General features: G+C 36.9%; 4 protein-coding genes across 4 annotated transcripts in view; all 4 read left to right on the top strand.

Annotated features, from left to right (window-relative positions):
• Nucleotides 1-6,892: 6,892 nt before the first annotated feature.
• On the top strand, nucleotides 6,893-7,546 carry LOC144969221 (A disintegrin and metalloproteinase with thrombospondin motifs 18-like). The gene has a single exon (XM_078908334.1). It carries the CDS (start codon nucleotides 6,893-6,895, stop codon nucleotides 7,544-7,546), a length of 654 nt encoding a protein of 217 aa, XP_078764460.1.
• A 53-nt stretch (nucleotides 7,547-7,599) lies between these two features.
• LOC144969220 (A disintegrin and metalloproteinase with thrombospondin motifs 8-like) lies at nucleotides 7,600-8,703 on the top strand. The gene has a single exon (XM_078908333.1). It carries the CDS (start codon nucleotides 7,600-7,602, stop codon nucleotides 8,701-8,703), a length of 1,104 nt encoding a protein of 367 aa, XP_078764459.1.
• Nucleotides 8,704-14,168: 5,465 nt separating this feature from the next.
• Nucleotides 14,169-21,419, top strand: LOC144969535 (A disintegrin and metalloproteinase with thrombospondin motifs 18-like). Its single transcript, XM_078908670.1, has 2 exons — nucleotides 14,169-14,247; nucleotides 18,585-21,419. The coding sequence occupies exon 2, from the start codon at nucleotides 19,106-19,108 to the stop codon at nucleotides 21,158-21,160; it is 2,055 nt and encodes a 684-aa protein (XP_078764796.1). The 5' UTR covers nucleotides 14,169-14,247; nucleotides 18,585-19,105; the 3' UTR covers nucleotides 21,161-21,419.
• Nucleotides 21,420-46,234: 24,815 nt separating this feature from the next.
• LOC144967643 (uncharacterized) overlaps nucleotides 46,235-61,651 on the top strand; it is a 49,050-nt gene continuing 33,633 nt past the window's right edge. Inside the window, exons 1-2 of the mRNA XM_078905161.1 lie at nucleotides 46,235-46,485; nucleotides 48,233-48,306. Coding sequence (XP_078761287.1) covers nucleotides 46,262-46,485; nucleotides 48,233-48,306 — 298 coding nt within the window. The 5' untranslated portion in view covers nucleotides 46,235-46,261. The remainder of the gene's footprint in view (nucleotides 46,486-48,232; nucleotides 48,307-61,651) is intronic.

Here is a 61,651-nt window from a genome sequence, read left to right as displayed (position 1 = left end):
CTATGAAGGACTACCAGCTCCCTCGACCAAACGGCTATGAAGGACTACCAGCTCAATGGACCAAACGGCTATGAAGGACTACCAGCTCCCTGGACCAAACGGCTATGAAGGACTACCAGCTCAATGGACTAAACGGCTATGAAGGACTACCAGCTCAATGGACTAAACGGCTATGAAGGACTACCAGCTCATTGGGCCAAAAAGCACTAAAGGACTACTGGGTTATTTTGTTCCCAGTTGCACTGCCCATCACTACGAAAAATATCGACTGCACCTGGGATCAATCTTGGTCTTTGCGTGTTAATCGAGTACTTTACCAACTGAGCTCTCGCACCCTCCAACTATGATTTAAAAAAACAACAAAAAACAAACAACCATGCGAGATCCTACTCTAATAAGTTCTTCTCATTCATGAAGAGATTTAATTTCTTTAATTACCTCCCTTAGGATTTTCATGTACGAATTGCCAAAATTGTAGCTATATATATATATATATATATATATATTATATATATATATATATATATATATATATATATATATATATATATATTTAAAAAGGATTTGGAAATAAGTAAAGTCTTATTTTTGTCCGTTTACAAGGTGAAACCCGAAATGGCCATTGCCACCATTTGCCTATTCTGATTAAGCCAGAAAGATGAGAGACTATGAGAGACCAGACTGAAGTTTTCTACAGTCTTCGTGAAATGATTCGATTTCATGGATTACTTCCCTTGAATAATCCCTGTGCATAGTACAAAAAGTGTCGCGTTCTTATTATTATGAATTCTAACCAATTTGCTATTTAATTAACCGCCTATCATTAATCACTTCGTTCACTGATCTATTTATCTATCTATCTATCTATCTATCTATCTATCTATCTATCTATCTATCTATCTATCTATCTATCTATTGAATCGTGTTTGATACAAATATGGTACGAAAAGTGCTCGACATGTAGCAATGGAGCGAATTATTATTTTAATATTTACCACAATGTTTGAGACAGTCTACATTAATGTTTCAGGCCTAATCAGCCATCGTAAGGACTGTGTGTTACATGAGTTTGGTTTTTTGACTGTTGTTGTTTGTTGAAGTGGTTCCGGTTTGTAGTTGATTAACTGTCTCAAACATTGTGGTAAATATTAAAATAATATCTATCTATCTATCTATCTATCTATCTATCTATCTATCTATCTATCTATCTATCTATCTATCTATCTATCTCTCTATCTATCTATCTATCTATCTATCTATCTATCTATCTATCTATCTATCTACCTATATATATATATATATATATATATATATATATATATATATATATATATATATATACTAGTAAAAAGCCCGCAATTTCACGGGAAAGAATTATTTTCATTCGATATTGCCAGAATCATTTTCTTGATTAGCTTGATTACGATTAGATGCACATTTTAATCGATGTGCTTGTCGTCGCTGCCATGCTTTATTCGGCATGATTTTAGTTTATCAGTCAGTAGATATCAATATCAATAAGTCGCAAGTCTTTACCACACTTTACTTGGGAGTGCTTTGCACTACCTTTAATACTTCACAAATTATGATGGCGGCCGAGAATCAAAACAATGGTCAAATTAGGAAATTTTAAACTTTCACAAATCTATCAAGGTTTGTTCTAGAGTTTTTAAAATGCTTCTATATGATGACAAATTGAATAAAAAACGCCTGACAAAAGATCAGCGGTGAAAATACAAATTGAAAGAATACCGGGGATGTAGGAGCTTTCGGAATGTCTCCCCTTTACTCAACTTATGTGAGGTCAAATGAAAATCTGAAGCAGACGCGAAAAATATCAAGTCCCCGAATCTGTCGACTTTTGGTTTGTTCGGGCTTGAAGCTAGACAGATCCAATTGACAGTTTGCCGACAACGTTTAACTAAATATTTTTCAGGGCAATAATTATCACATCGATGGCATAAAAACGACAGTAATATCAGCAGTAATATTATTTGATGTTGTTAATCGGTGAAACTTGTTTGGAATTTCTGTAGATCCGAATACCTTCATGTGATCAAGTGAATAATATCAGTATGAATGCCACGATTTGCTGAAAAATGCCAATCTGACAGTTCCTAGCAAACACATCTCTCCCCCCCCCCCCCCCTCCTCGCTCAGGAATTTTTGTACTTGATGGACACACCCCCCCCCCTTTTTTTTTCATGCAACCACAGTCCAACACACACACACACACACACACACACACATGTATAGATAGTTCGAAGTTGACGTCACTCAGGTCTTTGTTAGTGTTTTTTGCCATCCGCGTTTGTGAATAATTCTCACTAAGCTGTATTAACCTGATTATAAACGATCATGGTTGCACACAGTTTTGTGTGTTGGTCCGTTATACTTCGGGATGGCAATGTTGTGAACTTCTTAGCCAAGCGCATACTATCTATACACCACACACACAACACACACACACACACACACACACACACACGCACACACACAAACATACACGCAATGAGAAGACACTACCACATAACAACACGGATCTATCACCGCTAACTCAACAACACAACGGAAGTAAGGACTCTACTCGACAGATAGAGTTGAGGGTGCGGCCATAAGTTAAACCTGGGTATTATCCACCCGAAACCATCACATTGAAAGCATCAAAGGGGCAATAATAATACTTGATGGTATTAATAGAGGAAAACTGTTGAAAACTTAGTGTAGGTCTGAAATCCTTAAAGTAATTCAGTGAATACATTATTTCGAATGCAACGATTTGCTTAAAAACACCAAACTGACAACTTTTTACAGTGTACAGATTGGTTGATTTTGAGAGTGTTAGTGTCGTCGGTAAAATTTTTATGATATCTGTTTGACTCAACGAAATTTCAAACTGACTTTAAATTATAAAAGAAAATCAAGTTATCTGTTTATCTATCTGTAAAAAATACATTTCTAATTTTCAAATCTTTCAGTAGAGTTGTGCGCCGTTCAATTCTTTTTATTGACTCAAATAAGCACAATGTTCTCCATAATGCTATATTTTTTAAAGAAAGGATTATTGTTATTATTATTATTATCATTATTATTACTATTATTATTATTTTCATCATCATCATCAATATCATTATAATATTATTTACCATCCGTGTTATTCATAACTTTGTTGTTTTGTCATATGACCTGGCCTATTGCTGTGTTTTAATATGTCACCAAATATCATTGTAACGTGAATGAATGATGCAAAACTAACGTGTCATTTGAGCTACTTGCGATGACATCATTTTGCATCATTTGAAAAAAATTGAGTTTTCCACTACACCAATGAGCCCACAAGTCCACGTCGCAATGGATTCATTCTATGAACGTGAGAATGTGCTAATCTCATAAATCGAATATTCAGGCAGGAATTACAATCAAGGAGTGTTGCCTGGACGCATTCCAGTGAATAAATTATTACCATTTAACTTTGGTATTTAAACCAAGAGACACATGATATATGTTTCACGAAATATCCATCCAGACGTTGAATAACATGCAATGTAAGTATTAAAGTGATACTAAGCTGCTAGAAGCTGTGGACTGTAAAAAGTAATGAACAAACATGAATATAACAGCTTTAAAAAAAACAAAACAATAAAGACATAAATACATTACTAAATTCCAGACACACGACAAAGATATCGCTATATCTATCTATCCATCCAATCATATATCTATCTATCTATCTATCTATCTATCTATTTATCTATCTATCTTTCTAATTATATCTATCTATCCATCCAATCATCTATCTATCTATCTATCTATTTATCTATCTATCTATCTTTCTAATTATATCTATCTATCTATCTATCTATCTATCTATCTATCTATCTATCTATCTATCTAGCAAGCTATCTATCTATCTATCTATCTAGCAAGCTATCTATCTATCTAGCAAGCTATCTATCTATCTATCTATCTATCTCTGTCGTCTATCTGGAATTTAGTAATGTATTTATGTCTTTATTCTTTATTGTTGGTGGCTGAAGAAAGGTTTTGAGCCCGAAACATTCCGTGTTTGGTATTTTGTTCTTTTTTTTTAAGCTGTTATATTCATTTACGTAAATATTTACTATCTTTATCTATCCTGTGCTAGAAATATTATTAGGTACACCATGTCGCTCTCCTTGCATTATTTAATAATGTTGTGAGGGACAAACCGCCCGGTGTGGAGTCCAGGGTCCCTCAACTGAAAGGGTGCAAGAATAGCACAACGCCAAGCCTGTGTGTCGTAAAAGGCGACTAATGGTGTGTAACTCCTCCTTTTTTGAGTCACCTGGTTGGGGGTTGTCGAAGGGCTAACAACAGCCCTTCCGTAAAACTCAACCGTTACAGAAACGCAGACGGAAAAATCAAATCCTTTTATTTTTTTAGCTTGGGCGACCGAAAAGTTTCTGCAATGACAGAATTTATGAAGGATACAGAGAAGTGATAAGACATGGAACGAGATAAAAAAAAGAAGAGTTAGCTCAGGATTGAGAAGGATGGAAACTGTTTGTCTGTAGCTTATACCCTGACCCAGGGTGAAAAAGGCAATGATGATTGTTATGGTGTATTATTATTATTATTATTATTATTATTATTATTATTATTATTATTATTATTATTATTATTATTATTATTATTATTATTATTATTATATTATTATATATTATTATTATTATTATTATTATTATTGAGTTATTGCCCTTTGCAATTGTATTAACAATATTATTGTATTTCTATGAATAATACACATTTAATTACTTCTAAATAATGTCACAATTTACACAAAACAATATTGTTAATACAATTGCAAAGGGCATTAACTCAATAATAATAATACACCATAACAATGATGATGATGATGATGAGGGACAACATTTTGCGATGGCTTGAGCCTATTTCCAATAAGGGGATCTATCAACTCAATTTCCAATTCTCTAAAAAAAAGACAAACGTGAACTCCCATATTTTTAACCAAAAATATACCATAGGGCATTTTCAATGAAAATTCAGTAAAATGTTGAAATATAAAATTTTGGTATCCCTGGAAACGCCAGTAAACAAACGCCATCTTGGATTTATATACGAATTTTCAATCCCTAAGCCTTTTAAAGATTTATCAATATATTTTGGCTAAACTTTGACTTAAAGACAAGAGTGGAGTGTATGTTAAGTAAAACGTGCCACATTATGTATTTCGTTGACAGAAGAAAAAAAAATATGATCAGAAATATTTTGTATTAATATTATCTGGCAAAATCACGTAATTTTTCCCTCCAATATTTTTTTTTCAATTTTTGGGCACAACTAATGTAAAATCTGCTTTTATTTCATGAATTTAAATGTTATGACGAACAAGCAATGAATGTTTGAAGCTTTCATATTTAACAACGACCGAGCCTTGGGGATATAAAAGTTAAAAATTACGAAATGAGAAAAATGGATCTCAAAACAGAACTTTCTCTATCTTCCTCATCTGTTCGTGTTTTTAAATTATTTTTTTTCATTTTTCAAGAGTTTTATGATCTAGACGTATTTAAAAAATGAGGAGAAATGATTAAAGTGTTTTATGAATGGTTTAGTAGGTTGAGAATGGGGTAATGATAATAATAATAATATCAAATCGCGTTTACTGGGTTATAAACACTAGTTTTAGTTTAAGATTTTCTCTCTTTTAACTTAGAGAAACTAAACTGAGCGACAGCTCTCAATATTGTGTTTCTTAGGGTAGTGTGTTATGACAATCGCCTTTGGACTTGTGGCTCCTTGGTTTGAGTCCAAGCTCTGAGCAGAGCAAAGTTGGAGCTCTTGGAAAAGGGTCTTTACTCACATTCTCTCATCGGACTCAGGTGTAAAATGAGTACATGGCCGTCAACAGCGATGTCAAGTCGAAAAACTCTCATTATATTGCCTAACAAGTAGGATGTCTCATCCCAGATTTTAAATGTTGCCGTTGGCTTGGTACTCATTGTAAAGTGCTTCGATTACGTTTAGAAGACACTGCGCAATATAAATGTTTAATCTGTTTTCGTACCTGCTCACGTTGAAATAAAGTTGAATCCTTTGAAACGATTCTTTACTCATACGACGTGTTAGGTTTTGTTTTTTTAGCCGACCAATTTCAATTTATTATATAATGTGTTTTCATTCTTTTACTTTTGTTGTTGTAATTTTCAGGACTCCCTGGTGAACACCCAAGAAAAATAACATCGAACCTCAACAATGAAGAAATTCTTGTTGATTCTCATTTTCTACTTAATTCTTAACGAGTCAATTTGCTACATAACCCATGCTGGCGTCGAGTTGGAAGAAGAAGTTCATTCCATTCTCAAACGTTTTACAGACACGGACCACGAATTTACTCACCATGACGTGGCCAGGGTGCTCCACGAGAGAGAGCCAAACTCCTTTCATCGTATCTCTAAGCGGGATCTACAACGCGTGACTGAAAACGAAAATACCCACCATATTCGTCTTGACCTTTCATCCGGGTCATCAATTCATCTAAACCTGAAAAAAAGATCACTTTTTGATTCGAATTCTCAATTTTATGAGAACACGGAGGCTGGTCTTGTCAAAAGAAAGACACCTGTCGATGACTGTTTTCTCACTGGAGACATGGAGATGGACGGGAATTCTGGTGGAATGGCGTCTGTTGCTTTGTGCGATGGATTTCACGGAACAGCCTCAAATGATGAGATGGAATACTATATCCACCCAGCGGAAGGTACCATTGAAGATCAAATGGTTCATATATTATCGAGGCGTAGCCTAAAGGAGAGTAAGAGTGAATATTTTGGGGACAATGATACAGATGAATACCATGGAACGTAAGAGAGAAGCTCGAAAGTATTATGAGATGGATAAAAGCAGATCCAAGAGAGATGTGAACTCCGAGACTTACAAGACAGCTACGAGTTTTGTGATTGAGATGGCTTTATTTGTAGACGCCAAGTACAACAACATCATAGCAAAACGAGCCCCTGGACGAGAAGATGAATACGTTTTGTTGGGTTTGGCAGCGGTGAATGCTATTTATGGAAACAAGGAAAACGTGGGATATGACGCCTCCATTAAGATTAAACATTACGAGAGATGGGTTGTTGATCCAGACGGTTACCAATTTGTAGAAAGTTTATCAAATAATCTTAGATCCTTCTGTCAGCTGACCAGAGAGAAATATAAATATGACATGCACTTTTTACACACTGGGGTAACAAACCAAGGCGGCCCGGCCGTGGGTATGGCTTACGTTGGTGGAGTGTGTCGGAATACTAGGTGTGCAAATTGTCTGACGACAAACATTGGGAGATGGAATACAATGGCGCATGAGATAGGACACAATCTTGGCTTTGCCCATCATGGGGTATCCAAATGTCCGGATCACACCAAATCATTGGCAAATGGTTTCATGGGAAATGGAGGAGCTCGTTTTCCCCTTGTAACAAATGGGAGCTGTATAACTTTTTTAGCAAAGGCAAAGGGCAATGTCTTTTCGAGGAAACTGGCGTGACAGAAACGCCTGAAGATTACGCGAATTTGACAGCGCTGTTTCCAGGCCAGTACATGTCTCCAGATGAGCAATGTCGGCTGCTTGTAGGGGAAGGATTTGAGTATTTCAGGCCCTTTGGCTTGGACGGTGAAAAAGAATGCATGACGTTCCTATGCATCAATCGGAACAAAGACTCTCCAGAATATATGAAAGTTGTGAAAAGATTCGCTCTTTTGGGATTTCCTTGTGGAGATGAAATGTATTGCAGTGGAACTTACGGCTGTTTTTCTTGGGGCAAAACACATCTCAGCTGGGATATTCAATATCTGCGCTCGTTGAAAAAAGAACACAATTGGTCAGAATGGTCAGGGAATTGGTCCGAGTGCTCTAGAAGTTGCGGCACAGGTGTTCAAATCAAGAGGCGTACATGTATGATTGACCGGGGTCCTTTTGTAAACCAGTTTTGCAAAGGAGAGTCAATCCAATATCGCCTGTGTAATCGAGAGCCTTGCCCAGGGGATCCAACCAATGTCAAGGAGCTACGATTGGCGAGAGGAAGGGAAGTTTGTGAAAGGTTTTACAATAATAAGGTAACTCTGTCAAGGTCGAGTTATCTCCCTGAAATTGGAACCGTTTGGATTCGTGATCGCACAGCCGGTGTTTTTAAAGGGAGAGACGATTGTTTTCTCATGTGTGAACGGAAGCCTAAAGAATGGAACCGCTTGGACGCGATTTTCCCGGACGGAACTCCATGTCTTAAATCAAGGTTAAGGACAAGCTTGATAAAACGTTACAATATCGATTTGCGGTGTGTTCAAGGGGCGTGCCAAGAAATGTCTGATTGTCCGGACAAAGCCAAAAAAGATTCGTGTGGCGTTTGTGGAGGGGATCCAATCCACTGTGTTTCGCTTGTTGTTGATAAGACCAAGGATGTTCCAAGAGGAGAAACAGCCACTCTCGCAATATTTCCGGCGGGAACTTCTCGTATTGACGTCAGCATGATCTGGTCGAAGAATAAAGAAGTCAGATTTGAAGTTTGGAACGACAGGGGGAGAAGATATTCGGCAAGGGTGCTTTGTTCCCGAACAGCAAATATCCTGATGATCGTCCCGCGGAGTACGCAGGGGCAAAATGGGCATTTGCGCACGCCAGTTATCTTAGGACAGATGGCCCCATAGACCGGGAGATAATACTGAAAGCATCTCGAAAAGGACATCCAATCAAAGAAATCTTCATAGATTATCTTTTAACCTCGTAAAAAGAAAAACAACAACATATTAAGCTTGAGTGTTGTCCCTGGTGAATCAAATATTACCAAATAGCATCAATTCTATATTGGTCTTGTCAAGACGTTTAATTCGGTACCAAACACGGGGTGAATTTTTAATTCAGAAAAGTGAGTGGAGCAGGCACTTATGTTGGTAACAACAAGATATGAAGTGAGTAGAAAATGCCAGAAGACAATAGAGAATAAAAATTTTTCGCGGCGGTGGTGGGGTTTGAACCTGCGACCTTATTGGTACGACAACTCCGCCTGGCAGGTGAGAGCGTGGCTCTACCGTGTGAGCTATCCACGAACACAAAAATATTCGTTTCAAACCAAGTCATTTCTAGATCCCTCTCTCACCCACTTCTTGAGACCGCCGATTCGTTCGAACACCACCATCGCGAAGTAATTTTGACCAGCAGTTAAGCTTAACAGCCAATATTCTCAACACAAACATATAACATAGAAACGATTGAGACATTGAGTATGCTCCGGTGTATGGGGTGAATTTTTAATTCAGAAAAGTGAGTGGAGCAGGCACTTAACACTAGTTAAGCTTAACTGCTGGTCAAAATTACTTCGCGATGGTGGTGTGCGAACGAATCGGCGGTCTCAAGAAGTGGGTGAGAGAGGGATCTAGAAATGACTTGGGTTTGAAACGAATATTTTTGTGTTCGTGGATAGCTCACACGGTAGAGCCACGCTCTCACCTGCCAGGCGGAGTTGTCATACCAATAAGGTCGCAGGTTCAAACCCCACCACCGCCGCGAAAAATTTTTATTCTCTATTGTCTTCTGGCACTTTTCTACTCACTTCATATCTTGTTGTTACCAACATAAGTGCCTGCTCCACTCACTTTTCTGAATTAAAAATTCACCCATACACCGGAGCATACTCAATGTCTCAATCGTTTCTATGTTATATGTTTGTGTTGAGAATATTGGCTGTTAAGCTTAACTGCTGGTCAAAATTACTTCGCGATGGTGGTGTGCGAACGAATCGACGGTCTCAAGAAGTGGGTGAGAGAGGGATCTAGAAATGACTTGGGTTTGAAACGAATATTTTTGTGTTCGTGGATAGCTCACACGGTAGAGCCACGCTCTCACCTGCCAGGCGGAGTTGTCGTACCAATAAGGTCGCAGGTTCAAACCCCACCACCGCCGCGAAAATTTTTATTCTCTATTGTCTTCTGGCACTTTTCTACTCACTTCATATCTTGTTGATACCAAACACGGCAACATTTGGGTCATTTTACGAGACAACTTTGGCAGTGACCTTGACCATTTGGATATTTAAAATACAAACAATTTGTCAACAATTCGGTCAATTATTAAAATAAAAGTATTTTTCTTTTTAATTTGACTAAATCTTTCATTCTGTATGATATAAAATGATTTTTGAGGTTTTTAAATAATGACCTGATCTGAACAAGTGTGTATAAAAGGTGCCAGACAAAGCGAGAAAAAAAATATCCCAAACATCAGTTGACCTGGACTGGGGATCGAACCTCAGACCTTCTGTTTACCGGTCAGACGTGCTACCATTACTACGAGTACAAATCTATAGGTCTAATGCTTCAGCTTGACTATCAGTAATTTTATATAGGGCAATAGTATGCCCTTGGCTAAGAAGCTCACAACATTGCCATCCGGAAGTATAAAGGACCAACACACAAAATTATGTGTATCCTTAAAAGTTTATAGTCTGGTTAATGCAGTTTAGTGAGAATTACTCATAAACGCGGATGGCAACAAGCAATAACAAAGGCCTGAGTGACGTCAACTTCGAACTATTTATACGTTTAGCGATGATGGACACGGTGTGCCTTTTGCATCTCATGGCCTTGAACTTGAACTTGAACCTGAAAAAATTCCCAAAGGAATTTTTTTAAAGACTGAAACTCTGATTATTGATGCTATTTGTTTAAGTAGAATACTTACAAGTTCTGCCCCCCCCCAACCCGTAAACAAAGCCGTGAAGGCATGCCTACTTTAGACAATCAAATCAAAACAAGTATCGGGGCAGACCGTAGCCTTCGTGTACTTTCAGACTGATCGCATCCTTCGTGTACTTTCAGACTGATCGCATCCTTCGTGTACTTCAGACTGATCGCAGCCTTCGTGTACTTTCAGACTGATTGCAGCCTTCGTGTACTAACAGACTGATCGCAGCCTTCGTGTACTTTCAGACTGATCGCAGCCTTCGTGTACTAACAGACTGATCGCAGCCTTCGTGTACTTTCAGACTGATCGCAGCCTTCGTGTACTTTCAGACTGATCGAAGCCTTCGTGTACTTTCAGACTGATCGCAGCCTTCGTGTACTTACAGACTGATCGCAGCCTTCGTAAACTTATGGCCTGTCCGTGGCCTTTAAAAAACTCATAGCCTGACCTTAGCCTTTGTAAACTCATAGCCTGACCTTAGCCTTTGTAAACTCATAGCCTGACCTTAGCCTTTGTAAACTCATAGCCTGACCTTAGCCTTTGTAAACTCATAGCCTGACCTTAGCCTTTGTAAACTCATAGCCTGACCTTAGCCTTTGTAAACTCATAGCCTGACCTCAATTTTTGTAAAACTCATAGCCTGACCTTAGCCTCTGTAACTCATAGCCTGACCTTAGCCTTTGTAAACTCATAGCCTGACACTAGCCAAATATTATGACAAAGTGTTAGGCCAGACCACCAAAAGAAAACAAATCGTGAGTTTTATTCAATAGATATGCCGGGAAGTACTTTGTTATAGACTAGCGTCCTATCTAAAAAGTAACAAGTAATTGCTATTGTCCATTTTACACTATAGAAACTCCTGTTCCATGGTCGTTTTGGCTCTGAAGAACTATTATTACCCCCAACTGGCGGTCTAACAAAGAGCCGAGTTGGACTATATGATCTGAATGGCCTGGGTTCGAGCCTCCCTAGGCGCATAGTTGAGACCTCGGAAAAGACTCTTTACTCACGTTCTCTCACAGTACTCAGATGTAAGATGAGTACCTGGCCGTTAACAGCGTTGTCTCTGTTGGAAAAAATTGAAATATCGCTTTACAGGCGTCTTGTCTCGTTCTATACGTTACGTGTTGCCGTTGGTCAGTGATTGTTTGTAAAGCGCTTTGAGCACGTTTAGTGGATATTGCGCTACATGAAAAAAATAATCTCAAAAGCTCAAGTGTTTGATAGATTATCTATATTCTTTCATGGAATACCTAGGCTGACCCCGCGGTTTTATGCATTGAAAAAAAATGAAAAATGTTAATATGCATTATTAAGATTAGGTGAATATGCATGAAAAAAAAAAGGAAAATAGTCTGCCCCCCCCCCCCCCCCCCAAAAAAAAAAAAATGCAAATTTTTAATTACTTCTCCTGAAAATTGCAAGCATGCCCAATCAAAAATTGAAAGATAAAGTGAAAATTCAGCCCGTGCTTATAATAAAAGTAAGAAAGTGATTCTTCGTGTAGATATTTGAAGAATTATCTGACATGCCTTGAGCGTCACACACATACATGTTTTTACATTATAAAGAGCTTTAAATTTAAATTTTATAATGGTTTGATATCACAAAGTTGACAAAATTAGCATTCTGCTTGGGCTAGCATTTACTAGCAATTTGCTCATTAGAAATATGTTTTGGTTTATTTCTACTCCAGTTTCACAAAGCGTCGCTCATAAATAACAATCTGAAATTGAATGTAAGCTTCAATTAAATATACGAAAACAGATAAAATGGACGTTTCGGGTTTCCCCTTTATCAACAAAACAGGATGAATGAAACACTACAGACGAATGAGATAATGTGGTAGTGGCGTTGATAAGATGGATGAAACCCAAAACGATCTGTTTTCGTATAGTAAATAGAGGTTTACAATCAATTTCACTTTGCTATTTATTTCTTCGAAATTCACAAACTGTTGCTCAGTCTCTGCTCTGCAGCAAATTGCTCAGCAACTTGCAAATCGAAGAACAAGAAAAAAATGTAGGTACTGCCTTTGCAGCAGATCCTCGGTCGATTGGGCATGAGGAGTGTAAGAATGGAATAATAACACTCCCTTGTTCCAGACGGGCAGCGAAGAGTTGGTATCGACGTGCACATATTTGCAGGTCTGATAACCGGACGCAATCATGGGTTTGTTTTAACATTGTTGTATTGGACAATAAAGTATTTGGCGTTGGTTTGTGAGTATTTCTATTACAACAATGAGCCCATTAATCATTTTGCTTATCAGACCTGCAAATGTGTACACTTTGGTTTTGTATCAAATAGCTCTTAACCTATACAATATCACAATATTATATAATGTCAATTCCCAAAACATCAATCAATTCTGGCAGTATGAATATTTTATATTAATTTTTATTTTGCATAATACTGATTATAAAAACTCAAATGTCGCAAAACGTATGTTAATGATTCTAAAATATATTGCCTTTTTACAACTCACTTTGGAAAAAATGCACACAATTGTGCAACTTAAAAAAAAAAAACAACCTTTGATACAAGTTATACAAAAGGAGGTGTATTATTCTACCGTTTTACGGAAGAACACAGTATGCGCTGTTTGGTTACTATTTCATATACAGTGGGTTTTTTTAAAACATTGGCAGTATTATCAAACCATAAAAACAGACACCTGAAGTAATTATTTTCGATTTTTAAATAATGTTGTTATGACTGAAATAGATATTGTTTTAACAAGAATTAAAATGCACGTTATCACAGAAATCATGAAGAGATGTGTATGGTGATAATACTGTCATCGAGTCAAGAAAATGTGGGATCGCTATTTGGTTTAAATACCTACTTGTAGTAATAAAAATCAAATTGCAATAAATATACAATACAACTCGGACCCGAATAGGGGATCTCTATTTGCACCAAAACAACAACAACGTTAAATGAATGTATTCTTTTTGTTAAGGGAGGTCAGAATGAAATGTAATTCATTGCATAGATTGTGTAAAACTGTGAAAATTGGTATAAGTATTTACAATAACATGTTGTTGTTGTTGTTGCTAAAATGATGGGGGTTCGATTTGCTTTGAATACCTATTCGTAGTGATAAAAATCAACAGGCTTAAATTATATATATATATATATATATATATATATATATATATATATATATATATATATATATATATATATATACAACTCGGACCCAATGAACTTAATTAAACATTGTTTCAACAAGAATAATATGCATGTTATCACAGTGATCACGAAAAGATGCGAATGGTGATAAATTCTATGTTATTGTACCTACTGTACTTCAAAATGACTTCAAATAGTCAAAAGAATGTGGGATCTCTATTTGCTTTGTAAAAATAAAAATCGGCAGGCTTCAATATAAGGCCCTGTGGTCCGCATTTTTCTGCAGGGCCAGCTCGCGAAGGGCGTCAGGTTTCCAAAAACCTAAGACAGGAAAATACGAGTATTCTTTGCATTGCAGACCGACACCATAGGTGAGTTCATAGTTCTGCTTGTTTCAAGTAATAATAATAATAATAATAATAATAATAATAATAATGATAATAATAATAATAATAATAATAATAATAATAATAATAATAATAATAATAATAATAATAATAATAATAATAATAATAATAATAACAATAATAATAATAATAATAATAATGAAAATAATAATAATAATATTGAAAATAATAAAAATAATAATAATAATAATAATAATAATAATATTAATGAATCGACATGTACATATATTCACACACACACACACACACACACACACACACACACACACACATATATATATATATATATATATATATATATATATATATAAATATATATAAGTAGTAATAATAATAATAATAATAATAATAATAATAATAATAATAATAATAATAATAATAATAATATAATAATAATAATAATGAAAATAATAATAATAAAAATCGTCATTATCATCATTGCCATTCGATCGAAATGTACACATATATGCCGGTCTGACTTCCGAACACACTTATAGGCCTAGTTTAATATTGTCATTTTGTTAGATTCCTACAACAATAATGAGCCCACAAGGAATTGGGCTATCAGACCTGCAAATAAGTCCACGTCGCCATGAATTCATTCTATGAACGTGAGAATGTGCTAATCTTATATATCGAATATTCAGTCAAGGCAGGAATTACGATCAAGGAGTGTTGCCTGGACGCATTCCAGTGAATAAATTATTACCATTTAACTTAAGTATTTAAACCAAGAGACTCCAGGGGCCGTATTTATGAACGCGGACTAGCAATTAGTCTCTGACTATCTCTGACTTCAGTCAATGACTTGAAAAAATTGAATTTCATGTGAGCTGACTAAACAAGTCCGGGACTAAAATCACGGCACCTTCGGACTAAGTTTGGCCAAATTTTAGTCAATTGATGAGGCAAGACTTCATGATTTAGTCTGAGTCTAGTTACTAGGTGACGTCATAGCGTCAAGATAGCAACTATTTTTAGATTGAGTGCGCTTCGATTCGGAAAGAAAACACATCGGGTACAAATGACAGAGGCAGAAAGTGTCCTGTTGCTATTGACACTAGCTTAAAAAACTAAGACAATGCAGATCGTCGAAAGTACACATTTTTGTGAGTAAAAATTAAAATAAAACTGAATCTATCTGCTCGGAGTTGAGAGTGAACGAGACTACGAAATCGAAGGGTTTGCGTCAACGAACAATAAAAAAGAATGATTAGAAAGTAAAGTAGAGACAAAAATTATTCTATTGGCATTGTAATTGACTGAAAGAATGTGATTAATCAGAACATACTTTATCTTTTGTCTGTTTACTTGTTTCTTTTTTTGGTTCAATTTCTTTGAGTTTCAATCTCCGTGCTATATCGAGTCTCAATAAAACTTCCATTTGCCTAAATATAGAATTGACAGTCGACGATGGACATCCTGAAGTCTATAACAGTCGACAGTCAATATCAGGTTAAACTATAAAAAGAATGAAACATTATTTATACTGCATGTGTTGCTAATTTCCTCTTGTAAATCTTTTACCTGCCTTTGTGTACGAAAGAACGTGATGTTACCCGCACAACATTGCCGAATTTGTCACCGCCTTACAACGCTCACTTCTAGGCAAGAGACTAGCTTGACCAAGACTAGAAAGCGTTTATGAAATCCGATTTTTTTAGTCACTTGCTTCCCTTAGGCTTAAGACTAGCTAGTCATTTACTAGACTAGTAAATAACTAAATCTAGTCCTCGTTTATGAAAACGGGCCCAGATATATTTTTCACGAAATGTCAATCCAAACATTGAATAAAATGCAATGTAAATATTAACTATCTTTAACTATCCTGAGCTCAAAATATTATTAGCTACATCCTGGGTGTACATATTAGCAGCTCTGAGTTTACCGAGCACAATTATTGTGGGCTATATTTGACAATAATGTTGTGAGGGACAACATTTTGCAATGATTTGAGAGTATTTCCTTTCTCGTAGTAGGGGAAAGTCGGCTAAAACCGTGCAAATTCGGGTTGAAAGCATGAAAATTTGTATACAGATTACCAAGACAGATAAAAAATCCATCTGATAGAACCACTCTGGCAATCAATCATAACATTTCGGTTTCAGGCCTTTGATTTTCCCTATTACAGCTATATTAAACAAGGGAAGTAACTGAGAAAATACATATAATTTCTTCTTTTTCATTGTAGTAGGGGGAATTAGGCTAAAACCTTGCAATTCGGATTGAAAGCATGAAAATTGGATACGGGTAGCTAAGACCCATATAACTGACACCTGCTGATATAGAACCACTCTCGCAATTTATCATAACAGAGAGTTTTTAGCATTTATATTTTTTCCCTATCCGATATAGGGAATGAGATTAGCGGAAGAGTAGCGTCCCTTGATTGGACGACACCGAGGACGAGAGACCATGCGCACAACCAACATGACGTTCTCTCTCTAATAACTTTTCCGCCGGTGACGTCACAGACTATGGGTGACGTCCAATCAAGGGACGCTACTCTTCCGCTAATCTCATTCCCTATACCATCCATGGAAAATAACCACGATAATACAATGTGCGTTCAATAATTTAAATACATTGTTGACCATTTACAGTAGCTAACAAATGGCTTCGGGTGGGAATAGTACGGACACAATGAACGTTTCGGGTACAAACCCTTCGTCAGCAAAAGGAACGTTGAAAACATAAAACAAAATGTAGTAAAAATTGTAGCGTGAGTATTCCTGGGTGGTTGAAGCATGAGACATTAGCGTGGTGTTATCTAGTTGACCTACTAATAAAAACTTGTCCCATCAGTCCCTGCGAGATGTTCTGTTTGCCATTGTAATTGTACCTGAAATCAAACGCATTCCTTTGTTTAGTCATATGTAACATTCTTCCACCTCTCTCTCTCTCTCTCTCTCTCTCTCTCTCTCTCTCTCTCTCTCTCTCTCTCTCTCTCTCTCTCTTTCTCTACTTTATTACTTTCTTTTAAAGACCCATAAATATGAAATTATGAATTATGAGAATTTCATATGGAATACTCAAGTAATGCTACAGTTTCATAACGCTACATTAACTGCTCAATGGTTCACCAGAAAGACATACAAGGCAAGACCTATTTCATACAAAACAAGCCATCAGTACAGATTAATTTTTGGACAACAACAGATAGACCAGTCGCGGGTGCTTTTATCCGAGCACTGAATTATACCTGACGGAGCAGACAATTTGTGTGCAGTGCCTTAAACAAGGATACAACAGTACAGATAGAACATGCTCCCATTGTCGCAATGCGGTCAATAACGTAACGTAATTAGCTTGACACAATACTGCATTGATTGATGAGATTGGTGACGACAGTCATAGCGTTCTAATACTATTTTATAGGTATGCCGATTCCATACTGTCATCAAAAAGTAGTAGTCCTTCAGAGCCATTCGGAGCCGGAGTTTAAACTGTGTTCTGTAGCGTGAAACTGACAATTGCAATAGCTCTATATCCTTTTCATAGGACTCTGGTCTATCGCAAAATACTTTCCGCCAGACCCAGCTACCCAATCACTGCCGGGTGGACTGGGAGGTCAGGAAAAAATTTCGACTGCAACCGGGATCGACCTCGGTCCCTTTGTTTGTGAAGCGAGTGCTCTACCAACTGAGCTATCTTAACCCCCCCCCCCCTCTATCATCAAGTCTGACCAAAATAGGCTATAAAACACGTAAAATGATTCTCGCAGTATTTTTGGAAAGAACAAATAATTTAGGGGAAGGGGAAAGGACCACTGTCTGTGTCAACACCAGTTGCTGACATTTAATCGAGCTGTGTTATGCGAGTCTGTTTGTCTGTCCGTCTTTATTAGTGTAGTTGATAATACCTGCTAAATGAGATCTCTTATTATAGAACTTTGCACGATAGAAGTCCCTCAAACCAACCAAAATTGAATACGATTGACGATTAAACAATTTGGATAGTTCGTAAATCGAAAGGTTATTGAAAGAAAAGCATCCGGTTTGACGCTAAAAATCGTCATCAATGGGAATCCAAGGTAAAACACATTGGGTCGCCTTGATTTGGTTTACCCAATAGGAATGAACAATTTTTTTGTCGTCCATTTCAAAATCTCAACTAATACTGATCTCTCAGAGTGGTTCTATAGCATAAATTGCAGGATTTTTAATATTCTACAACATATGTAATTTTCATGCTTTCAACCCTAATTTGCACAATTCAAGGTTTTTTGGACCAAATTCCCATTACTACAATATAATATTCTATTACGTGTCTTTATTCTTATTCTTGTTTGAAATTTTCAGGACTCAACCGTGAATTTCCAAGAAAAATAACATCGAACCTCAACAATGAAGAAATTCGTGTTGATTCTCATTTTCTGCTTAATTCTAAACGAATCAATTTGCTACATAATCCATGCTGGCGTCGAGTTGGAAGAGGAAGTTCATTCCATTCTCAAACGTTTTGCAGACACGGACCACGAATTTACTCACCATGACGTGGCCAGGGTGCTCCACGAGAGAGAGCCAAACTCCTTTCATCGTATCTCCAAGCGGGATCTACAACGCGTGACTGAAAACGAAAATACCCATCGTATTCGTCTTGACCTTTCATCCGGGTCATCAATTCATCTAAACCTGAAAAAAAGATCACTTTTTGATTCGAATTCTCAATTTTATGAGAACACGGAGGCTGGTCTTGTCAAAAGAAGCACACCTGTCGATGACTGTTTTCTCACTGGAGACATGGAGATGGACGGGAATTCTGGTGGAATGCGTCTGTTGCTTTGTGCGATGGATTTCACGGAACAGCCTCAAATGATGAGATGGAATACTATATCCACCCAGCGGAAGGTACCATTGAAGATCAAATGGTTCATATACTATCGAGGCGTAGCCTAAAGGAGAGTAAGAGTGAATATTTTGGGGACAATGATACAGATGAATACCATGGAACGTATAAGAGAGAAGCTAGAAAGTATTATGAGATGGATAAAAGTAGATCCAAGAGAGAAGTGAACTCCGAGACCTACAAGACAGCTAAGAGTTTTGTGATTGAGATGGCTGTGTTTGTAGACGCTAAGTACAACAGCATCATAGCAAAATTAGCCCCTGGACGAGAAGATGAATACGTTTTGTTGGGTTTGGCAGCGGCGAATGCTATTTATGGCAACAAGGAAAAAGTGGGATATGACGCCTCCATTAAGATTAAACATTACGAGAGATGGGTTGTTGATCCAGACGGTTACCAATTTGCAGAAAGTTTATCAAATAATCTTAAATCCTTCTGTCAGCTGACTAGAGGCAAAAATAAATATGATATGCACTTTTTACACACTGGGGTAACAAAACAACGAGGCCCAGCAGCTGGCATGGCTTACACTGGTGGAGTATGTGGCTATTATAGGTGTGCAAATCTTCTGTCGACAGGTATTGGGAGATGGAGTTTAATTGCGCATGAGATAGGACACAACCTAGGTTTTGCCCATCATTTTGCAGCCAAATGTCCGGATCACATCAAATCATTGGCAAATGGTTTCATGGGAAAAGGAGGAGCTCATTTTTCACCTTGCAACAAATGGGAGCTAAATGACTTTTTCAGCAAAGGCAAAGGGCAATGTCTTTTCGAGGAAACTGGCGTGACAGAAACACCTGAAGATTACGCCAATTTGGCAGCGCTGTTTCCAGGCCAGTACATGTCTCCAGACGAGCAATGTCGGCTGCTTGTAGGGGAAGGGTTTGAGTATTTCAGGCCCTTTGGCTTGGACGGTGAAAAAGAATGCCTGGCGTTCCTATGCATCAATCGCAACAAAGACTCTCCAGAATATATGAAAGTTGTAAAAAGATTCGCTCTTATGGGATTTCCTTGTGGAGATGAAATGTATTGCAGTAGAACCGCCGGCTGTTCTTCTTGGGGCACTCACCTTATGAGCTGGGATATTCAATATCTTCGCTCGTTGAAAAAAGAACACCATTGGTCAGAATGGTCAGAGAATTGGTCCGAGTGCTCTAGAAGTTGCGGCACAGGTGTTCAAATCAAGAGGCGTACCTGTATGATTGACCCGGGTCCTTTTGTAAACCAGTTTTGCAAAGGAGAGTCAATCCATTATCGCCTGTGTAATCGAAAGCCTTGCCCAGGGGATCCAACCAATGTCAAGGAGCTACGAAAGGCGAGAGGAAGGGAAGTTTGTGAAAGGTTTTACAATAATAAGGTAACTCTGTCAGGGTCGAGTTATCTCCCTAAAATTGGAACCCTTTGGATTGGTGATCGCTCAGGCCGTGCATTTAAAGGGAGAGACGATTGTTTTCTCATGTGTGAACGGAAGCCTAAAGATTGGAACCGCCTGGACGCGATTTTCCCGGACGGAACTCCATGTCTTAAATCAAGGTTAAGGACAAGCTTGATAAAACGTTACAATATCGATTTGCAGTGTGTTCAAGGGGCGTGCCAAGAAATGTCTGATTGTCCGGACAAAGCCAAAAAAGATTCGTGTGGCGTTTGTGGAGGGGATCCAACCCACTGTGTTTCGCTGGTTGTTGATAAGACCAAGGATGTTCCAAGAGGAGAAACAGCCACTCTCGCAAGATTTCCGGCGGGAACTTCTCGTATTGACGTCAGCATGATCTGGTGGCAGAATAAAGAAGTCAGATTTGAAGTTTGGAACGGAAAGGGGGAGAAGATATTCGGCAAGGGTGCTTTGTTCCCGAAAAGCAAATATCCTGATGATCGTCCCGCGGAGTACGCAGGGGCCAAATGGGCATTTGCGCACGCCAGTTATCTTAGGTCAGATGGGCCGATAGACCAGGAGATAATACTGAAAGCATCTCGAAAAGGGCATCCAATCAAAGAAATCTTCATAGATTATCTTTTACCCTCGTAAAAAGGAGAAAAAAACCCCAAACAAATGAAGCTTGAATATTTGGGGGTTTTTTTTATTTTATTTTTTTTTTTTTAAAGTTCATTTTAGTTTTGTTAAGGCTTTTGTTGGTGTCATTGAATTTCTTTCTTATTATTTATTTGCTTAATTATTTTAAGAAATGCATCAGTCTATGGCTATACCCAATGTAAATTTCCAGAAATGGATAAATAAAGTTAATCTTATCTTATCTTACCTATCTTATCTAAGGGAAGCAAATAAAATCTCATAACTTTCAAAATTCTATTTTAATTTTGTCAAACATTGAGATTTGTTCGATATAATGATTTCTGGGTGGATTTCCTGACCTCCCACAGCGGGCGGGGAGGTACTTACTGTGTCTTCTATCCCCCTATATCTGTTTTCCAACTTGCTTTCTGTTTTTTGTCTTGGAATGAGATTACTTGGTTTTGTCCTGGTCCTGGCCGGATACCCTGGCTGAGAGGGAAACAGTCAAATGTATAGTTATTGTTTTGGGAGATGATATTTTTTCCCTTGTAAATCATCTCACTGTTATGTGATATTATATTTGTTGTTTTGAATTTAAAGTGTAAGCATTTGAGTGTATTCCTCTTAGTTGGGATCTGTACTCGTGTCTGGATGAGACTTTTAGGTGATCTCAAACTAAGTACATCGATGGTATGCTCTTGGAATCTACACCAATTCCCTATTTTAACCAATTCCCCTTTGTCTCACCTTTTCTTGGGTGCTTTAATTGTAATTCTAGAACTTTTTACTATCCCATATTATCCCTTTTTACCGGAGCTGATATGACCTAAATGTGTTGCAAGCTCCGTAAAACCCTTAAAAACAAAAACAAAACAATATAAGGAATCAAATATTGAAAGCGGTGCCAAAGTTTTCGAAAATCTCTCCAAAGGAAAATAAATAGTAAATCGTATGCTAGAAGATGTGAACAGTAACAGGTACAACAATCAATCGCAGCTCTAAAACAAAAAAGAAAGAACAAAATATCAAACATGGCATTTGGGGGGGGGGGGGGGGGGGGCGGTGGGGTCAAAACCCTTCTTCAGCCAATAGATAGTATGAAGTTGACGTCACTCAGGCCTTTTTTTTTGCTTTATGCCATCCGCGTTTATGAGTAATTCTCACTAAACTGTATTAACCAGACCATAAAAGTTCAAGGTTACACAAAGGTTTGTGTGTTAGTCCGTTGTACTCCCGGATGGCAATGTTGTGAGCTTTTTAGCCAAGCGCATACTATCTATAACAAGAAAACCCCCAGTAAAAACGTTAACACAGGTCTTTTCAAGTCATTTCTCGACTTCACTAAGGATCGACCTCGGTCCCTTTGCTGGTGATACTAAGCTGATAGAAACTGTGGACTGTAAAAAAATAATGAACAAAAATGAATATAACAGCTTCAAAAAAGACCAAAATACCAAACACGGACCGGTATTTATGTCTTTATTGTTATTTGTTGTTGGCCGAAGAAGGGTGTTGAGCCCGAAACGTTCCGTGTTTGGTATTTTGTTCTTTTTTCTTTTTTGAAACCGTTCTATTCACTTTTGTTTATTACTTTTTACGGTCCCTTTGCTTGTGAAGCGAATGCTCTACTAACTGAGCCACCTGGAACTCCTGATCACACTCACAAGCACACATACAGCGGTTGTGTGGTCTAGTTGTATGTCACTGGCCTTCGGTCCGAAAGGTCACAGGGTTTGAGTCCCGCTCATATGGCGCATAGTTAAGGGGCAGCGTGGCTCAGGGGTACGGTTTTTGCTTCGTACCCGATAAGTACCGAATTGGATCACCCGCCGTGGCGCTGTGTGGCCTTGAGCAAGTCACCTCGCCCTTACTCAATTTACACCGCTGTACTGCGGTTGACGCTCGGGTTATTCCAGTCTTCCCTTGGAATAGACCCTAGAGATAAATTTCCCCCGTGGGATTAATATAGGGAATTTTATTTTAACATTTTTCTTTATTTAGTTGAGTTCTTGGAAAAGGCCCTTTACTCACATTCTTTCATCGTACTCTGTTTAGAATGAGTACCTGTCGTTGACATTGTTGTCTCTGACTGAAAAATAAACCTGAACTATCGCCTTAAACGTCATGTCCTGTCCTACTTGTTGAGTGTTGCTATTAGCTAGGGACTCCTTATAAAGCGCTTTTTAAAGATTTTATATAGTGCAATATCCACTTAGCGTGCTGAAAGCGCTTTACGAGGGGTCCTTGACAAACAGCCACTCGTAACATGTAAAACGAGACATGACGCCTATTAGGCGATATTTCTTTTTTTTTCATACATAGATAACGCTGTTAACGCTCAGGTACTCATTTTACTCCTGCGTATGGTGAGAGAATCTTGTTAAAAGCCTTTTACTAGGATTTAACTATGCACCGAGCGAGGGTCGAACCCAGGACCTTCCGATCCGAAAGCGAGTTTCATACCATTGGACCACATAGGCGCTTTGAGCACGTTTGCTGGATATTGCGCAATATAGATAGTATGAAGTTGACGTCACTCTGGTCATTGTTGTTGTTTATTGCCATCCGCGTTTATGAATAATTCTCACAAAACTGTATTAACGAACCAGACTATAAACGTTCAAAGTTACACAGTTTTGTGTGTTGGTCCGTTATACTGCCGGATGGCAATGTTGTGAGCTTCTTAGCCAAACGCATATTATCTATATATGCTGGAATTCAGTATAAACGGACACATACACATGATATGTGAATACAGTTGACGTCACTCGTGCGTCACTCGTGCGTCTATGTGGTCTTGTGGTATGACACTCGCTTTCGGATCGGAAGGTCCTGGGTTCGAGCCTCGCTCAGCGCATAGTTGAGTCCTTGAAAAAGGCTCTTTACTCACAATCTCTCACCGTAGTCAGGTGTAAAAAGAGTACCTGGCCGTCAACAGCGTTGTTTATGTCTGAAAAAAATTGCAATATCGCCTTACAGGAATCACGTCTCGTTCTACATGTTACGTGTTGCTGTTGAACAGTTACCACTTGTAAAGTGTTTTGAGCACGTTTAGTGGATATTGCTCAATTCTATATTTTTAGTTATTGTTTTCAGTTGGGTTATTAAATATTCTCATTATATTCCCTCTGTCTGGCTATAAGGGTTAAATATGACAGTTTTTTGAGACCATCCAATAGTTCCGACGGACAAAACTTGTGAGTATTTTACTTCAAGCCATGACATTGATTTTCATGTAAAACTAAATGAGGCACGTGATCGGCCTTGGAGTTTCCAGATCTGAATGGAAACAGCAACTAAATTTGCTAACCGGAAGTCGTTCTTTTCTCTTTGAATGTATCAACGGACTTAGTTATCGAAACGGATATTGCGTCATGCCTGTTCACGTGTGTATGTGTCAAGGGTCACGAAAGTTAATGGAATGAGTTGGGAGCGACGTGCTCATTTATGAAGGACTGATAACCGAACACAATTATCATTATTATTATTATTATCATTATTATTATTATTATTATTATTATTATTATTATTATTATTATTATTATTATTATTATTATTATTATTATTATTATTATTATTATTATTATTATTATTATTATTATTATTATTATTATTATTATATTATTATTATTATTATTATCATTATTATTATTATTATTATTATTATTATTATTATTATTATTATTATTATTATTATTATTATTATTATTATTATTATTATTATTATTATTATATTATTATTATTATTATATTATTATTATTATTATTATTATTATTATTATTATTATTATTATTATTATTATTATTATTATTATTATTATGACACTCGCTTTCGGATCGGAAGGTCCTGGGATCGAGCATCGCTCGGCGCATAGTTGAGTCCTTGGAAAAGGCTTTTTACTCATATTCCCTCACCGTACTCAGTTGTAAAATGAATACCTGACCGTTTAAAGCTTTGTCTTTGTCCGAAAAAAATTGTATTATCGCCTATCAGGCGTCATGTCCCGTCCTAAATGTTTAATGTTGCTGTTGGCCAGGGATCCCTTGTAAAAATCTTTGAGCACGTTTAGGGATAGTGCGCTATATAAAAGCTCAATTTCTTTTTAAATTATGGGCTTGATTTAATATTGTTGTAGTGGACAATACGTTGGGTTGGTTGGAGAGTATTTCCATTACAACAACAATAATAATGAGCCCATAACACTTTGGGTTGTCAGACCTGCAAAGAAATACAGGTTGGTCACCAACAGCTCTGACCACCAGATTAAATCGACTTGCTCACTGACTGTTCAGCACAGAAACTGACTCGAACCAACACAGAAGTGTTGCCAGGCACCTTTGCAAAAATCCCGCCAACTTTATGCCAGAAATCCGCCAACTTTATCCTACTTCAACTTCGACATTTGCCCAAATCCGACCAAAAACACAAAAAACTATGTATCTACTATCTACATTGAACGTTTCATAGTGTGTCTGATAGAATTTAGTGACAACTTATCATTGAAAATGGCTAGCAAAAACAATATCAAAGAGCGTTGTGACGTCAAATTCGTTATTCAATCTATAGGCGTCTGGTTGTGCCTTGTGTTGTGTTGTGAGTTTGTGTGTGTGTGTGTGTGTGTGTGTGTGTGTGTGTGTGTTTGTTTGTGTGTGCTGGTGTTTAAGCCAAATTGATTTGTTATTTAGCGCTTAAAGTGAAATGTTACGGAATTACAGTGCAATTAGAATATTTGAGCATAAAAAAAATAAGTTGAGCTTTTATATAGCGCAATATCCACTTAACGTGCTCAAAGTGCCTTACAAGGGGTTCCTGGCCAACAGCAGCACTTAATAAGTAGGACGAGACATGACGCCTGTTAGGCGATATTGCAATTTTTTCCGACATAGACAACGCTGTTAAGGGCCAGGGACTCATTTTACACCTGACTACGGTAAAAGAATGTAAGTAAAGATCTTTTTCCAAAGACTCAACTATGCGCCGAGGGAGGCTCGAACCCAGGACCTTCCGATCCGAAATCGAGTGTCATACCACAAGACCACATAGCCTCACGGACAAAACTCGTGAGTATTTAACTTAAAATGATGGCATCGATATTTCTTTCATGTAAAAATATAGGAGGCACGTGAGCGAGCGGCCTTGGGGTTTCCAGCTGTGAATGGAAACAGCAACTAAAATTAGAAACGGGAAGTCGTTCTTTTCTTTTTGAAAGTATCAACGTAGTTATCGAAACGGATATTGCGTCATGCCTGTTGACGTGTGTATAATGTGTCAACGGCAACGAAAATTAATCGAATGAGTTGGGAGCGACGTGCTTATTTCCGCAGGACTGATAACCGAACACAATTATTATGGGCTTGATTTAACGTTGTTGTAATGGACAAAATCAATTATGCGTTGGTTTGAGAGTTTTTCCATGACATCATAACACTTTGAGTTATCAGATTTGAAAATATGTACACGTTGTTAACACACAGAATAATTCTACCACGACGTGTAAATTTATATACAGGTCTGACATCCGAACCCACTTATGGGTCTAGTTTAACATTGTTGTAATGTGGACAATATTTTCCGTCATTTTTTGTTTGTTGAGATTTCCATTACAACAATGAGCCCCATAAGGAATTAGGTTATCATACCTGCAGATAAGTGCACGTCGGTCTATCATATCATTATCAAGAATCAAAGTTCACTTTACCCTTACCAACCATTCGTTTGACATGTCAACATAATTTGCGCTTTTAAGAGCTTCAATTAATTACTATACAAAATGCAAATCACATCCAATATTAAGGTAGATTATTAATTCACCGTAAGCAATTTATGTTATGTTGGTAAGCTCCCTATCAATGGCATTTTTTAAAAACATACACACATATTATTACTACTCACATACCAATATAGACAAACACACATGCGCACTAATTCCATTCTATCATTCTCCTCTCAAGTAATAATAAATATATATATATATATATATATATATATATATATATATATATATATATATATATATATATTATTTTTAGAAATATTTACCACAATGTTTGAGACAGTCTACATTAATGTTTCAGGCTTAATTTGATTCCATTCTCTCACTCTTCTTTCAAGTAATAATTAAAATTATATATATATATATATATAATATATATATATATATATATATATATATATATATATATATATATATATATATATATATATATATATATCATTTTTAAAAATATTTACCACAATGTTTGAGACAGTCTACATTAATGTTTCAGGCTTAATTTGCTATCGTCAGGACTGAGTTGTTTTGTTGACTGTTGTTGTTACTTGAAGTGGTTCCGGTTTAAAGTTAATTAACAAGAACTTCCGGCGATGTGGACACGTACCGTACATCTCACTTTTCGTGTTGAGTGTGGCTTCATGAGGGTGTTTGATTATGGTATATTTCTCTTCCAGGCATAAGCTACATTGTTTTGATGTTGGTGTGTATCCTGTTGCTTTAGATAAAATTTTCCATGAAATGTTGTGGTCTAGTTTGTTGTCTTTTAATTTCAAAATATGTTCGCTGAGTTTTGTGGATGTTTTTTTGTTAGTGTTTCTAAATGTTGAGGTGTGGAGGTTGTATCTTGTTTTGAAATTATTTTCCGTTAGTCCTACATATTTTTCTTGCTTGTTTGTTTTAGTTTCGGTGACTGTAGCTTGGTAAATCAAACTTGATTCTAAACATTGTTTGTTTAGCGGGCAATGTTCCTTATTTCTGCAGTTGCATTTTCTGGTGGGTGGGTTTTGCTCTTGTCGGTGGTTTATTAATATTTTTTGTTGTGGCTTGAAATTATTTGTTCTATGTTGCGCATACACGAGTAGCTTATTTTTATGGTATTCCTGTTGATAATTTTATGTAGCTTGTGGTTTTTTGGAAAGTGTGTATCAATTAACTTCAGGAACTGCTGTCCTATGTTTGTGCTGACGTTTTTGTCGAAAGGTGGGTTGAACCAAGTAATGTGTCGTTTTCTTGTTTTACGTTCTTCACTTGTGTGTTGGTGTTTACATGAGAGGGAGGCGTCTGTGTATTCAAATCGTGTGGTGTATCCGCTTTTTGTGAGTGCTTCTTTGTAGGGGGTGGCTGCGACGTTGAATATCTCTCTGTTTTCCGAAAGTTTGCTCACCCTCAGTGCTATGTTTTTTGGTATGTTTTCAATGACGGAACGGAGGTGGTTGCTGTTTTTATTAATGTAGCTAATGGTGTTGTTTGGTTTTCTGAACGGTTGGAATGAATTGGATTTTATGTCGAATGTGATGTCGAGGAAGTCAACTGTTTTTTTGTTTGCTTCTATCGTGATTTTCAAATTGTTGTTTTGGAATATTTTACAGATTTGTTTTTTGATGTTTTCGTTCGCTCTTGGTCGTTTGTTGGTTATAGCGAGTCCGTCATCCCTATAGAGGCCGATGTATGTGTGTGTATGTTGCAGTTGTGACAGGATGTAGAGTCCGACCAGTTCGCATGTTTCAGCACCGTCGAACGAACCCATTGTTACGTCGAAATCATAATGTCGCTTTGTCCACGGCGTGTTGTCATAGTATAGTGTGCTGTGCTTGGTGTGTTTGATGATGTGAAGATAACCCAATTCATGTGTGTTCATTGAAGTCATGAAAATCTAAAAAAAAAATGACTCAAAATATTGTCCACTACAACAATGTTAAATTAGGCCCACAATTGAGGTTCAGATGTCAGAGCTGCATATATTATGTACACGTCTAGTTCAATGTTTAGCATTTGGTTTACTCCAACACAAGACCGTTTCGAGACAACGGGCCATTTATATAGATAGTATGCGTTTGGCTAAGAAGCTCATAACATTGCCATCCGGAAGTATAACGGACCAACACACAAAACTCTGTGTCACCATGAACTTTTATAGTCGGGGTAATACAGTTTAGTGAGAATCACTCACAAACGCGGATGGCAAAATCAAAGGCTTGAGTGACGTCATCTTCGACCTATCTATATTGCATAATATCGTTGACGTCGCCCCCCCCCCCCCCAAAAAAAAAAAAACGTGACAGCTTCCAACCAGTTAACTTCCGTACTCCAGACAAAACTTATCTATTTAAAAATTTTGCCAGAAAACTCGTCCTTTAAATATCGATGGATTTAATTTCAAATGATCCTTCATCTTGGAAAAAAAACACAACTCTCAAACCTGGGATTTTATTAAAGACTTCGTGAAGTCCCAGTTTTGACTTTTTGCCAATGATGAGGTCATTTAAATCGATCGATATTTTTAGACGAGTTTTCTGGCCAAATGTTTAAATACGAGTAATTTTTTTCCCAGAGTCCCGCGGTTAAATGGTTTATTCATCGATTAAAAAAAGATAAAGAAAAAAAAAAAACAAAACAAAAAAACAACCCCATAACAACAAGGAACTGGTGTGAGTACAGGATCCACTTTTTTACACATTAGTGACGAATCGATACCCTAGGGATTTCCACAAACAAGTCCGTTAGTCATGGGCAACTTTCTCTACGTCACCAATAATTTCATGGGCATTTGGGTAAAGGGGACGGATGGGGTGGGGTTGGGGAGTTTTTTGAAAAAGGTGGGGGGGGGGGGGGGGTGAGGAGTTGTGAGATGTGTGTGTGTATGTGTGTGTGTGTGTGTGAAGGGGCATGAAGGGGGTGAGGGGGTGGGAAGGAAGGGGTGGGGGGGGGGGGGGGGTAGAGATTGTGGAAATTGGATATTAAAGATAAATCGAAATATCAACAAGGACAAAGAGAAGTAAAAACAGTTGGGGTTAGAAATATTGATCTCGAATTATTTTTTGTTTATGATTTTTTTAAATTTTAATTTTCCATCCATCTTTATTTTTTTATGTTTGTAATTAATTCCCTCTTTACCAATCATTTTCAAGATTTTGACTGAAACGTCGTATCTACCAATTAATACAACATTTCGAATGAATTTTTAAACTCAAAGTAAAAAAGCGATTCGTACATGCGGTAGGGGCAGCGTGGCTCAGTCCTACGGTCTTTGCTTCCTACCCGAAAGGTACCTAGTTCAATGACCTGCCGTGTATTGTGTGACCTTGAGCAAATCACCTCGCCCTAGTTTTACAAGTTTTACAAAACAGCATTAAAATCATTTTTTTAAAATTGAGATTTTATATAGCGCAATATCCACTAAATGTGCTCAAAGCGCTTTACAAGGGGTCCCTGACCAACAGCAACACGTAGCATGTAGAACGAGACATGACGCCTGTCAGGCGATATTACAATTTTTTTCCGGACAGAGACAACGCTGTTGACATCCAGGTTTTCATTTTACACCTGGGTACGGTGAGAGAATGTGAGTAAAGAGCCTTTTCCAAGAACTCAACTATGCGCCGAGCGAGGCTCGAACTCAGGACCTTCTAGTCCGAAAGCGTGTTTCATACCACAAATAGACAACATAGCCGCTCAAAAATATTTAAGATTATCTCCCTTCGACTATAGCTGAGACTCTTTAACTCAAACGTGAAATCAGTTCTACTGTAAAAAAAAAAGAAAAAAAAAAGGCAATTTGTGTGAAAAGGTGGTATCTAGTCGTCATTAGTCCTAAGTTTGAGAGTTTTTGTCAAGATGACGTCATTCTCATCAATCGATAGTTGGAGGACGAGCTTTCTGGCCAAAATGTTTAAATACGAGTTTTTGCAGAGATCGGGGGTCCCGATAGCTCAGTTGGTAGAGCACTCGCTTCACAAGCAAAAGGACTGGGATCAATCCCTAATGCAATCGAGATTTTTTCTGACCCCCCCCCCCCCCTCCCCCCTCTTCACCCAGCAATGAATGAGTAGCTGAGTCTGTTAGATTTGGCGGAAAGTACTTTGCGATAGACTAGCTTCTTATCCAAAGGGTAGCAAGAAATATCTCTTGTCCGTTTCACGCTATAGAAACCGGGATAAACTCCGGCTCTATGGGCCTGGTGGCTCTGAAGGACTACAGTTTTCCCCCTTTTTTTTGGAGAGATCGGTAGTAGATAGAATCAGTTTTACTTCTCAGCCTTTTGAAAAGTTAATTTCCTCATTTTCATTTTCTGAAAAGATTTATAACTCAATATTTTTCATTTAGTTCTTTAAAAAAAAAGAAATTATGCCCATCCGAGCGGCGTCTTTAATGAAAGAATGAAGTTTACATCACTCGGGTCTGTGTTATTGTTATTTGCCATCCACGTTTATGAGTAATTCTCCCTTAACTGTATTAAACAGGCTATAACAGTTCATGGTTACACAGAGATTTGTGTGTTGATCGAGTACAATTCCGGATGGCAATGTTGTGAGCTTCTTATCTAAGCGCATAATATGAAAAGTCAATCCATCAAACAACAACAAATGTCAATAGAAATCACCCATGTTGCCAAAGTGAGATGTCGTCGTCGCTTCGGCCTTCCATGAAGGAATATAGATAGAACGACGTTAAAGTCACTTGTTATTATTTTTTGCCATCCGAGTTTATGAGTAAATCTTACCAAACTGTATTATACAGAAGAGAAACGTTTGAGGTTACACATAGTTTTGTGTTTTGATCCGTTATACTTCCGGATGGCAATGACGTGAGCTTCTTAGCCAAGAGCACACTATCTATAGATAGTATGAAGTTGACGTCACTCAGGTCTTTGTTATTGCTTTTTGCCATCCGCGTTTATTAGTAATTCTCACTATATTAATCAGACTATAAACGTTCAAGATTACACATAGTTTTGTGTGTTTGTCCGGATATACTTCCGGATGGCAAAGTTGTGAGCTTCTTTAGTCATGCGCATACTATCTATAGATATTACATCAAACAAACTAAACATCTGTTGTCAACAGGGATCATCCATGTTGTCACAGTGAGATGTCGTCGCCTAGGCATCAGAAGGATTAGATACATCAACAGATGTCTGATGAAAGGAATACCATGTTATCACAGTGAGATGTCGTCGCGTAGGCATTCCCTGAAGGAATATAGATAAGCCATCGAATAAAGAAAGGTCTGATGCCAACCAATATGATCCCTCATATTGTGAGAAAATTGGGGGGGGGGGGGGGGTTTACTAGAATCCCATTGGAGGTCAGAAGACCCTGCCAGAGAGGAACCACTTTGGATTGTAACAAAAACGTAATATTTACAACAAAACAAACACGTAAACACGACATGCTTCAATGAATCCATGATCATGTACTTTATACTTTGTGCCTCAGTATCTACGTATCTGATTTGCGGATAAATTTGTGAACCGTGAAAATCAAAGAAATCGATACTGTATTGTACTCGTACTCGGATAACTCTCAAAAATAATGAGTATCGATTCTTGAGTAATGAAAACAAAATGTGTGGCATTTCCGCTATATTCATTAAAAGATTTCCTGTTTTCGGTGACGAGGATGTTGATGTGTGTTCACTCCAATGCTTCTTGAGGACGAATGTACTATGGAAGTCTTGCACCAATTGAAGGTGACATAATAAGCAAGCAAAAATGAATTAGTTTTGAAAAGGAAAAAAAAACGTGATCATGTCACACCTTTGTTTTGGACTTTACATTGGCTCCCTGTTAGATTTAGGATTACGTATAAAATTGCTGTAATGTGCTATAATTATCTTAATGAAACGTCTCCTGCCTATATATCAGATTTGATAAATATTTACACTCCCCCACGCTCTTTAAGATCCAACTCTCAATCACGATTATGCGTTCCTAAAAAGGATCTAAGACCTATGCTGATCGTGCATTTATTCATGCTGCTCCCACTGTCTGGAATTCTTTACCATTCAATGTTAGGAGCGGGGTTGTGGATTCCCAGTCATCTTTTAAAAAGAAATTAAAATCTCATCTTACGAGAAGCTCACTAGATTAAATAAAACATCCTATTTTTAACAATGTTAAACTAGGCCCATAATTGCGTTCAGATGCCAGACCTGCATATATGTACACGCTGCTAGGGATCCATTGTAAAGCACTTTGAGCACGTTTAATGGATATTGCTCTCTATAAATACCCACGTTTTATAATATAGAAATTCCTATTAATTCCCCTGCAAGGGGAATAGATGAAGCTTTAGAATTCGTATTGAGCATGGTATAATATCATGCTTTTATGAATATGGACATTCATAGTTATTTATTTTAACATCACAACCTTCCTTGACAACTCGTGTCATTTGTTCACCTTACCAAAGCAAATGACTGCACTGAATTAAATCTGTTTTAACATCGCCTGCATTCACTAAAAAAATTTCACTCAACTTGAAAATAGTCACGTCTTGCAACATGAAATTAAAAAAAAAATAACCTAAAAAAACACCAAACAAAACAACAACAACCCCCCCCCCCCCCAAAAAAAAATAATAAATAAATAAAATTTTAAAACCAAAAAAAAATAAATGTAAAAAATAACAAAACCTAAAACAAATGACCCCCCCCCCCCCTCCCAAAAAAAATACTGAATCATTATCGTGTCCCAAAAAACTGATGAGCGCGCGGGAGGGGAGTTTTTTTTTTCTTTTTTCCCCTTTTTTCCTCATTTTTTTGTTTTTGCTCTCAGATCGGATATCGATAATTTTTAGACGGTCTTTTGTTTTTTTGTTTTTGTTGTTGTTTTTTGGGTTTTTTTTTAATTTGACGATGTTATATCGATCTCTAATTTTTCCATTGGAGCGTGACTGAATCGAATCCGATGTTTAATTATACGGCATGTTGTCTTTGCCGTATTCTGAAAAAATAATAACCCACAATATTTAAAAATTTGGCCAGAAAGCTCGTCCTTCAAATATCGATCGATTTAAATGACTCTCATCTTGGCAAGAAAAACCATCTCAAACCCGGGACTTCGCCGAAGTCCCGGGTTTGAGATGGTTTTTCTTGCCAAGATGAGAGTCATTTAAATCGATCGATATTTGAAGGACGAGTTTTCTGGCCAAATTTTTAAATATGTTTTTTTAACTAAGAGTACTGTAGTTCTGTATATGGAATAACTTGATTGTCTTGTGTAAACATTGCTCGTGGTCTGACTTTGATTTTGACTGACGAGAGTTCAGCTTTCTCCATTATGATGGTAATTTGTGTGAGGTGTTAGGAGAAATCTTATCATTAAAAAAAAACAAAAACCGCGTTGTTGAATATCGAATCTATTGATACTGTGCATTAAGCTAAAATACTCACAACATCCGCCGGCAGGATATAGATAGTATGCGGATGACATCACTCAGGCCTTTGTTATTGTTTTTGCCATCCGCGTTTGTGAGTTGTTCTCACTAAACTGTATTAACCAGACTATAAAAGTTCATGGTTACGCAGAGTTTGTGTGTTGGTCCGTTATACTTCCGGATGGCAATGTTGTGAACTCCTTGGCCAAGCGCATTCTATCTATAACGTACCGTGCCAATACATACAAAAATATGTGCAACCTTAACCGCTTATAGTAGTTTTTTGATTGATTGAAAGAGTTTAGTGAGAACTAATTGTTAAAATGGCTGGCTAAAAACAATTACAAAGAACTGAGTGACGTAAATCGTGTTCCATCTGGAGATGTAAATACAGAAGATGTCTATTGAGCATTACTATTTTCAATTCTATAGGAAAGAAAAGTGTGATATATATATTTTTATAAAACCCGCAACGGTTTCCAATTTTATTGGAAGTGTAAAACTACTCTCCCGATGATACTGTATACATGCCTTGTGTAACTGATCTTCTAGTTTTAAGAGTTATGGACGCTTATTTTCTTGTCTGAATATATTTAAATGTTGCTGCTCGAAACTCGAAGAAATACATTACAAAAACAGATCAAATAAACGTTTCGGGTTTCCCCTTTATCAACAAAACAGCATGAATGAAACACAACAGATGAATGAGGTGATGTGGTAGTCACTACCACATTATATTGTTCATCTGTGGTGTTTCATTGATCCTGTTTTTGTTGATAAAGGGGAAACCCGAAACGTTCATTTGATCTGATTTTGTAATGAAATTGAAGCTTACATTCGGTTTCACATTATTAATTATTGTCTGAATATAATTATACTCTGGTCGTCATCGTCGCTCTTCTACGAACCGTAATCCTATAAATCTGCTTGGACATCCTGCTACTGAAATAGTTATGCCACTTTTTTATGATTCAATATGTAGCCTATTCATTATTAGACTTCCAAAGACTTCGTTACATGAACACTTCCAAGGATTTTGTAACCGGAAAAGTAGAAGGTGTGAGGTCACATGACTTTTCTTCCCTATTTGTGTTGGGGTGTCAGGAGAAATGTTACCATAGAAACGTTGAATCTAACTTATAGATGTAATATACAAGATGTCCACTGTGCATTATTTTTTAACTTCTATTGAACCCTGCCTTGTTGTTGTTATGTTGTCTTAGATCTTGCCCCCATAGTGGGCAGGGAGGCACTGACTGTATCTTCTATCCCCCTATATCTGTTTTTCAACTCGTTTTCTGTCTTTGTCTTGGAATGAGATTACTGGGTTTTGTCCTGACCCTGGCCGCAGTCCTTGGCTGGGAGGAAACAGTCTAATGTATGGTTACAGTTTTTGGGAGATGCTATTTTTTTCCTTGTAAATCTTCTCTCTATTATATATTGTTATTTTTTTAGTTTTGACATATGATTTGTATACATTTGAGTGTGTTCCTCTTAGTGGGCACCTGTGCCTTTATATGGATGAAACTTTTAGGTGATCTCAAACTAAGTACTTTGATTGTGTGCTCTTGGAATCTACACCTGTTTCCTATTTGAACCAATCCTACCTTTTCTTGGAAGCTTTGTTTGTTTGTTTGTTTTTAAGGGTTTTACGGCGCTTGCAACACATTTAGGTCATATTAGCGCCAGTAAAAAGGAAGAAAATGGGATAGTAAAAAGTTCTAGAATTACAATTAAAGTACCCAAGAAAAAGTAAGACAAAGGGTATCTGAGAACAAATAGGGATCAGATGTAGATTCCAAGAGCATACCACCAATGTACTTAGTTTGAAATCACCTACAAGTCTCATCCAGACACAAGCACAAAATCCAACAAAGAGGAATACACTCAAATGCTTACATTATACATTCAAAATAAAAATAATAATACATAACAGAGAGATGATTTACAAGGAAAAAAATATCATCTCCCAAAACAATAACTATGCATTTGACTGTTGCCCTCCCAGCTAGGACTCCGGCCAGAGCCAGGACAAAACCAAGTAATCTCATTCCAAGACAAAGACAGAAAGCATGTTGGAAAACAGATATAAGGGGATAGAAGACACAGTATGTACCTCCCTGCCCGCTATGGAAGCTTTAACCCTATTCCGAACGGCATATTTTACACCTGATTCCCACCGGCTGGGTGAATTGCACCCGGTAACAATTAAATAAGAAAAAAAGACGGCTGGGGGCATTGCACCCGGTGATTCAATGACAAGATTTAGGCACTGACAACTATAGGAAAGTGTTTCTTATTGATTGGCAGATATCTAAAACAATCAAAAGTGGTCCCCTTTATGATAAGAGTTATGTCCCCTAAGTTACCATCCACTTTCACGTTCATTCTTCTATTTTCAAGCATGTGCTCTCTGTTTTTGACCATTAATTCAATTATCAGCATGAAGATGCGGCTCTAAGGTCTTGTTGGTATGTTTCTCATCAGATTGGAAGGTCCTGGGTTTGAGCCTCTCTCTGCGCATACTTGAATCCTTGGAAAAGGCTCTTTACTCACTTTATCTCACCGTACTCAGGTGTAAAATGAGTACCTGGCCGTTAACAGCATTGTCTCTGTCGGAGAAATTTGTAATATCGCTGAACAGGCGTTATGTCTCGTTCTACATGTTACATGTTGCTATTGGTCAGAGATCCTTCGTAAAGCACTTTCAGCATGTTTAGTGGATATTGCGCTAAAGAAAAGATTGTTAATAAGCTATTTGTTACAAGTAGCTAGACTCGTTCCGTGGACGCTGTACATTTATTCAGTACATGTCATCAAAGCCTGACTAACAAGGATTAAAGATTATTCTGGATTTGTGAAATTACGACAAGTTATCACCTGAGGGATTTCCATAATTGATGAAAGGAACCAAATTCACAAGGGTGGCTACAAATGATTCTGTGGCTGCGACATTGTCAAGAACTTGTCAAGAATTTATCATGCGACAAATTGTTCACCAAAAAAAAAAATAGCGACAGATCTTCTGAAGAGAAAATTGTCAATTGTTGGCACAGTTCGATGAAACAAGTGCTTGCTCTCTCCCACCTTCCAAAGTAAGAAGGAACTGGGACTTTTAGAATCTAAGGTTGTTTTCGGCAGAGGAATCACACTGGTTTATTTCTAGGGTAAACGCTATGAGAACACAGTGCTGCTGAGTTCAATGCACAATGACTGCATGAGATTGTCGCAAACCAGAGATTGTGCACACTTACAATCAACAAAAGATGGGGGTGGCCACAATTGACCAGGAGGCACATTTCACTTTCCCTCTACTATTTTCAAGCATGTGCTCTCTTGTTGTTCTCTATTTCTGACCATTAATTTAAGTCAGCATGAAAACGCAGCTCTGAGGCACATTCCTTCTAAACCAAGCAGAAAACAAACAAAAAATTAAAATAAAATAAATAACCATTGGTGATGTCAAAATTACTTGCAGGGTGATTTGGAGCCATTTTTTTCCAAGGATCAATATAGCAATGTCAAAAATCGTCAAGAGTTCCTAATCCAAATAACCAAAGAACTTGTCTTTGAGCAAGTCAAACGAAAGGCAGCAAACAGGACACTGAATCTGACATATAGACAGAACATAGACAATGCTGTTGAAAGTTTGAAGAAGGTGTGCTGTCAACCAGAAAAGAAAACCACGACCGCACCATCAAAGAACAAAAGAGGGAACACTCGCCACCCTAAAACATACAAAACAGAAAAAGATATAGTATCTGACCATCATACAAAGGTTGGAAGATAGGAACACAATGTTCAAAGTCTTATAAACATGTCTGCAAAGAATATTTGTCTATCTTGTGTGAGAAATGCCTTCAAGAGTGATAGTGAAAGTTATTTCCTTAACGCAGGTTAATGTCAAAGTTGTATTGTTACTCAAAATCTTTTGAAACTGATGTATTTTCCGTTTGGAATAATATATTTTTCACTTTAAATATAATGCATTTTCATAACTAAATGTATTTTAAGTCTCATCAATCTGTTTGTACAGCTGTTATGCATCCCTCATTTTTTCTATGCAGCCAGTTTTTTCGTCTTATTTTGTTACCGGGTGCATTGCACCCAGCCGGGGTTGACCATGGTCAAACTTTTGTCCTTGAATAAAATTTTAAGTTCTTTGAAAATAATTCCTATAATTTGCATATGTATTTATAACCACTATGGAAACGCTCATTCTGAATTTTAAGGAAAAAAATTGATTCTGGGCTAAAATATCTACAGTTGTTTGGTCGCTCCGGGTGCATTGCACCCATACGTTCAGAATAGGGTTAATTGCAATTTTAGAACTTATTACTATCCCATTTTCTTCCTTTTTAGTGATGGTATGACCTTAATGTGTCGCCATAAAACCCTTAAAAACAAAAACAATATGTGGCTTTGTGGTCTGGCATTGGCCTTCGAATCAGAAGGTCCTATGTTCGAACCTCGCTCGGCGCATAGTCGAGTCTTTGGAAAAGGCTCTTTCCTCACATTCTCTCACCATACTAAGGTGTAAAAATGAGTACCTGGTTGTTAACAGCGTTGTCTCTGTATGAAAAAAATTATAATACCACGCCTCACGTTTTCCTGTTGGCTTAAGATCCTTTATAAAGCGCTTTGAGCACATTTATTGGATATTTCCCTATATAAAAGCTCAAGTTTTTTTTGTTCTTTTTTTCTTTCAAATCTATCCAAATGTATCTAAAATATCGATCCGAAATAATATCGATAACCGTTCAAATCGAACAGCTTTTAGACATATCGGTGTTACTGATTTTATCGGCTTGTTTGTTTTTGTTCCGGCCCGATGAATGTCCGGTTTTCTTACAATTCATCAATCCGGTCGATACTCAACTTTTCCGGTTTTTACTTTATCCTGCACCCCCCCCCCACCCCCACCCCCACCGCCCTCCTTTCTTTTTTTTCTTTTTTTCTTCTTCTTTTTTTTTCTCTCCTAAATGATACATCGCCACTACTAGTCGTGGCCCGTACTTCCGTACTTTCCATGTTGTTAATTATAGAAGCCAAATCATTTTTACTGTGAAAACTTTTGGGATGGTTCAACTTTCATGTTTTTTCGAGACGGATTTTGTATTGAATAAAAAATAAATATTTTCGACAGATATTTTATTCACTGAGGTATTATAATATAAAATAATGGTACCTTTTTTAAAACTCTCAATGGGGGCGAAGTGGCCGAGTGGTTAAGGCATTGCACTGTGATCCGGAAGGTCCCGGGTTTGAGCCCCTCTTCGGGAACTTTCATTTTTTCTTCCTTGGGAAAGATTATTAACCCCAAATTTGCTCACTTGGACAGCATGGGTGATTCCTGTTGACACCAGACATCTTGTTTGATGAATTGTCCATATTCCTTCATGGAATGCCTAGGCGACGGGATCTTATGGTGCCGTTGCGAAAGGGCGTAACTTATTGTTGTTGTTTTTTTAACTCTCAGTATGTGTGATCAAAATGTTGCCGCTTGAAGCTCGAAAGAAAAAATAATGATAAGTATTGAATTGTAAGCGTCAACTTATTAGACAAAGACAGCTATTTTTGACGTTTCGGGTTTCCTCTTTATCAACAAAACACGATGAATGAATGTCCTTAGTGTTTCATTGATCGTGTTTTGTTGAAAGGGGAAACCCGAAACGTCCACAGTGTCTGTCTTCGTCTAATAAATTGAAGCTTACAGCTCAATATGAGTGACATATCGACTAGAAACGGTATCTTGTAAAGAAAATGAATAAGAAAAGAAAAATAAGCAACAAAATGCCATACACGGAGCGTTTTGGGTTCAAAAACCTTCATCGGTAAACAACAACAAAAAACAAAAACAAAGCATAAATACGTTTCTAAAAAACTCTGGTAGTCGGCAGATGTTTTAATCGCTTTTCTTTTTATTTTGTTGTTATTTTTCTTGTTGGCTGAAGAAGTGTTTTGAGCCCGAAACGTTCCGTCTTTGGTATTTTTTTTGGTTCTTTCTTTTGAAGATGTTATATTCACTTTTTGTTTATCACTTTTTACAGCCCACAGTTTCTAGCAGTTTAATATCTCTTTTATTTTGTAAGGGTGATTTTAGATGTTTTCATAGAAAACGTTTTAAAACTGATTGTATTGATTCAATATGTAACCTGTTCATTGTCATTCTTCCGGAGTACTGATTACATACTTTATTTACAGCGTTATTCCTGTCAAAATAAATGTTACAGTGACTGACAAAATCAGTCGGATGGTGAAAAGATTTGAACTGAGATATTGCCAGGTTTAGTGAGAAGGTAATTTTTTAAATTAAAAGTTAGTTCTTGTCATAAATGATTAAATCAACCCTTTGTGTATATCTTCGGGAAATATCAAAGCTTAATTTCACTTCTAAATATTTTTTACAGGTAGTCAAGTTGAAAAAGTATGAAATTTGAGAAAAGTTACTGGATACCTTTCCCATAAATCTGACCATAACTTCATGAAAAATCACCCGATTTACTCCAAATAAAGGTTAAAATGCTCTGGGCTCTGATTCATGGAGCGGGACTACGACGATAGTCCTAGACTAAATCCGTTGTCTCAGACTAAAAGGCGTTGTAAGATATTCATGAAGCCGGACAACGCGAAGTCTTAGACTAAACGAGGAACTAAACGGGTGAAATTTACACCCGCGATTTAGCAGGTGTAAATATCGTAGTTTGAGACTAAATTTCAAAATCATAATATTATGTCCTCTACGCTGGGGGAAGTAATTGTACAGCGATTAGAACAAGAATACCCGACAGTTTTTGATTATATATTTATGTTTATTTATTTATTTATTTATTTATTTATTTTTTGGTTTTGTTTATTTTATTTTCTTTACTTTTCTCGAAGATTCGACAATCGCACATACACTCCTCATCTTCCCATTCAAAACACTCTGCAGGGACTCCTCCTCCCCCTCCCCCCCCCCCCCAACACACAGTTTCATAGTAACTTCCTCCTCCTCCTCCTCCTCCTCCTCCTCCTCCTCCTCCTCCTCCTCCTACTACTACTACTACTACTACTACTACTACTACTACTACTACTACTACTGTTGCTGCTGCTACTTTCACTATTATCATTACTCCTACTACCACTACAACTACTACTACCACTACTACTACTTCTACTACTACTACTGCTACTACTACTACTACTACTACTACTACTACTACTACTGCTGCTGCTGCTGCTGCTGCTACTACTACTACAACTTCTACAACAACAACAACAACAACAACAACAACTACTACTACTACTACTACTACTACTACTACTACTACTACTACTACTACTACTACTACTTCTAGTACTACTACTACTACTACTACTACTACTACTACTACTACTACTACTAATACTACTATTACAACTACTACCATTACTACTACTACTACTACTACTACTACTACTACTACTACTACTACTACTACTACTACTACTACTACTGTTACTACTACTACTACTTCTAGTACTACTACTACTACTACTACTACTACTACTACTACTACTACTACTACTAATACTACTATTGCAACTACTACCATTACTACTACTACTACTACTACTACTACTACTACTACTACTCTACTACTACTACTATACTATTACTACTACTACTACGACTACTATTACATTTCTTTTATGTCTTTTATCGTCCATTATTTTCTAGAAATTTCACGTCTCTCACTGGCCTCATTTCTATCACACCGCGCTAACGATTCGTTCACACTCCAACCATCGTTGAGTACAGACTATGCAATTTATACTGCATTTCATCTTATTTGTTTTCAACGTTTATTTGTTTATTGTTGTGCCGACGAAGGATTTGTACCCGAAACGCCCATTGTCTGTATTGTTTCCACCGATTCCTCTCCATCATCACTCTTTCGTTAGTATTTTCGGGACCCCATGCTTCAGGCAGCGCCCACCGCTCTCTACTTAGAACAATGCTACACCGTGGATAAGAATCATTTCAGTGCCATCGTTATTTATATATACTAAAAACATTACACTCACACACTACACATTCTCAAACAATTTTTAAACCCCTAAACTTGTCTCACACTATTTTTATTTGTGGGGAAAAAACAACAACAAAACAAAACAAAAAACAAAAAAAAAAAAACCCGGTCAAAACAAACACGAAGAAGAAATAGATATGATTTCTGTGCCACTTCGTATGACGCATGCGCAGCTGGAAAAGTAACACATTTCTATGACGTGTTGTGGTACGTTTCCGAGGAATCCCCAGTTAAAAATAGATTGACCCCTGTAGTCTGAGACTTCGCAAGCGTAGTCAGAGACTTGATAGTCAGGGACGAAGTCTGACTCCATGAATAGCTTACTTTCCGTAGTCTCTGACTTCCCAAAGTCTTAGACTACAAAGTCTCAGACTTTGCTATAGTCTAAGACTACCATAGTCCCGCTCCATGTATCAGACCCCAGGGGAGCAAATTCTTTCAGAAAATGTTCACCTTCAGACTGATTATGTCATGCACTGACACAAATGTAATAGCTCCTCCTCACTGACTTCATGTCTCATGTTGCTGTTAGCGTGGGACCCCGTGTAAATCGCTCTGAGCTCATATAGATAGTATATGCGCTTGGCTAAGAAACTCACACAACATTGCCACCGTGAAGTATAACGGACCAACACACAAAACTATAAATGTATCCTTTAAAGTCTGGTTAATACAGTTTAGTGAGAATAATTCCTAAACATGGATTGCAAAGAAAAAAAAGAAGAAAAAAAAACAATAACAAAGACCTGAGTGACGTCAACTCCATACTATCTATATTCCGCAATATCCATCTAACGTGCTCAAAGCGCATATGTGGTCTAGTGGTATCACACTCTCTTTCGGAAGATCCTGGGTTCGACCCTAATTCGGCGCATAGTTGAGACCTTGGAAAAGGCTCTTTACTCGCATTATCTCACCGTACTCAGGTGTAAAATGAGTACCTGGCCTTCTATCTATTGCAATGTATAAAATCTCAAACTGAATTTTAAAAAAGGATTGTCAGCCCATCAGTGATTTTGTTTATTCATCTTAACAACGCCACTACCACATCATCTCATTCATCTGTAGTGTTTCCTTCATCCTGTTTGTTGATAAAGGGGAAATCCGAAACGTCCATTTGATCTGTTTTTGTATGTTAAATTGAAGCTTAAATTCAATTTCACATTGATATTTATTTCTTCGAGCTTCGAGCAGCACCATTAACATCACAGAAACCAAACACGTTTTACTATGAAAACTCTTGGTTGGTTCAACTATTAAATATTCGACACGGGCTTGGTATAGATGGAAAGGAATTGACGTCACTCAGCTCTTTGTTATTTATCGTAATGATTAGTTCTCAATAAATGATTTCATTTCGACTAAATTGAGCTTTTATATAGCGCGATATCCACTAAACGTGTTCAAAGCGCTTTACAAGGGGTCCCTGGTCAACAGCAACAATTAATATGTAGGACTGGAAATAACGCCTGTTAGGCGATATTAACAATTTTTTCGCACAGAGACAACGCTGTTAACGGCCAGGTACTCATTTTACACCTGAGTACGGTGAGAGAATGTGAGTAAAGAGCCATCTTCAGGGACTATGCGCTGAGTGAGACTACCAACACTTAAGGTTACACATAGATTTTGGAGAATAAAAATTTTTCGCGGCGGTGGTGGGGTTTGAACCTGCCTCAATCGTTTCTATGTTATATGTTTGTGTTGAGAATATTGGCTATTAAGCTTAACTGCTGGTCAAAATTATTCGCGATGGTGGTGTACGAACGAATCGGCGGTCTCAAGAAGTGGGTGAGAGAGGGATCTAGTAATGACTTTGGGTTTGAAACGAATATTTTAGTGTTCGTGGATAGCTCACACGGTAGAGCCACGCTCTCACCTGCCAGGCGGAGTTGTCGTACCAATAAGGTCGCAGGTTCAAACCCCACCACCGCCGCGAAAAATTTTTATTCTCTATTGTCTTCTGGCACTTTTCTATTCACTTCATATCTTGTTGTTACCAACATAAGTGCCTGCTCCACTCACTTTTCTGAATTAAAAATTCACCCCATACACCGGAGCATACTCAATGTCTCAATCGTTTCTATGTTATATGTTTGTGTTGAGAATATTGGCTATTAAGCTTAACTGCTGGTCAAAATTATTCGCGATGGTGGTGTACGAACGAATCGGCGGTCTCAAGAAGTGGGTGAGAGAGGGATCTAGTAATGACTTTGGGTTTGAAACGAATATTTTAGTGTTCGTGGATAGCTCACACGGTAGAGCCACGCTCTCACCTGCCAGGCGGAGTTGTCGTACCAATAAGGTCGCAGGTTCAAACCCCACCACCGCCGCGAAAAATTTTTATTCTCTATTGTCTTCTGGCACTTTTCTATTCACTTCATATCTTGTTGTTACATAGATTTTGGACAACTTGGGTGATTCCTGTTGACTTCAGACATCTTGTTTGATGGATTATCAATGTTCCTTCGTGAAATGCATAGGCGACGGTATCCAATGCTGCCAAAGGTCGTAATTACTAATAGTTTTATGTGATCGAAGGTTGTATCCGGCTGGCGAATGTTGTGAACCTTACGATCAGCATCGATGGCTTAAGAATTGACAATAATCATAACAACAACAACAACAATAGTAATAATGATAATGATAATAAAATGATGATGATAATAATAATAATAATAATAATAATAATAATAATAATAATAATAATAATAATAATAATAATAATAGTAATAATAATAATAATAATAAGAAGAAGAAGAAGAAGAAGAAGAAGAAGAAGAAGAAGCAGAAGCATATTTCAATAGCGCCTTTTGTCGAAATCTCATGGCGCTTACTCATTTATCTATTTATGTATTTTCTGTCTGCCTGTCTGTCTGCTTGTATGATTGTTTGCAAGTTTTTCCTTGAACCAGATCATTCAGCCCCATATGATATTCCCTCAATAGCGCCGGTAATTACGATGACGCCGTGTAATTAAATTCGTTCAATACATTATTTATAATATCATCTTGATAAATGGCTGATATGGAGAAAGAGAGATGTTGGCCAAGTAGAGTAGTCATTGTCTTAACGCTCGGGGGACTCCTGGTCAAATCCTACTTTTTTGCATTGCATTCTTTTTAATCAGACTAAAAACAAAAATATTCAAAACAATAAACAAAATAAAAACAACAAGACACACACACAAAATATAATAAATAATATTCCCTTTATTCATCTCATACGGGGATTTGTCTCAAGGGTCTATTCCAAGGGCAGACTGGAATAACTCGGTCGTCAGCCGCAATGCAGCGCCGCAAATTGAGCTAGGTCGAGGTGACTTGCAGCGCATCGACGGGTGATCGAACTCGATACTCTGACGTTTTCATGAAAAGAAGATATTTATTTGTTTACTTTTTAGTTATTATTTATTTATTTATCTATCTATTTATTTATTTACTTTTTATATACTTATCTATTTATTGGTATATGTATTCAACCATTTATTCATTTTATTTATTTAATTACTTAGGTGTTTATTTCCATCTATATTTATTTACTTATTTATCTCTATATTATTTACTTACTTACTTATTCACTTATCTATTCATATATTTATTTATTTATTTATCTATTTATTTATTTATTTACTTATTTATCTATCTTTTTGTTTATTTTCTAATTTTTTTTTCATTTATCTTTTAACCCATTGATAAATCGATTGATTTATCTATTAATCAATCAACTTATTTACCTATTTATTACTTATCTATCTATCTATTTATTTATAGATCTTTTGGGGGGGGGGGGGGGGTTTAAACACAAATCAAAAGCGTGCGAATCATTTTATAATTATTTAAGACAATCCAGCCCACCATGTTTTTCGTTCTACCTCCCAGATTCAACAGTTAAATTTCAACATTTTCAACGATGAAAAGCAACCGAATTTCCAAATTCCTCATCCACGGCGCCATCTTGCTCCTCTCTCTGGACGTCCGTCCATCCGACACGGCGTCTGAGTTTGTCATCTATGACTCCAAGAAAACCAAACCCGAGGCTTCTAAATATTGCACAGATCAAGGACACGCCGGCCTGGCAGTGCTGGACAGTCAAGCTAAAATGGATGCCGTGTTCAACCATGCTGATTTTAAAGAGTAAGAATTTATGGCCACATTCTGAAAAGTAAAATACATGACATCTGAAACAATGTTAAATCATGATAATTTATCAGAGACTTATGTTATCGTCATTGCTTTCATGATTATTGCTGTCATTCATATTTCATTGTTCTGTGAACTTTGTACGTTTATGATTCATTCGATCATGACCAATTTTCAATTACCAATATTCTGTGATAGTATTTTTTCGATTTTACATTGCCGTATTGATACATTTTTCCTGACATTCAAAGTTGTGTGAAACTGTATGTGAATGATACAATGCAAGCTATATGAGATTTTGTTATTATAAACTATTTTATAAGACATTTAAAGGATAATTCTTATATTAAGCCTTTAGTAAGATAAGATAAGATAAGAAATGATAAAAGACAAAGTAGTTCTTCAGAGCCACCGAGCTCATGGAGCCGGAGTTTATCCCGGTTTCTATAGCGTGGAACGGACAATAGCAATACCCTTTTAGATAGGACGCGAGTCTATCGCAAAGTACTTTCCGCCAAATCTATCAGACTCAGCAAAATATTCACTGCTGGGTGGACAGTAGGACGGGGGGGGGGGGGGGGGGGCATATGAGATAAAGCAAAAAAAAAAAAAAAAAAAAAAATACAAAAAGAGATCATCCTATGAATTCATTCAAGGTTGGCTGATTTTTTTTAGATTAAAAAAAAAGTCCTTCAGAGCCATTCGGCCCATGGAACCGGAGTTTATCCCGGTTTCTATAACGTGAAACGAACACATTTTTGAGATGCTTATTATTATTTTTCTTTGCCAGAAAGACAATACCAGTAAAACATCACCCCAAATGTCAAGTCAGGGTGATTTTCTGAAAATAATTTTTTTCTCGCATTTTCTTTTATGTTTTGTCTCGGGGGGTCTCAGTTGGTAGTGCACTCTGATCACACGCAAAGGGACGAAGATCGATCCCGGGTGCAGTCGAAATTTTCTTTCTGACCAGCCAACCTGTCCACTCACCCAGCAGTGAATGGGTACTACTTTTTTGTCTCACATACAGCCGGTGAAAAATATAGGCATTAAAATCGTCCTAACTATCAGGTAACCTATGTGGTGTAATGATAGCACGTCTGACTGGTAATTAGAAGGTCTGAGGTTCAATCCCGAAGCGAGGCACGCGGATATTTTGGAATATTTTTTTTTCTTGTTAATTTCTCTCTGCTTTTTCTCACACTGTTTTATACACACTTGTTCAGATATTTATTTTACATCATTGTCTGGGGGTGAGGGGGGGGGGGGGGGGGGTGGGGTTGAGGGGCACTTCTAAACACATCATCTACTATTATCACAACAGTACCAACTATAGCAACAACAAAACAATGACAACAACAACAACAACAACAACAACTACTACTACTACTACTACTACTACTACTACTACTATTACTACTACTACTACTACTACTACTACTACTACTACTACTACTACTACTACTACTACTACTACTACTACTATTACTACTACTGCTACTATTAGAACTTCTGGTTCTTTTTGGGATCCAGCTCTCCAAAAAATAAAACCGTTTAAAGACGAGTAACATTTACTCCCACTGCAAGAATAACTTGCGATAGACTAGCGTCCTATCCAAAGAATGGCAAGCAATTGCTATTGTCCGTTTCACGCTATAGAAACCAGGATAAACCCTGGCTCTAAAGGACTACAATGTTTACTGCACGCATTAAATTGACTTTTGTTTTGTTTCCCTTTCAGCAACAAGGATTACTGGGTGGGCCTTGAAAATAGGGACGATCAGAAATCAAGCTCAGGTTTTACTTGGGACTCCGGTGAGTGGCAAAATACAAGTCATGTATCGATGCTATGAGATCAGACAAATCACTCACAACGTCCGCTTGTTAGATATAACCTTACCAACACAAAACAATTATGTTTAACCTTAAACGTTTAAGTATCCTACTATAGATAAAACGAAGTTGACGTCACTCGGGTATTTGTTATTTTTTTAGCCAGCCATTTCTATGAGTTGTTCTCACTAAATTGTATTAATCAGACTATAACCGTTTAAGTTTACACATATGTTTGTGTGTTGGTACGTTATGGACGTTGTGAGCATTTTACCCAAACACAGTATCAATACCGCGATTATGAGCTAGATTTAACATTGTTATAATAGACAAAATTTCGCATAGGTTTGACCGTTTTTTCCAATGCAATAAATCCATGACAATTTGGGTTATCAGAGCAAACGCATGAAATAGGCCATTGTGTCGGGATCACTAAGTAAACCCACATAAAATGACCTTGAATTATATCAAAAGCTCAAGTTCATTTTTGACATTTCATCACGGCCGTCGACGATGACGTAAAACAAAATGGCGTGCAAGTCAACAAACGGTCTTTTGAATAATAGCCAGATTTGAAACGATCAAGGTCGTATTGATTTAGCCAAATTATAACGTCCATACTATGGAAAGTCACGTATCCAAAAATTCTTCCTTCAAATATTGACCGATTTAAATGACCCTCATCTTGGCAAAATCCCTCAAACTTGGAAATTCACAAGAAAGACTCCGCGAGATTCCAATGTTTGAGGGGTTGTTTTTTTCCAAGACGAGAGTTATTTAAATCGATCGATATTTAAGGACGAATTTTCTTACCAAAATTTTTAAATACATGTCTTACCGAAATGGGGCAGTTAACAGGTTAAATAGATGCAATACTGAAATTCAATATTTGTCAATATTGAACATTTCTAAGCCTCAATTACATCTCCCATTTGTTCTCTAAATTGTTCCAACTTTACTTGCAAATATTGTCGGAGTGTCTGATAACAGAAGGCAATTATAGGGTTGATTTCACAGCGTTTGAAGTCGATAGTATTTTGAGTTGGTTTTAAAAGCATTTCCATTACAACAATAAGACTACTCAGTAGGCTACTCAGACCTGTAAATATATACACAATGGAGTTAGAGAGTATTTCCGTTGTGACAATGAGTATGATGATTTGGGTAGTCAGTTCAACTCTTCTATAAATATCCCAACTTCAAAAGTTTTATAATATTTGCATTTACTTGCAATGAAGTGGTTTCTTACATTATTCCACCTTCTCCCTAAATAATACCACGTCATGATATAATGTTTACAATAATATTTTGTGACGTCAGATTATAAATCGTTAAATTTCACTAAAAATAAATATCATTTGAACGTTTTTGAAGATATCTTTTATTCAAAGCTGACGAAATATTGAGGGGTAGAATAAAAGACTTCTTACACTCCTGTGTTTTGGAATTCGATCTTTGTTCCCAACGCGTACTCGCAAGCTCGTGCAGTGTTTGGGAACACGTCGAAATTCCAAATAGCAAGAATGTAAGAATCGTAAAATTTTATTCAACGGTTGCAGAATATTTTCGCACATTTGTGAAATTCATCGTCATCCATCGTGGCTTGTGCTCTTGAGCACGTTGCCCGTCAGCTGTATCCACGAATCACGATCCTCTGCGGTGCGCATGAAATCTGTGTTGCTTTTTAAGTCACATTTGGCCATTCTTGGGTTATTTAGAGAAGTCATTCTTTGTCTTCCTCTAGCTTTCTTTCCTTCGATCATCCCAGATGTTACCAACTTTTCTATTCCATCTCTTCCCCACACATGTCCCAGAAACCATAACTGCCTATTTCTGATGTTATCGATCAGTATTCTTCCCTTTCTCACCTTCTCCAACACTTCCTCGTTCGTACACCTGTCTGTCCATGATACCCTCAACATTCTTCTATACACCCACATCTCAAATGCCTCTAACCCCCTCGTACATTCTTTGTCAAGCGTCCACGTTCCACAAAAGCGTACTTATAACATTATATGTTTCTACTACTTTCATTCTGGTCTTCAAGTTTAGGTTGTTGTTTGACACAACTGGTCGCATTTTATGGAACACGTTTTTTGCTATGTGAAATTAGTTAGGTGTAAAAGACAAATATAAATAATCTTTTGGTGCGCATGAATACAAATTCAACGTTTTTAGTTTTTGGGTCAAATTGACATTCAAGCAAATAGAGAAAAACACAAATTATGGTGAATAAAGGTAGACTACTAATACCATAAAATTGGTCACACAATATCTAAAAATCTTACTTGCAGGGGTGGAATAAACGTAATTCTTCATTTCCTATAATTGATTAAATCCGTTCTATTTTATCGTGCAATGACACACACTCGCAAGCTCGTAGTGTTATTTGGGCAGGATAAAAAATGACTCGTTTAATAAATAGGAAAAAAAAGAATCGTATAATATTATAGGATGTTACACAGCGGGAAGGATTCATAGCAACATTGAATGCACTGCAAAATAAACGTGCAGCCACTAAATATCCCATTGGTGTGCATTACTCGACGTTTACATATGTGCAGGTCTAACGGCCGAACGCCATTATGGGCCTAGTTTAACATTGTTGTAGTGGACAACCTTTTGCGTTATATTTTTAGATTTCCATTACAACAATGAGCCCATAATGATTCGGGTTATCTGACCTGAAAATAAGTGCACCTCGGTATTACTACATAAAAATAGATTTATCATGCTTGGTCTCTCAGCATACTGAAAAAATGAGTGATTTATTTATTATTAAAAACCCTTTTTCATTGGCGATAAATAATTTTACTATTTGACTGTCATCAAATATAAAACATGGGTAGAACGGGTGTTACGCTATTGGGAATTGTTTTAAATCCTCAGCTTTTTAACAGGGCACTATACACAGACGTGCTCGAAGCGCTTTACAAGGGGCCCCTATCCAAAACCAACACTTAACGTGTAACACGATAAGACATGACATGATGCCTCTTTGTACGATGAGAGAATGTGAGTAAAGAGCCTTTTCCAAGGACTCAACTATGCGCCGAGCGAGACTCGAACTCAGGACCTTCCGATCTGAGAGCAAATGTCATACCACAAGACCACATAGCCGCATACGCACTTACGTGTAGGACGAGACATGACGCCTGTTGCCGATATTACATTATTTCCAGACAGAAACAAGGCCTGTTATCATTTTACACCTGATTACGATGAGAGAATGTAAATAAAGAGACTTTGTCAATGACTCCACTATGCTCGACTCATAGCGGGAAACGAACCCAGTTCCTTCAGATCCGAAGGCGAGTGTCTTAACACAATGCCACAGAGTCGCTCTCTGTAATGAAATGATAAAATAAAATAGAAAATAAATTTTAAAAATTCCGTTTATTCATTCCATAGGGGAAATTTGTCTCTAGGGTCTATTCCAAGGGAAGACTGGAATAACCAAGGCATCAGCCGCAGTACAGCGCCGCAATCTGATCTAAGTCGAGGTGACTTGCTTAAGGCCACACAGTGCAGCGGCGTGTGGTCGAACTCGGCACCTTTCGGTATGAAATAAATACCTAACCGTTGAGCCACGCTGTCCTTTATAATGAAGATGACGTCACTCAGCTCCTTCTTTTTGTATGTAGACCGCCAGTTGGCTGACTAATTCGAACTAAATTCTCTTAATCGGAATATTATTAATTTTTAAAGTTACACATAGCCTTGTGTGTTAGTTCGTTTGATCTATCGCGCAGAACTTGTGAGAGTTTGTTTTTTTACTTGAACGCAAATCATCGATTTAAAGGTGCATTTTTGGGGTCAAGGTCACACGTCGCGGTCAGTGTGACAAAATTTGAATGAAGCAAAAAATCTAAAAACTCAGAATGCATAAGACGTTTGTGTTAAAATAAACCATTTAACTGTGGTACTCTGGAAAAACGCTGTATTTAAACATTTGGCCAGAAAACTCGTCCTTCAAATATCGATCGATTTAAACGATCCTCATCTTGGAAAAAAAACCTCTCAAACCTGGGACCGGTGAGGTCTTCTTATATTCTTAGATTTAAGAGTTTATGTCAAGACGATGGTCGTTTAAATCGATCGATATTTGAAGGATGAGTTTTCTGGCCAAAGTTTTAAATAGGTGTTTTTCCAGAGTTTGGCAGTAAACTGGTTTTTAAAAAAGTTGTAGCGTAGATTTGTTGAAGCGAAACATGGAACAATTCTATGGTATTCAATGAAAAGGGAAGTGAGTGGATAAATATACTGGGGCGACGCGCACATGTTTGCAGGTCTGATAATCGAACGCAATTATCATGGGCTTGATTTATCATTGTTGTCGTGATGGAGAATGTTTTACGTCGGTTTGGTAGAATTTCCATAACAGTTTGGGTGATAAGACCTGTAAATAGGTATACTTTGGCTTGAGAGTATTTTCATTACAGCAAGGAGTCCTTAATAATTTTGGATTACCAAACCTGTAAATAAGTAAACGTCGACTCTAGGCCTTTTAATTCAAGATTTTCCGCAGAGAATTCTGAATAACCTTTAAACAGTCAACAGTTTGAATAATAATAATAATAATAATAATAATAATAATAATAATAATAATAATAATAATAATAATAATAATAATAATAATAATAATAATGATGATAATATATAATAATAATAATAATAATAATAATAATAATAATAATAATAATAATAATAATAATAATAATAATAATAATAATATAATAATAATATAATAATAATAATAATAATAATAATAATAATAATAATAATAATAAAGAAGAAAAAAAAGAAGAAGAAGAAGAAGAAGAAGAAGAAGAAGAAGAAGAAGAAGAAAAAGTGTAGTAATAATAATAATAATAATAATAATTATTGATATAATAATATAATAATATAATAATAATAATAATTAATAATAATAATAATAATAATAATAATAATAATAATAATAATAATAATAATAATAATAATGATAATAAAGTATAATAAAACAATAAATAATAATAAAATAATAATAATTAATAATAATAATAATAATAATAATAATAATAATGATAATAATAATAATAATAAATGGCATTTATATAGAGCTTTACTCCGTTGCCACAGGCTCCAAGCGCTTTACAGTGATATAAAACAAAACATATTACGGTAAGACAAGTGTTGATGGAAAAATGATACGAATTCAATTTACATTATAAAACTTTAAGCGAGATTTGAAATCGTCAACGAATCCGAGCACCTCACGTGAAATGGGAAAGAGAGAGTTCCAAAATAATGTGATTTTCTACCATACTACAAGTAACCTTCATTTGATATTCTTTCTATTTATACAGAGTGATATCTTTTAATTTGTTACCGACGTATGTTGAATTGCAGGTCTGATAACCCAAATTCTTATGGGCCCATTACTGTAATGAAAATACTATTAAACCAACACAAAATATTGTTCATTACAACAATGTTACATCAGGCCCCATCGTTTCTTTAGTTTGCCAGACCTGCTAATGTGTGTACCTTGATCTAGTTCATTCCGAGATAATAGCAAGATAACAGGTTGGGTCACGATTTCAAAATAAATGACAAAGAAGAATTTGAAATCAGTTGAATCAGAGATAAATAAATTAAACACAATGTTTTAAAATGTCACTCATTAACCAGCTAACTGCAGAACTCAAGAAAAAACTCGTATTCAAAAAAAAATTGGCCAGAACACTCGTCCTTCAAATATAGATCCTCATCTTGACCAAAACTCTCAAATCTGTGAATTCCGCAAAGTCCCAAGTTTGGGAGTTTTTGTCAAGATGAGGGCCATTTAAATCGGTCGATATTTGAAAGACAAGTTTTCTGGACAAATTTTTTAATACGAGTACGACAGTTAGCTGTGTGAAATGCGCGTCAACAAGACTGTCTTTTCATTTTGCCACTTAATTTCATCTTTTTAAAACAGGCGGGAATAGAATGACATATTAACATTGTTGTCAATTTGGTGTTTTTAAAAGCCAGTTTCAAAAACCCGTTGTATATATATATTTCGTACCATATTTGTATCAAACATGATTCAATATATATATATATATATATATATATATATATATATATATATATATATATATATATATATATATATATATATATAAACCGCTTGGCATGGATCAGTCATATTTGGAATTTGCTTTTTAACGCTCTCCTTACTACCTGCAGCAAAAATGTCACATTTGTTACGACACAAATATACATTTTTTTCTTATTCAGATTTAATTGGTACATCACAAACTTTGAAGAGTGATCTTTGTTTAAGTATTAAGAACATAAAGTTGTTTTGTAGAGAGCTTGTTTGAGTTTAAAAAATCAATATTTCTGCTGGGTAAGCCTGCCATTTTAGCAAAATACTGAAAATGGTCGGTAAGGAGAGAGTTTAAAAATGATCTGCCAACTCTTCATCATCACAATAACAACAACCTGGAAACGGGCGACTGGTTCCAAACAAAACTGAACCAATCCTAAGATGTGTTCACTCTTTTATAAAAAACAGGTTTGGCTTTTGAAAAATGAATTAATCAATTACATTGAGCCTTGCAATGGTTCCGTGATTTACATCAGATTGTCTGCCGTTCATTGACGTCCACTTATTTGCAGGTCTGATAATCCAGGGGCAGCGTGGCTCAGCGGTACGGTCTTTGCTTCGGTTTTTAACCCGGAAGGTACCGAGTTCGATCACCTGCCGCTGCGCTGTGTGGCCTTGAACAAGTCACCTCACCCTAGCTCAATTTGCGGCGCTGCACTGCGGCTGACGCCTGGATTATTCCAGTCTTCCCCTGAGAAAAAAATTCCCCTATGAGATGAATAAAAGGAATTTTATTTTTATTTTTTATTTATTTAATTCATTATGGGCTCACTGTTGTAATGGAAATATCAACAACAAAAAATCACACAAAATGTTGTCCATTACAACAATGTTAAACTAGGCCCATAGGTGAATTCGGATATCAGACCTGAATATATGTACACGTCGTCTGCCATCAATTTTATGAGCCGCCTCAACTCACTCAACCCTAACACAGACTATATCCGTAGTTGACCCGGGTTACTTTTACCTCATGCCTATTTATTACATTTTTCTGAGACAAATTATAGGCGTAGTATCAAAGCTAATGTTTTTTGGTTTTTTTTTTCGTGTTAATGATCATCATCATCATTGCCTTTTTCACCCTGGGTCAGGGTATAGGCCACAGACAAACAGTTTCCATCCTTCTCTATCCTGAGCCAACTTTTTTATCTCATTCCAGGTCTTACCACTTCTCTGTATATCAGCTTCTTTAATTCTTCTCCATGTTCCTCGTGGCCTTCCCCTTGATCTTCTGCCCTGAGGGTTCCAGTCCAATACTTTCTTTGTTATAGTTGAGTCATTCTTTCTAAGCGTGTGTCCAATCCATCTCCATCGTCTTCTTCCTATATCCTCTCCCACTGGTTTCTGCTGTGTTCTTTTCCATACTTCTTCATTTTTTATTCTATCCATCCATTTTATTCTGAGTAGCTTACGCATGCACCTGTTTACGAAAATCTGTACCCTCCTTATACATGCCTGTGATGCGTTCCAAGTTTCACATCCATACAGTAGGACAGACTTCACGTTTGAGTTGAAAAGTCTTAGCTTTAGTTGAAGGGAGATATCTTTAGTTCTCCAAACTCTGTTCAAAGATGTGAATGCAGCCTGTGCCTTTCCTATTCGTGCTTTCACCTCTGCTTCCGTGCCTCCATCCTTGTCAATTATACTTCCGAGATAGCAGAAAGTGTCTATATCTTCGAGTTCCTGATCTTTTACTTTGATCTGCTCCCTTTGACGCGTACCTATCCTCAAGACCTTTGACTTTGCAGGGTGAATTCTTAGACCAATTGATTCCGAGAGGCTGTTTATAATTGTGGTTTTTGCTTGCATCTGGTCCTGGGTGTGGGACAAAAGAGCCAGATCATCTGCAAAATCCAGATCATCCAACTGTGTCCAGGGGGTCCACTGTATCCCATTTCTTCTCCCTTTGGAGGTTTCCTTCATTAGCCAATCAATGGCAAGGATGAACAGGAATGGAGAGAGCAAGCATCCCTGCTTGACACTGTCATGGTCTCAAGTGAGTAAAGAGCTACTCGACTATGCATAAAGATATATGTAGAATGAGGCCCCAGAATTTACTAGTTACTATAAATGAAAAACAATTAACGATTTGTTTACAATGAAATAAAAATAATGATGAAATTTAATTAAAAGAGGTAAACAGTGATCGTGGCAGTTACAAATAGAGATATGAATATTTTACGTAACTTATGATAATATGTCAGGTTCATAAGTTTACGTTTCCAGGCAGTTGATGGGCTTGGATGATCTATTCCTCTGATAATAGGATCGGACTCGTAAAATTCCACTTCCAGGCAATTGGTAAGAGGTTATTGTGTAGTCCTTTGACAGCGGGCTTGGGTTTGATCCTTGAAGATTATACAATCAAAGTTAAAAGCTCCGGCGTCTTAATGGTGTAGATATAATATCTACAAAGTCCCAAAAGATAAAAATCTTCCAATATATAGAAGGAATAGAGCGACTGGCCGTCCGGCATAGATTGTGGAGAGAAAGTGAGTGTAGAATATTAGACCTATCAGCTTTTATAATAAATGGCTACGTGACAGAATGTAGAACGAAAAGTATTCACTAATTAGAAATTAATTCGAGGGAAAGCTATAAAAGGAAAGACGATCTAATATTAGAAGGTAAAGTTTATCTAAGCCTACCGAAATATAACTGGAGTGAGATGAATTCAGTTCTTAATAAAATAAAATTTAATAAGATAATTGTGAACAACCTTTACTGTGACACCCCCCACCCACGTTTAAAATATACTCTTTAACCATTATGGGAAAGATAGATTTTACAAACGGAAGTAAATTTACTATCATGATACTCTAGCATTAATCCATTGTTATGATTTGTGCTACAATTAAATTATTTATTAACTAGACATGGAAATGTTTATATTAACGTAGGTATATGAATGGGTGACAATAACAATGAAAGATTGTGATTACAAATCATTGTGATGAACAACATGATGGCAATGTGATTACAAATCATTGTGATAAACAATAGTGATGGCAATGAAGCATGATTTAAGTCGATGATATGAAGGTAATTTACTGAATGAAATGAATGAAAATGTAAATGGAATATTGACATTTCAATTATTAATCATAAATGAGTGAAAATTCATAACAATAATAGATAAAGAGAAGATTTCCCAAATCATGAATGGGTATGGTATATATATCCAAACAATACTCAATGTTACATTAAGTTGGGTCATCATGTTTACAAATAAAATTATCGAAATTGTGCGTTCTGATTTGGCATAATTTTCGAGGTAACTAACAGTATGCATGGGAGGTTAAGTTATACCCTTCTCACGTCATTACACTAATCGAGAAAGTAGGTCGGCGTGAATATTTTCACAGCCTGGTATGTGAGAGATACTGAAAGTGTAATTTTGCAAAAATAGACTCCACCTTAGTACTCTACTATTATTCATTTTGTTATTTCTTATGTACGTGAGTGGTTTATGGTCCGTTTCGACCACAAACTCTTTTAGCAGTAGATATCTGCTGAATGTCTTTAAAGCAAAGACGATGGCCAGTCCTTCACGCTCTATTACAGAGTATCGTGATTCTCTGTCCAATAATTTTCTGCTTGCATATAAGCAAGGCATTAGAGTTCCCTCATGCTCCTGTAATAATACACCTGCGATGCCCTTATCAGACGCGTCAGTTCTTACAACAAATTCTTTTGATATGTCGGGTAATTTAAGAATTGGTTCTGAACAGAGTAATGCCTTTAATTGGTTGAAGCTATTCTGACACGCTTCTGTCCAAACAATTTTGTTCGGTGACCCATTCTTTGTCAGATTTGTTAGCGGTGTCGCGATGTGCGCGAAGTTGTAAATGTATTTCCTGTAAAAATTTAGGAGCCCAAGTACTTTGCGTACTTCTTTTTTTTGTCTTAGGTGGTTGCAATTGTGCGATTTTTGTTTGTTTTTCTGTCTCGGGTGTCTGTGTCCCATGACCAACGGTATGACCGAGAAAATCAATTTTGTAAAATGCAATGCTTGTTTTTGACGGTTTTGTTGTTAAATAATTACGTTTTAATGCTTCAAGCACTAATTCTAAGGTTGTCATGTGATCAGTCCATGAGTTTGAGAAAATACATGCGTCGTCAAAGTATGAGAGTGTAGACGGGATGTCTTTTAATAACATACGCATCATTCTTTGGAATGTCGATGCGGCTGTCGATAATCCAAATGGCATATAGTTAAATTCTAACAATCCTAATGGTGATTGAAATGCTGTGTATGTCTTACATGATTCTTTCAGTGGAATCTGCCAGTAACCTCTAGAAAGATCACATTTTGTCATGTATTTTGCTTGAGATAAGGCAGCAAATAAATTCTCTTGATTTGGTATTGGTTCTGCATCAAACACTGTTGCTTCATTTAATTTGCGAAAGTCGATACATAGCCTTATCGATCCGTCTTTCTTTTTCACTACTACTATTGGTGATGAGTATGGGCTTGAAGAATATCTAACTATTCCTGTATCTAGCATATCCTTAACTTCCTTTTCAACTTGTTCTCGTGCGTGAAATGGAATAGGATAGTTTTTCACGTTGATAGGGGTAGATGTGGTTAACTTTATGTCGTGTTCCACTAATGTTGTATGTCCGGATGCGTCTGTAAAGACTGACTGGTACTTTTCTAATAATGACCTGATTTCTCGTTTCTGACATTCGTTTAGTTGAGGATTGATTGTGACGTCATTAATTGTACTATTTTTAGAGTTACCGTGTTGTGGGGTGTGTTGTAGTTCGACATCATCGCTGTGAGTTTCGATGATTAATCCTACATTTGCAGCTTCCACATGGTTAAATATTGGTTGTGATAATCCGTCTCTATCGAAATATTTTTTTAGCATGTTTGCATGGAATGTCTTTGTTGTGTTGTTAATTTGAATCTCGTAATTAACACCAGATCGTACTGCTAATACCTTGAATGGTCCTTTCCATGTAGCTAAAAGTTTACTCGAGTCATCGGGTAAGAGTATTAGTACTTTGTCACCAATCTCAAATTTTCTTGACTTGCTTTTTCGATCGGAGTATTCCTTGTATTTCTCTGCTTTTTTAGTGACGGATTCCTGTGCTAGCTTACATGTGTCCTCTATTCTGTCTTTCAGGTTTCTTACATATTCGTAAGCAAACATAATTTCGTTATTGTCCTCCTCATTCCCTTTACAAATGTCGGCTACTATATTGATCGGGCCGCAAGGTGATCGTCCATACATCAACTCAAATGGGGAGTAGCCTGTAGATTCTTGGGGTATTTCTCTATATGCAAATAGGATTGCTGGTAAGTATCTGTCCCAATCATCTGGTTTTTCTGCTGACACTTTTTTTAACATATTCTTTAGAGTGCCATTAAATCTTTCACAAAGACCATTTGCTTGGGGGTGGTAGGGAGTTGTGAATGAGTGTTGGATTCCCATGAGTTTCATGGTTTCATGCATCATATGTGATGTAAATTGGGGTCCATTGTCCGACAGTATCTCATTTGGTATGCCTATTCTAGTAAAAATTGTCATCAATGCTTCAGCTATGTGATCCGATGTAGTTGATTTCAATGCTATTGCTTCTGGCCACCTGGTTGCGTAATCGACTAGTGTTAGTATGTGTGTATGGTTTCTATCTGATTTTGTTAAAGGGCCTATAATGTCAATTGCAACTTTTTGAAAAACTTTTTCAATAACTGGGGTTGTCTCTAATGGCAATCTCGGTATTCTGCCTTTTGCGACTCTTCTTTGGCATGTGTCACAAGATTTCACATATTCTCGGACGTCTTTAGTAATTCCAGGCCATGTGAAATTCTCGGATATTCTCTTCAATGTGGAAGAGCTCCCAAGATGTCCAGAAGTTATTGAATCGTGCGCTATTCCAAGGATTTTGTTTCTGTAAATACTCGGCGTGACCAGTTGTTTAGCTATTTTGTTTCTTTTCCTATGTAACCTGAACAGAATATCTTTTTCAATGATGTATTCAACTTTTGATTTCGTCCCTTTGTTTGCGATATTGAAATATGAAGTTAAAGTCGGGTCCTTTTTCTGTTCTTCAATGAACGTGTTCCTGTCAAATTGTTGTGGTTCTAGAGAAATAGTCATTGGCTTCTCTGTTGTCTTAGTCATCTTTCTTGTTTCTGCTAGACAAGCTGTTTCTTGGGTTAATGACCATTCTTTTACATCTGTTGGGTTGTCTTTAAGACCTTTTATATTGCCAACAGTGAGTGGAGCAGGCACTTATGTTGGTAACAACAAGATATGAAGTGAATAGAAAAGTGCCAGAAGACAATAGAGAATAAAAATTTTTCGCGGCGGTGGTGGGGTTTGAACCTGCGACCTTATTGGTACGACAACTCCGCCTGGCAGGTGAGAGCGTGGCTCTACCGTGTGAGCTATCCACGAACACAAAAATCTGGCACTTTTCTATTCACTTCATATCTTGTTGTTACCAACATAAGTGCCTGCTCCACTCACTTTTCTGAATTAAAAATTCACCCCATACACCGGAGCATACTCAATGTCTCAATCGTTTCTATGTTATATGTTTGTGTTGAGAATATTGGCTATTAAGCTTAACTGCTGGTCAAAATTATTCGCGATGGTGGTGTAAGAACGAATCGGCGGTCTCAAGAAGTGGGTGAGAGAGGGATCTAGTAATGACTTTGGGTTTGAAACGAATATTTTTGTGTTCGTGGATAGCTCACACGGTAGAGCCACGCTCTCACCTGCCAGGCGGAGTTGTCGTACCAATAAGGTCGCAGGTTCAAACCCCACCACCGCCGCGAAAAATTTTTATTCTCTATTGTCTTCTGGCACTTTTCTATTCACTTCATATCTTGTTATATTGCCAACAATAACATCAGCGACGGGGTTGGGAAGTATACAGCATTCCACTATTCCTGTATAGTATGGGGTTTCTATGTACACGTTAGCTGTTTCAAAGGTTTCGACTGTGCCACTGAATGTGATGCATTGTACCGTTTTTCCAGTTTTGTCTTCGTCATTGATCAAAGATGCTTTTATTCCTACTGTACTGCATCCTGTGTCTCTCAATATTTTGCAATCAGTTCCATTAGCTTTGCCTTCACAAAAAAATAGCGATCCTGATTTGTGAGTTTGTGTTAAAAGTGACATACCTTTCACGCAATATACATTTATATTTTCTCCTGACATTACT

The sequence above is a fragment of the Berghia stephanieae genome, chromosome 3 (genome assembly GCF_034508935.2).
Source record: "Berghia stephanieae isolate SIO BIC M18660-M18661 chromosome 3, UCSD_Bste_1.3, whole genome shotgun sequence".
NCBI lineage: Eukaryota > Metazoa > Mollusca > Gastropoda > Nudibranchia > Aeolidiidae > Berghia > Berghia stephanieae.
Note: the sequence above shows the minus strand (reverse complement) of the source record. Positions and strands in the feature narration are given on the sequence as shown.

Excerpts from the sequence above, each read along its gene's own strand:
- LOC144969221 (XM_078908334.1), top strand. The coding sequence starts at position 6,893 with ATGGATAAAAGCAGATCCAAGAGAGATGTGAACTCCGAGACTTACAAG.
- LOC144969220 (XM_078908333.1), top strand. The coding sequence starts at position 7,600 with ATGTCTCCAGATGAGCAATGTCGGCTGCTTGTAGGGGAAGGATTTGAG.
- LOC144969535 (XM_078908670.1), top strand. The coding sequence starts at position 19,106 with ATGGAATACTATATCCACCCAGCGGAAGGTACCATTGAAGATCAAATG.